This window comes from Oreochromis niloticus, linkage group LG9 (genome assembly GCF_001858045.2).
Source record: "Oreochromis niloticus isolate F11D_XX linkage group LG9, O_niloticus_UMD_NMBU, whole genome shotgun sequence".
NCBI classification, from domain to species: domain Eukaryota; kingdom Metazoa; phylum Chordata; class Actinopteri; order Cichliformes; family Cichlidae; genus Oreochromis; species Oreochromis niloticus.
Window position 1 is genome coordinate 2,951,075 of NC_031974.2, and position 51,918 is coordinate 3,002,992.

At 45.7% G+C, this 51,918-nt stretch overlaps 2 protein-coding genes across 7 annotated transcripts; one reads left to right on the forward strand and one right to left on the reverse strand.

Annotated features, from left to right (window-relative positions):
* Positions 1–12,566: 12,566 nt before the first annotated feature.
* actr3b (actin related protein 3B) lies at positions 12,567–31,472 on the reverse strand. Of its 6 annotated transcripts, none has more exons than XM_003457168.4 (12): positions 30,882–31,421; positions 29,586–29,641; positions 27,910–28,034; positions 27,692–27,802; positions 23,567–23,662; positions 23,362–23,469; positions 23,137–23,280; positions 22,879–23,052; positions 22,554–22,646; positions 22,198–22,323; positions 15,019–15,102; positions 12,567–14,652 (listed from the first exon to the last, which is right to left on the reverse strand). In XM_003457168.4, the coding sequence occupies exons 1-12, from the start codon at positions 31,220–31,222 to the stop codon at positions 14,557–14,559; spliced, it is 1,554 nt and encodes a 517-aa protein (XP_003457216.2). In that variant the 5' UTR covers positions 31,223–31,421; the 3' UTR covers positions 12,567–14,556. The 6 variants fall into 6 exon arrangements, with proteins under 6 accessions (XP_003457216.2, XP_025766194.1, XP_025766193.1 ...); XM_025910409.1 differs by lacking the exon at positions 30,882–31,421 and adding an exon at positions 30,693–30,867; XM_025910408.1 differs by lacking the exon at positions 27,692–27,802 and having other exon boundaries at positions 30,882–31,431.
* A 1,139-nt stretch (positions 31,473–32,611) lies between these two features.
* On the forward strand, positions 32,612–40,154 carry LOC102079353 (apoptosis regulator Bcl-2). The gene is made up of 3 exons (XM_005461868.4): positions 32,612–33,966; positions 34,041–34,387; positions 39,193–40,154. Exons 1-3 carry the CDS (start codon positions 33,849–33,851, stop codon positions 39,322–39,324), a joined length of 597 nt encoding a protein of 198 aa, XP_005461925.1. The 5' UTR covers positions 32,612–33,848; the 3' UTR covers positions 39,325–40,154.
* Positions 40,155–51,918: the final 11,764 nt, after the last annotated feature.

The window sequence follows — 51,918 nt, forward strand, 5'->3', positions numbered from 1 at the left end:
CCATAGCAAAACGTATTTCAACTCTTGCCTACTAAATGAGTCTCTCTAATTTGTGTGTGCGTGCACGTGCGAGGGCGCGTGCATGCTGTGTACTGCGTACGTGTCATGACCTCTCACTATTTGTCTGTCTGTACGTGCAGAGTTTGCATCTGCTTTCTGAACCTTAGTTGACCTCAACTTAAGCAACCAACCAGGCTAAGGCCATCCTGTGTGTAATGATCTTGACTTATATGTAAAATATATAACAACTGTTTCAGTCTACCACAACTACTTAAGGCTTAATCCGCAGTATGCATAATAAACACCCTGCTCTTCACTTGCACTCACTCTGCTTTCGGTTTCACTTCTGCAAAAGCATGTAACTTCCTGTCCCCGCAGTCAGCTTCTCACCCACTGAAGACTTCAGTATAAGAATATAAAAACATTCGAAAACCTTTAAATTTTAGAACAACCTGTAATAAACATGTTAATATTTGATTATGATAACCCCTGTAATACAAATTATAACCTAATGCCAGCACTTCAATAAATGCTTGGATGAAATGATAATTAATGCAATGATAAAGATGATGGTTATGAACAGTAACCCTAAAATAATTCCTATAATTCTACAATGGTCAGGAGCTTTCTTGTCTTGATGTCAGTGGCTTCTATCTCCTCCTTTGGCCAGCCTATTACCCCAGCAGGGTACCTGATCACAGGCAGGGCGTAGGTGTTGATGGCCCGGATCTTGTTCTTACCGTTCAGCTGACTCCTCAGGACTTGCCTGACCCGCTGCAGGTATTTGGTGGTTGCAGCCTTTCTAGCGGCCTCTTCATGGTTCCCATTCGCCTGCGGGATCCCCAGGTACTTGTAACTGTCCTCTATGTCTGCAATGTTGCCTTCTGGTAGTTCAATCCCCTCAGTTCTGTCTACCTTCCCTCTCTTTATTACCATCCGACTACACTTCTCCAGTCCGAACGACATTCCAATGTCATTGCTGTATAGCCTGGTAGTGTGGATCAGTGAATCGATGTCTCGTTCACTCTTGGCATACAGCTTGATGTCATCCATGTACAGGAGGTGGCTGACAACTGCTCCGTTCCGTAGTCGGTATCAGTAGCCAGTCTTGTTAATGATCTCACTGAGGGGGTTCAGGCCTATGCAGAACAGCAGTGGGGACAGAGCATCTCCTTGGTAGATCCCGCACTTGATGGTGACTTGTGCTATGGGCTTGGAGTTGGCCTCTAGTGTTGTACGCCACATCCCCATTGAGTTCCTGATGAAGGCTCTTAGGGTCCTGTTGATCTTGTACAATTCTAGGCATTCCAGTATCCAGCTGTGGGGCATTGAGTCATAGGCCTTCTTGTAATCAATCCAGGCAGTGCACAGGTTGGTCAGTCTGGTCTTGCAGTCTCGGCTGACTGTTCTGTCTACCAGTAGCTGGTGTTTTGCGCCTCTGGTATTCTTGCCAATCCCTTTCTGTGCCCTGCTCATGTATTGACCCATGTGCCTGTTCATCTTAGCCGATATGATGCCTGACAGGAGCTTCCATGTAGTACTGAGGCAGGTAATTGGTCGGTAGTTGGATGGGACCGGTCCCTTCTTGGGGTCCTTGGGGATCAGGACCGTCCGACCTTCGGTTAGCCATTCCGGGTGTCTCTCGTTAACTAGCAGCTGGTTCATTTGTGCTGCCAGACGCTCGTGGAGTGCAGTCAGCTTCTTCAGCCAGTAGGCGTGAACCATGTCGGGCCCTGGTGCTGTCCAACTCTTCATACTGGAAACCCTTTCTTGGATATCTGCCACTGTGATGGTTACTGGACCCTGTTCAGGGAGGTTGCTGTGGTCTGCCCTCAGATCCACTAGCCACTGAGCATTGCCATTATGGGTTGCGTCCTTCTCCCATATGCTCTTCCAGTATTGCTCCGTCTCCAGCCTTGGTGGTGCTGTTCTGTTATTGTTCCCTTCCCAGATAGCAAGACGACATTGAATCTATGTTGATTTTTCATCCAAACCGTCGTATATGGTCGGGGTTGAAATGCCAATGTTGTAACAACATTGAAATACTGTGGTAAACCGATGGTCTTACTATAGAGACGTTGTAACGATGTTGATTCACCATTGTTTTTTTGTCATTGATATTTGATCTATTTATAGTCGACCAGGTGACAACAACAACGTCGAGAAAACGTCTATTTATAGTTGACGATCATTCGGCTCCGGTCACCATCAAAAACCATCGATTTGTAGTTGAGCATTAAATTGCATTGCAACTGATCAGGTATAAAGTACCAGAGAAAGTAGATTTATTGTTCATTTGTTATCAATGACTTGGTCTAGTTCACCAGCTTTAAAAAATCGTGTCTACGTGCAATTTATGTATAGTTGACCGAAATTAAAGCAGCAATCACTTGGACTATTCCGCAGCACCCCTCTCACATTGGTACATCCCCCCAGGTATTCATTGTCTTCTACAGTAGAGCGGGACATTTGATTTACTCTCAGCGGAATTGACCGGAGGAGGCATCAGGTCATGCACTGCACTGGCCTGCACCACGATTAGTATAAGGTAAGAATGAATGATTTTTTTTTCCTACTCGTTATTTCCATGTTTGCATTTGAATAACAGTAAAAAACTCGTTATCAGGAAGAAGGAACACGAGAAGCTGGAGAAATACCAAGGGCTCAGAGAAGAGCTTGAGAGGATGTGGAGGGTGAAGGTAACGGTGGTCCCTGTGGTAATCGGAGCACTAGGTGCGGTGACTCCCAAGCTAGGCGAGTGGCTCCAGCAGATCCCGGGAACAACATCGGAGATCTCTGTCCAGAAGAGCGCAGTCCTGGGAACAGCTAAGATACTGCGCAGGACCCTCAAGCTCCCAGGCCTCTGGTAGAGGACCCGAGCTTGAAGGATAAACCGCCCGCAGGGGCGTGCTGGGTGGTTTTTTTTTATATATATATATATATATATGCAGGACACCTTAAACTAGTTTTTTAATTAAGCAGCAAGGCAGAACAAAGTCGGGCCTGTATCAAGACACAGGGACTAAACCCCAATTCAACCAGACCCAGAACTGATCCGGAATTAAAACAGGACTACAACAGTAACCAAGACAGAACCAGAATCAGAACTAGATGATAGTAGCACTGAAAATCACCATAGATCTGCACTACACTCATTTTTTAATTCTACCAAAGTCCACTGTTTAGATTCAGAAAAGTTTATATAATTATTTAGCCTTGTTGTGCAAACAAGCCTGCGTAACTTAATAAGTATAGAATTTGAAAAATAACAAATGGTATCTAAAAAGAAACTCTAGGTACGAGATACATGTTCTGATGAGTTTTGGCAAACAACCATTTGACTAACATGTGTGTCTCACCTGCTCTTGTTCCATCTCTGTTCCTCTCTCTCCCTCTCTGTTCCTCGCTCTCCCTCTCTCTCCCTCTCTGTTCCTCTCTCTCCCTCTTTGTGCGGACAGTCAAGCCAAACACCAACATCATCAAATATACAGTTGAAACCAGATATTTACATGCTCTTCAGATAAAAACACAAACACTTTATTAATTGTAACATCAAATCAGACTAAATGTTTATTTTTTTAAATTGATAAATATAAAAAACATATTTGTTAACTTTAAGAGTAAAGAGAGAAACTATCTGTATTTCTTAATAGCAAATGGCACCGAATTGTATTCAAAACTGAGCCACACTTACGGAGCTCCACAGTTCTTTTCCTGGTGTTTTGGTTGACATCTCTTGATTTTCCCATTTCAAAGAAACAGGCTCTGTGTTTTGCCTTATATGCATCCACAGGTGTGCCACCAATTTACTCACATGGACTCTACTAACCTATCAGAAGCTTTTTAAGCTCAGAGTGGAATCGTCTGGAGTTTTCTTATTAATTAACACTAAACTTAGTGTATATGTACTCCTAAATTTGATGAAAGTGATTAAAATAGACAGCTCCCTCTTTTTATTCTGACATTTAACTAATTCAAAAGATATTTCAACATTTATTTATCTAAAACAAAACAAGTTTACTCTAAATTGATGTTGTACAGTAAAAAAAACGTTTTTTCTGTTTTCTCCTTAAAGTGTGTGTAAGTATCCGGTTTAAACTGTGAATATACTGCTGTGTATTGGAATTCCTCTTGTTTTGCATAGATATACTGAACAACATACAAAGCATAATATATAAAATAACATCTACCTGAGTTTTTTCTTTGAAAGAAGCTCCTTATGTCCATTGTTGTGTTCATCAGTACATAATTGAAACTGATTCAGAGAGTTTGTTTAGCCGTGGAGGGTAACAACTGAAAATATGAAATGTAAGCTAAGACTCTCTAAAAAATCAGCATTGTCGTTCGGCTTTTTATTGATCCATTTGTTGATTCACTCGAAGAGCAAGTAACGCAACCAAGTGATCAGTTTGATATCAATCTTTTGTGATACACCATCATATTTACATTATTTGTACAGTACGAATCATTTGCTTTGGTACCTGGTCAAACTTATGCTCTCCTCTGTCCGCAGCAAACTCGCAGGGAGCATCTTCTCCCCCCTCGCTTACATGTGTGCTGCGCTCAGTCGCCTAGTGCCTGAGCTCGGATCATACCAAAATTAGGGGGAATTTACGATGGTGCGCTCTGTGCTTCGTGTGTTGTTTTTGTTTTATACAGTTGTCAGTCAGGCATCTAACTAACAAATTACACTCCAAAAAACCCCATGCTTCTGAAAAAATGACCCGGCCTTAAGCCCAGTAAGCCACCCCCCCGCTCCGCTGATGGTTGATTCCAAATCTCCCGAACACTATGTCGATTTGAGAACGCAAGACCGAAACAGCGAGACCAAGACCGAGACCAAGACAAAAGTCCGTCGAGACCAAGACGAGACCAAGACCACATAAAAGTGGTCTCGAGACCGGTCTCGAGACATCCAACTCTACGTCTGTGGTCATGAAATCCTTCGAACGACTGGTGTTAGCCCATCTGAAGGACATTACAGGCCACCAGTTGGACCCTCTGCAGTTTGCCTACCGAGCAAACAGGTCGGTGGATGATGCAGTGAACATGGGGCTGCATTACATCCTGCAACACCTCGACCACCCGGGAACTTATGCCAGGGTCCTGTTTGTGGACTTTAGTTCGGCTTTTAACACCATCGAGCCTGAGCTTCTCTCCTCCAAACTCTCCCAGCTCAGCATGTCACCAGCTACCTGTCAGTGGATCACCAGCTTCCTGACAGACAGAAAGCAACAAGTGAGGCTGGGGGAGATCACCTCTGAAACTCGGTCCCTCAGTATTGGTGCCCCTCAAGGATGTGTCCTCTCACCACTACTGTTCTCCCTCTACACTAATGACTGCACCTCTAAGAACTCAGCTGTTAAACTCCTAAAGTTTGCAGATGACACCACCGTCATTGGCCTCATTCAGGATGGTGATGAGTCTACATACCGGCAGGAAGTTGAGCGGCTGGTACTCTGGTGCAGTCAGCACAATCTGGAGCTGAACACTCCTAAAACTGTAGAGATGACAGTGGACTCAACTCTGCCCCCCCTTACCATATCCGACAGCCCTGTGTCGACTGTGAAGATCTTCAAGTTCCTGGGTACCACCATCTCCCAGGACCTGAAGTGGGAGACCAACATCAACTCCATCCTCAAAAAGACCCAGCAGAGGATGTACTTCCTGAGACAACTGGGGAAGTACAGTCTTCCACAGGAGCTGCTGATCCAGTTCTACACTGCAGTCATTGAGTCTGTCCTGTGCTCCTCCATGACAGTCTGGTATGGTGCAGCCACTAAACAGGACAGGAGCAGGCTGCAGCGGACTGTACGGGCAGCAGAGAAGATCATCGGCGCCCCCCCTGCCCTCCATCCAGGACCTGTACCTCTCAAGAACCAGGAAACGGGCAGGGAAGATCATCACAGACCCCTCACACCCTGGACACAGACTCTTTGACCTGCTGCCCTCTGGCAGATGGTACAGAAGCCTGCAGACCAGGACCACCCGACAGGAACACTTTCTTTCCCCTCGCCATCTCCCTCCTAAACAGTTGACCTGTCACACTGCTCCCACTGCCAGACTGCAACTGCATCTTATGTACATTCTGTAGTATTCATTCCACCTCATTTCATTTCTGTATTCTGTATAGAAGTTTAGATTAGTTATTTATAGTTGGTTTACACAGCTTTGTGTATGTATGTGTAATGTATATATAGACACTTATGTGTGTGTGTGTGTGTGTGTGTGTGTGTGTGTGTGTGTGTCTGTGTGTGTGTTAGTGTGTCTGTGTGTGTGCTAGTGTGTGTTAGTGTGCGTGTGTGTGTGTGTGTTCCTTCTTCTTCTTTTTTAACAGTTTGTTTGTCTCGTTGCTTGCAGCCAATCAGAGCTGTGACTGTGAGCACGTGTGTTAAAGCACCTCCGTGTTCGTACCCAGAGCGACCTTCATCCCTGACGTCAGCAGTCACGCGTCCTGTGCCGACACAGAGCCATGCAACAGTCTGAGGATGTGTTGAGAGAGTGGAACGTTCACAGGTGTGTGATGGTGTTAAAAACAGCGCGCACCATCAACCACGCACTTTCAGCGTTTGTCTAAAGAGTGACACTTCATTAGGAACATGCACACAGCACAAAGTCCTGTGGGTAGAAGTGTCGGTTTGCAGATGTGCTGTTGTCAGGTTGATATCACTGAGGCTGCAGGGACCTGTGGAAGCTGTGGCCCCCCCCCACTCGGTCCTCAGGGGGTTTGTAACGTGCTCCCCACCAGCTGCTGTGTGCAGTCGTTTGTTATAATAGAATGAAACACAAGAGTCCGCATGGATGAGCCGAGCCAGCAGGGAGGCGTGTCTGTGCTCCTCTCCTGCTGTGGAGGAGCTGCTCGGGGTTTGTTTCTGCTTCATCGTTGCGTGGTCATGTGACCAGCTGAGCAGGTGTTTGATGAATAAATGTAATCGATGACTGTTGATATCACGACTTTACGTTTGCGTAAAGTCGCATCATGTTTATCCACCTCCTGCTGAGGTGGATAAACATGATGCTATGCCGTCCGACAGGTTTGCTGTGATTTCCACAGAAAGACCTCCCCCAGTGTCAGGTTACGCTCACTTCTTTGGAAACTGAAATAAAACTTCAGAGACAAACTCAGTGTGAACACATCACAGCTCCTCACAGTGGGAGAGCAGCAGCCCTGAAGCCCGTCTGACAGGCACCAGCGAGTGGAAGCGCTCCTTTCTCTGTCATCGCTCCGTCTTTGAGCTGAAAGGTGAGTGTGTCTCACGTTTCTACCTGAAGCTCCTCGTCAGCTTCAGGGTCGGCTGGGAGATTCTGGTTTGGCCTTTGAGGCCGAGCGCCACAGAAGGTTTCCTTGCTGCGAGCCTGACGTCTGTGCTCTCGCTGGTGTTGAATAAAAGCAGCTGGAGGCCATCTTTGTAAACCTGCTGTGAGAACATCTGCAGGGTTTGCTCCTTCTTTCACACTTTATCATCAGTCAGCTGTTTGTGGTCCCTTCGTCTTTAATCTGAGATCAGGTTCAAACCAGTTTGAGCTGCAGTGACAGGAAACAGCTGAGGGCGGGGCATGCTGACATTCCCGACTCCTGATTGGTGTCGGGGGTGTCCGCTGCTTCTGCGTTTTGACTGTTTTGTGCAGGCTGAGTAAACGAGAACAGCCTGTAAAAGATAAGTCGTGTGTGAGTTGAGGCACCTTTAGACTCCGCCTTGCTGGCGTCTGCTTATTGAAGAGGCTCTCTGTGGGTTTGGGACTGTCGGCCGTGGACGGGATTTAGAGTTCCCTCCATCGATCCTGTATCCCAGCTGACCCACAGTCGAACTGGGTGATGATCCTGACCAGTTTAAAGAACATTAATGCAAACTGACCACGCAGAACACGTTGCCATCACTTAATACAGACTTTGTATGAACCCATGTTGTTCATGCAACAACAGGAAGTAGTTTTTATTGCAGAGTTCAGAGAGTATCAGCAGGTCATGGATGAATATTTACGTGTTCGTTTGGGGAGGCCGTTTGCTCCTCCCCTTTCACAAAGGATGCTCCAGTGTGTCCTCTGCTAAAGGAGGTAATAAAGGAAGCACTGAAGTGCCTTTAGTCCGTAACATGTGGGGAATTCAGACAGCACTGATGAGGGCAGGTACTTCTAGGTCACGCCTCCTTCCTGAACTAAACCCCGCCTCTTTCTGTGCCTCTGTCATAGTCGTCCATGTGTTTGTAATGCACTGATTTATTACTGGAGATGTTTGCTAACACTGACTGTGTTTCACGTCGGTGCTCTCACAGTGTAAAGCTGGATCTGCGTTAGCGTCTTTGTCCCACGTACGCTCATTACCCATGATGCATCAGAGTCTGATCACAGTGTTTTCTGATGCTAGCAGGAAGCCGAGATGACGGAGCAGGACCTCGTCAACATCCTGGATGACATAACGGATGAGGAATTCAAGACCTTCAAGTGGAACCTGAAGAACGAGCGGTTTAGAGACATCGAGCCCATCAAAGTGAACCAGCTGTCGAAGGCGGAGAGGTGCGACGCCGTGGATCTGATGGTGCAGAAGTATGACATGGACGGAGCCGTGCAGGTGATGGAGAGCGTCTTTAAGAAGATCAACAGGAACGACCTGGCGAAGGAGCTGCGAAAGCTCATGGGTCAACCTGCAGGTCAGTGAGGCTGTAGGCAGGCGTGCACTTCCTTTAACCTGTTTGAATGTTTGACAGTCAGGTGACATCATCAGGGTCAGAGGTCACACGCAGCGTCACGCTGTGACAGGACCTCTCTCCCTTTTAAGGTGCATTTAGAGCAAACAGCTGATGGAAGGAGCCGCCCAAGTCGGAGCTGCTGGATTAAACATGTTTGTTGGATGTTCTAAGAAACCTTGAGCCACCCGTGGTCGGAGGTCTTCGGCCTCACGCTGAGCCTCCCGTGGTCGGAGGTCTTCGGCCTCACGCTGAGCCTCCCGTGGTCGGAGGTCTTCGGCCTCACGCTGAGCCTCCCGTGGTCGGAGGTCTTTGGCCTCACGCTGAGCCTCCCGTGGTCGGAGGTCTTCGGCCTCACGCTGAGCCTCCCGTGGTCGGAGGTGTTCGGGTTCACGCTGAGGCTCCGTGGTCGGAGGTCTTCGGGCTCACGCTGAGCCTCCCGTGGTCGGAGGTGTTCGGGTTCACGCTGAGGCTCCGTGGTTGGAGGTCTTCGGGCTCACTCTGACCTCGGCATTAATCCATCCTCCTCTCTCTCACAGGTCTTCCAGGTCCCGAGCTGACAAAAACCGCCGCTGACTCCTCAGCAGAGGAGAAGCTGACGGCCGTTCGCTCTCAGTTTATCGACAGAGTGTCCGAACCCGTCCTGAGGAAGCTGCTGGATAAACTCCTGGAGCGCCGCGTCATCATCGATGATGAAATGGATTTAGGTGGAGTGAGGAGCAGGGCGGATAAAGCCCGACAGGTGATCGACGTGGTGCGGAGAAAAGGATCCCAGGCCAGCTCGGCTCTGATCGCCGCTCTCTGCGAGGTGGATCCGTGCCTTTCACGGGAGCTGCAGCTGATGTGACGCACTGCCAGATGTTCAGCACTCACAGGAGAGCAAATTAGGAATCATCTGTAACACCCACAAGCAGCTGATACAGTTCAATATCCAATCCTCCAATCCACTTACAGAAGCACGAGCACAAAGGTTGGCTCGTCTATTTGGTTTGGTTTTCACATCACAGGTTTTCACAGAGACGATTTTCTCCGCGTCTTTATACAAACAAAGACGTTCAAACAGCAGAACATGTCAGAGTTTCAGCAGGTTTCAGGACTAAAGTGTTCCAGAAACGAGGCTTTGAGTCAAACCTGAACAGTCGGCTCTGTGAAAACCTTCAGGTTGGATGGAAACCAAGATCTCTGACTTCCAGTCTGAGAACAAAACAATCAGGAAAATGACTTTATTTTTAGAATTTTCATTGGACACTGATGTTAATAGGAAGTTTATTAGATTTTATGGAAACATTTTAGAGCTGATTAGAATAAAAGTCCAACAGAAACCAACAGATTAATGAGGATTTTGGCTGTTTTCATGTTGTCAAACGTGTCAGAGAGCAGAGGGTCAGACTGTTTCATGTTTCTTTCTGTAACTCTGATCAACGTGAAAATAAAAGATGAGTTTCCTGTCACTGTGTCCGGTGGTTTGGCTTTGTAACACACCTGTTCAGCTCCAATAAATGGAGCAGGAGGAAGACAACAAAAGAAGACGTGGCAGACTCTCAGAACTATCTACACTGATGAACTCTGTACCAGAGGTAAAACTCCAGTAAAGACCTGAGAGATGATCTGGACCTTCAGCTCATCAGGAAACCGTTCCTCATGAAGGGAAACAGGCTGAGGTCTGAAGGTCAGAGGAACAGGTCTGATGGAGAGATGGAGCCACATCAGGGTCAGTATGTACGAGGTCAGGAGGAGGTCTGTGGTGGCAGATTTCTTTTCTGATGTATTAATCACATATTTGAATTTATATCACTTTAGTAATAGTAATATCACTTTCTCAAGTTAGTATAGCAAGATCACTCCTGACACTAGTTGTATGCATGCATGTGGAATCTTATCACAAGTGGGCCCCAAGTTTTATTGCACCTTCACCGAGGGTCTGTTATAAACTTGAAGATCTCCAGAGTTCCTGCTCTTAGGGAGGTGACGCCCAACCAGAAAACAAGGTCATAATAATCTCTGTGAGGGAGGGGGTTTAAAGATGGGGGCCCCACCCTCCCGTGAGAGGGGCCAGCATGTAAGAGTTGTAATGTCTTTGTCTGTCTGTGTATATAAACATATGAGGGTGGCAGCCAAATTTAGAAATGATCCTAGTGTTCTGGCTGGGATGTTTCTCTCCATATTGCAATATGTTATTAAACCATTTCAAAAATGATCACTGGGTGTGTTGCAGGTTATTGTTAAGATTTTCCACAACAGGTCCAACACTGAGAGTCTGCAGCCATCTGTGGAGGCTCTGCCATGGTTTCAGTTGCAGGTCAGTCAGTGGTGTTTGATCAGAGTCTGGTCCGCCATGCAGGAACATCTGGAATCATCTGGATTCAGGAGTGAAGCATCTGTGTGGTTTTCTGAAGAGTCCAGGATGTGGACTTGAAACTCTGAGGTCAGTCAGCATGTTTTAGTTGTGCTGACACTAAACTGCAGACATCAGGCTGATATTATACTGATCCACACTGAGGATCTTAATGATAAAGTCTGTTTTCTTCTTCTTTGGTTTAGTCCATTGACTGTAGTCCTGAATCCCAGTGCGATACATAAAAAGCATACCTAGCTATGGTTATCTAGTTATTACCGTCTGGTTTTAAAATGATACACCTTATATACACACTGTGTTTACGTTTGAGAGACAAACCCATCACATCTGTCTGTTATGATGTTTGTGATAAAATCCTGACTAAAAACAGCGATAAAAATCCTCAAAGCAGCACGATGTACTGAATTGTGATGTACTACTACATCTTTACTGCAGCAGCCACGTGATGTCATATTAGTGAGAACTCAGGCAGAGAGCCTGAAGCCCCCCCGGCTTTCTTCTCCTGAGAGATTCAAAGGCATTAACATCCAGCCTGTCATGTTCAAACTGATACAGAGTGCTCGTCTTTGTTAAAGATCAAAGGACATAGGTGATTTTATGTATAAGAGATTTACTGATAGTTAATTATGTTTAACAGTGATCAGAGTTTAACGAGGTGTAAGTTTAACCGATGTAACAGATACAAAAAATAAGACATAATAATTATTCTAAAGACAGTCCTCACACCGAGTCTGAGCTAAGTGTGTGTGTGTGTGTGTGTGTGTGTGTGTGCGCGCGCGCAAAAACAAGGACTTTAAAATATTTGATTTAATAACAGGAGGCGGTCGTTTTGTGTAATTGTTTTCACATCTACTTTAGTTAAACGAGGATTCTGCTTGTTGGTGTCAGCGTGGGCTGATGGGGACTGTAGAGTGACAGTATACACTGGAGAATATTCACATGTAATGGACTCTTCTATGTTACATATACAGAAGAGAAGAAAATGTAATGACTGTGATAGACAGAGAGGGGATGATAAGGGTGGCTGGTGATGTCACAGTGGGTGGAGTTGGAGAGGAGGGACAAAGGGTGAACAGGTATAAGAGTGAGGTGAAAAGGAGATTTAGTCAGAGTAACTGAGCATGAAATACAGAGGAGTGCACCTCCTCATTCAGGTGATTCATCTACAGTAGAACAGTATCATTAGCTCTCACAGGTTACTCAAGCCCTGTAATGGTAACAGATCCAAGTCACTGGATCAAATGCAAAAGTTTGAACATTCAAGTAAAATGAAAGCAGCTAAAGTGAAAGCAGCAACGTAAGGTTCACTATCGGCATGCATGGTGAAGCAGTCAGCCAACCTTGTGATAATAAAGAGAAAACACTGATGGAAGTGGGTGTGGCTTAAATGAGCAGGCACAGGTCCATCTGAGGACTATGGCAGATCCTCACAGCCAGAGGTCGGAGGGTCACTGACAGACGGTTGTGCTGGAGTTAAGGAGAAGATTTATGGTGCAAGAAAAGAACTGACTTGGAGAAAGCAAAGATATGATCTGCAGAACTTCATACATGTTTATTGGAAACCAGTACGTACAGATAATATTGTGAAACTGACTAATTACAGACATGAACTGTTTGAAGGTTGATTTTTAAATATGCAAATGAGGCTTCATCTCGTTTAAGAAACACTGATTTGCATAACGTGGATATTATCTGCTTTCATCCCTGCGCTGTAAGAGAAAACGTGTTGTGGAAGCAAATCTTCAAACTGAGCATCTCACCTTACAATGACTTCTGGAAGACATGCCCATCACATGACTGCACCTGAACACATGCTGCAGGTTGTTTGGACCTGATCTTGGCTCAGTCTGATTCTTGCTCTCTCTGTCAATATAAATATATATTGATGTGCGTGTGTGTCTTCATACAAGTTTATATTTGTATGTGTGAATGTGTGTGTGAATGGGTGGATGACTGAATGTAGTGTAAAAAGCACTTTGGGGTCCGTAGGGACCAAGTAAAGCGCTATACAAATACAGGCCATTTACCATTTATTATTATTATTATTATTATTATTATTGTTATTTTTTTTTTAAACAAATATAGAGCCTGAACACATTAAAAACTAAATCCATGACCCAGAATCATTTGGAGCCTCTTCCCGGCTCACGCTAATCCAATTTCATCAAAAATAAATGCTCATACTGAGCCACAGTCAGTCGTCTCTTATATCTAAAGTCACAAAATACACTTTATATGTTAACATGAATAGATTTACTCTCCCTTTTTATTCTGTCTGGTGGTTTTTTGGGGGATCTTGGGGCCGTAGACCCAGAGAGTGATGTTCAGACCAACATCGCTCCATCACAGTGAGACTGGAGCAAACACAGAATCAGAGCTGGGCTTCTCTCTGATCCTGATTGAAATGATGGAGGTTTATTCTGACGAACATCACGACGTCCTGAGGAGGAAGACGTCACGCTCTGTAAACCTGTGAATTCAGATTCTAAAGACTGCTCTCAGGTCTGTATCTTTCTTCTTTGATTCTTCTAGAGTAGCTTTGCATGATTCAGAGATCAAAATGAGCCTTGTCTAAAGCCTTGTTATGCTCCGTCTAAAACAACCCCTAAAATCCCAGCTTCTTCTGATTGGGCCATTTCAGGAAGCCAGTGTGGTGATGAGCTCGTTATCTGACACATGGGTGGTGTTTCATCTCAACATCAGAGACTATGACTTTACTATTGTACCAGAAAACGAGAAAAAGCAGAACAGGTCCCCTTGATTGTGACGTCACACTGCGTCGCTGTTCTGAGACCGTCGGCACCCTCTGCAGGCTGCAGCACTCAAAAATACACCTGATTGTGCTGCCAGAGAGAAAATGAGACCATCACCACCAAAGAAAATCATTTTCTGTCTGTTGATCTGGACGTCTACGACGCTGTCCCAAAGACGAAAAGACGGATTTTAGAGCTTTTTCTAGTTTAGAGACAACAAGTCAGTGAGATTCAGTGTGAGTCTGATCGTTATAGCAGGGCCACAAACATGCTGACACACATGCAGAGTGACAGAAAACATCCAGAGGCTCGTCCTGTTAAATTCACCGTCGCCAGCTTCAGAACAGATTGGCTGCTTGTGTTTGATAAAAGGCCGAAATGAGGATGAGAGGCGAGCAGACGCCATCTTTATCATTATCTGCTGTCGGGACAACAGCCTCAGCTTCAGAGGATCTCACTGCTACGTGTTGGAAGAAGGTTGGCTAACTACACCACGTCTCCTGCAGCTCCTCTTGTTCTCGGTAAAATTCTTCTCTGTGGAGTAAATTTATCAAAACAAAACCACTGCAAACTTTGTCGTGCTCTCTAACTGCCTTTGTGCTTCACGCTCTCCATGTGCTTGATGATGCTGAGCTAGCCCGCTAACAGGTTAGCAGCCTCATAGGTGAAAACTGAGAAGGGCAAAAAACTATCAGGTTAATGGCTGAGTGGCTGGTTGCTAGCGGGCTAACAGGTTAGCGGGCCGATGGGCTCGGCGCTGCCATCAGGACATGATGCCGAACACGGGGTTGTGTCGACAGATGCTCGGCCCGATCTCGTCGTAGTCCTTCTTCGAGTGACACACCTGGAAAAACTCTGGCTGCAAACACAACAACATACAGTGTAAAAAAAGGTTAGAGGTTTGGAAGTGCAAAAACTTTATGGAACGGTTTTAAAAAGCGAGGACATTTTGTCTGATGTTCTTTCACAAAATCATGTTTTTGGTTTTCAAACTGTGTTTGAGCTGTCACAGTCTGGATGTTCTGACATCATCAGCCACTCCTCTGGTTCCTGGTCTCTCCAGAGGGGCCATCAGTTATAAACTGAATGCATATTGTATTCACTAAGACCTGATACCATAAACTCGTCAGGAAAGAGTTTACTGAGCAGGCTCATTTCCTCCAGCCACATATTGTTTAAGAAAATGCTTTGTGTGAAAGTAGAAGCACACAAAAGTTTTGGTTACCGTGGACGCCAACATGGAGCCTCCAAACCAGACGGCGTAACGCTGCATGTGATGTGAGACGACCTGAACCTCCATCGGCTTCGGCTGCCAACACACAAAAACACATCATCTGCATATAAACGATTAACATCACAAACAAACTGGGAACAAACCAGTAATCCAGTTAAATGCTGTCCAGGTAAAGGCTGTAACATTAAAGCCTAACTCTGCTCTGTGCTGTTATCTGCTGCACCAGGATCTGGTGACTATTAATCACAGGTGGCAAAACTACAGACAAGTACAGATACTACTGTTAAAAAATACTCCATTAAGTTCAAGTACTGATTGTAATTCTTTACTCAAGTAAAAGTGAAAAAGTACCGGCTCTGAAATGTACTTATCTGCTTAGCAATTTAATTAAAAACTTTTAAATACATTTTTTTTTATACTATAATCTTCACGTGTTTCATCCGAAGCACACTCTCTGTGTACTCACTACCTAATTTATAGCCAAAGTATTCACTTACTGTCTCTGTACTGTTTCGCTAGCTTAGCTTAGCTCGTAGCCGACTCGTTAGCCCCATGGCTACTTCACCTGTCCCTCCTGCACTTTCCTGCTCATTGTGTCAGATGTTTAGTTACTCCTCGGCCTCCTTTAGCAGTAATGATACCTGTAACAAATGTAGCATATTTGCAGCTCTGGAGGCCAGGATTACTGAATTGGAGACTCGGCTTCGCACCCTTCATTCACCCGTAGCTAGCCAGGCCCCTGTAGCTGGTGCAGCCGAAGATAGCGTAGGCCCCGCTAGCTGTTCCCCGGCAGACCCCAAGCAGCTGGGGAAAGAGGGCGGCTGGGTGATGGTGAGGAGGAAGCATAGTCCTAAACAGAAGCCCCAGGTACACCACCAACCTGTTCATGTGTCTAACCGTTTTTCCCCACTCGGCGACACACCCGACACACCCGCCGGGGGGTCAAACTCTGGTAATTGGTGATTCTGTTCTCAGACAGAGACACCGGCAACCATAGTCAATTGTCTTCCAGGGGCCAGAGCAGGCGACATTGAAGGAAATTTAAAACTGCTGGCTAAGGGTAAACGTAAATACAGTAAGATCATAATTCACGTCGGCAGTAATGACACCCGGTTACGCCAATCGGAGGTCACTAAAATCAATATTGAATCGGTGTGTAACTTTGCCAAAACAATGTCGGACTCTGTAGTTTTCTCTGGTCCCCTCCCCAATCAGACCAGGAGTGACATGTTTAGCCGCATGTTCTCCTTAAATTGCTGGCTGTCTGAGTGGTGTCCCAGAAACGATGTGGGCTTCATAGATAATTGGCAAACCTTCTGGAGGAAACCTGGTCTTGTTAGGAGAGACGGCATCCATCCCACTTTGGATGGAGCAGCTCTCATTTCTAGAAATATGGACCAATTTATTAAACCCCCCAAAATATGACTATCCAGAGTTGGGACCAGGAAGCAGAGTTGCAGTCTTACACGCCTCTCTGCAGCTTCTCTCCTCCTGCTACCCCCCCCAAAAACCCATCTCCATAGAGACTGTGTCAGCTCCCAAACAGACAAAAAACAAACTAAAAACCAGCAATAAACAATTTAAACATAAAAAATCACAAAGAAAGAACAATACAGTATCCACATCTGAACCAAAGAGTGAAACAGTGAAATGTGGATTATTAAATATTAGGTCTCTCTCCTCCAAGTCTCTGTTAGTACATGACTTAATAATTGATCAACAAATCGATTTACTCTGCCTTACAGAAACCTGGTTGCAGCAGGATGATTATGTTAGTTTAAATGAATCAACACCCCCGAGTCATTCTAACTACCAGAAACCTCGAAGCACAGGCCGAGGGGGCGGTGTGGCAGCAATTTTTCACACCAGTCTATTAATCAACCAAAGACCCAGACATACTTTTAATTCATTTGAAAGCCTGATGCTTAGCCTCGTCCACCCCAGCTGTAAAACTCAGAAACCAGACTTACTTCTTATCATCTATCATCCACCTGGGCCTTACACAGAGGTTCTCTCTGATTTCTCAGACTTTTTATCTGATTTAGTGCTCAGCTCAGATAAAATAATTATTGTGGGTGATTTTAACATCCATGTAGATGCTAAAAATGACAGCCTCAACATGGCATTTAATCTGTTATTAGACTCAATTGGCTTCTCTCAAAATGTAAAAGAACCCACCCACCACTTTAATCACACTCTAGATCTTGTTTTAACATATGGCATAGAAACTGGACATTTAACAGTGTTTCCTGAAAACCCTCTGCTGTCTGATCATTTCCTGATAACATTTACATTTACAATAATTGATTACACAGCAGTGGAGAGTAGACTTTATCACAGTAGATGTCTTTCTGAAAGTGCTGTAACTAAGTTTAAGAATATAATCCACCCACTGTTATCATCTTCAATGCCCTGTACCAACACAGAGCAGAGCAGCTATCTGAACGCTACTCCAACAGAGGTCGATTATCTTGTTAATAATTTTACCTCCTCACTACGTACGACTCTGGATACTGTAGCTCCTGTGAAAACTAAGGTCTCAAATCCGAAGTACCTGACTCCGTGGTATAATTCTCAAACACGTAGCCTAAAGCAGATAACTCGTAAGCTGGAGAGGAAATGGCGTGTCACAAATTTAGAGGATCATCATTTAGCCTGGAGAAATAGTTTGCTGCTTTATAAGAAAGCCCTCCGCAAAGCCAGAACATCTTACTATTCATCACTGATTGAAGAAAATAAGAACAACCCCAGGTTTCTAACAGACTCCAATTTGTTCATGTAAATGGAGAGTCCTCTTCACACACTAAGGTCAATTATGGAGTTCCACAGGGTTCAGTGCTAGGACCAATTCTATTTACATTATACATGCTTCCCTTAGGCAGCATCATTAGAAGACATAACATAAATTTTCACTGCTATGCAGATGACACGCAGCTCTATCTGTCCATGAAGCCGGGTAACACAGACCAATTAGTTAAACTGCAGGAATGTCTTAAAGACATAAAGACCTGGATGGCCGCTAACTTTCTGCTTCTTAATTCAGATCAAACTGAGGTTATTGTACTCGGACCTGAAAATCTTAGAAATATGGTATCTAAGCAGATTCTTACTCTGGATGGTATTACCTTGGCCTCCAGTAACACTGTGAGGAACCTTGGAGTCATTTTTGACCAGGACATGTCCTTCAACACACATATTAAACAAATATGTAAGACTGCTTTCTTCCATTTGTGCAACATCTCTAAAATTAGAAATATCCTGTCTCAGAGTGATGCTAAAAAACTAGTTCATGCATTCATTACTTCCAGGCTGGACTACTGTAATTCTTTATTATCAGGATGTCCTAAAAACTCCCTGAAAAGTCTTGAGTTAATCCAAAATGCTGCAGCAAGAGTCCTGACAGGGACTAGAACGAGAGAGCAGATTTCTCCTGTTTTGACTTCCCTTCATTGGCTTCCTGTTAAATCCAGAATTGAATTCAAAATCCTGCTCCTCACATACAAGGTCTTAAATAATCAGGCCCCATCTAATCTTAATGACCTTGTAGTACCATATCACCCTATTAGAGCACTTCGCTCTCACACTGCAGGCCTACTTGTTGTTCCTACAGTATTTAAAAGTAGAATGGGAGGCAGAGCCTTCAGTTTTCAGGCCCCTCTTCTGTGGAACCAGCTTCCAGTTTGGATTCAGGAGACAGACACTATCTCTACTTTCAAGATTAGGCTTCAAACTTTCCTTTTTGCTAAAGCATATAGTTAGGGCTGGACCAGGTGACCCTGAATCCTCCCTTAGTTATGCTGCAATAGACGTAGGCTGCCGGGGATTCCCATGATGCATTGAGTTTTTCCTTTCCAGTCACCTTTCTCACTCACTATGTGTTAACAGACCTCTCTGCATCGAATCATATCTGTTATTAATCTCTGTCTCTCTTCCACAGCATGTCTTTATCCTGTTTTCCTTCTCTCACCCCAACCAATCACAGTAGATGGCCCCGCCCCTCCCTGAGCCTGGTTCTGCCGGAGGTTTCTTCCTGTTAAAAGGGAGTTTTTCCTTCCTACTGTCGCCAAAGTGCTTGCTCATAGGGGGTCATATGATTGTTGGGTTTTTCTCTGTATTTATTATTGTAGGATCTACCTTACAGTATAAAGCACCTTGAGGTGACTGCTGTTGTGTCTGAGTAAATAAAATTGAATTGAATTTTAAACAGGAACATGTGCACAGTCAGAGGGTGAAGTGGATTCAGCAGGTGGGGAACCTAAAGTCAGCTGTAATGGCTCAGTGTGGGGAAAAGAACCAAACTCACAATCATTTCCACTGAGAGCTCCAGTAGATGTTCTTAGTGTGCAGGTTGTGATCAGCTGACCTGCTGCTCTCTGTGGATGTACACACCTGGATTCAACCAGATGTGAGCAGATGTTTCCTGAGCTGTCCTGGCTGATTTCATCCTCTACACTGACAGTACACAGTTTATGCTATCTTTATTAGACAGTCACTGTGCAGCAGTCACACACTGGTCTTTACTTTAAAGCCATCACAGTACAAACTCACCTGTTTATCCTGCACTAACCTGCAGCCTTTAAATAACACAGTTAGTCTGCTTCAGTTTGATTAGTAGCAGGTTTAACATCATGAGAACTTCCATGTGAGCTTTAAATGAGCATCCTTCCCTTAAACTCTAAGCTCTCTTCTTCCTCTCCTTTCCTTCTTTCTTATCTTTCTCCATCTCTGAGTGAACTTAGCTCTCGGTCTTTTCTCTCCCTGTGAAAAAGCAGCTGCACCTTTAGCACACTGTGAGACAAACTGCACACAGACAGTTTGTGTGTTTGCTGATGTTTGTTAAGCTTCATTTCAAATTACCTGACAGTAGGGCTGCTCAATTAATCGAATTTTAATCTCGATTACGATCTGGGTTTTCAACGATCATTAAAAATGACTGAGCCGATTATTAGCACCTCCCTCGTGCTTTACTCTCGCGCTGCTCCGTGTGGCAAATCGAGCACACCTCTCTGTGTTTCGAACACGCGTCACAAGAGGACCCGAGGGAAGCGGGTAAAACGACTTCAGTGGTAGGAAACCAATGTTCCCTCTAAGCTGCGCACGTGCGCAATTGCGCACTGCTGGCACGGTCTCTGCGCACAGAAAATCTGTGTTGCGCACAAAAAAAATCTAACCTGAATTGAAATTAAAATAAATACTTTAACAATTCTGTTTTGCAGTGTTAGTCAGTGAGTGACTGGCTGCTCCTGTATGGGATTAGAACGATGCCACCTTATCCTGTAGTCCAGCCAATAATGCGATTCACATTCGTATATACGCAGCCAATCAACATCGCTGACAGGCTATGACAGCGTCCTTATGTGCCGACACCGGTGTTTTAGCTAGCAAAGCGGTGTGGCTGATGTGGAGTGAAGCCACGTTAATGACAACGTGTCCAACCATTGGAGATGTGAGCAGGACAGACGGAACAACTGACGGAAAAAGTGTGGACTTTATACCAGTTTTTAAATTGTGTTGATCGGCCACGTAAAACCAGAGTTATGATAAAAATATCTGCAATGTTTGGTTTTCTTCCTGAATACTGTCGTTGTTTATATTTACTGCGGGAAGAAACGGTAAAAACGGCGTTTTATAAGGAAAACCTCGAAAGCCTGTGAGCAAAAACAACACCAAAAAACCCCCACCCTTTCCTATTGGTCGAAAAAAGTACCGTGTCGACCAATCAAAAAATGATATGGCAACGTGGCATCTAGTTGTTAAGAAACGGGGGGAAGTTTTAGGAGTGACGGCGGTGTTCTGAGATGTGAGAGATTTGAGACGTTTAGCGCAAATCTTGTGTAGTTTTTGGAGCAGCACAAATAATTTGTGTGGCATCAGATTTGATGCAGAACAGCTGATTGTTCTGTAAATAGTTTGAAATGTTTATTTAAAAACGCCTTGGCTGCATTAAAAAAAATAAATAGCTGCAAAAAACTTTGTTGTTTGCCAAACTGAGTTACTTTTTTGAAGTAGTAGCTATATAATTAATTGCCCAGCATTGGTCATTATATGCTGTATTTTGCAGACAGAGTTACGGACTCTCTCCCAGACCACAGACTCATAATACAAGTCAGAGCTTTATGAAAAAAAAAAGAAAGAAAGAAAGTTGTGTTTTCAAAATTGGAGTTCAAGTTATTTTTACTTCCAATAGTGTTAACATACTACACAGGTCATGAACAGGATTTTTTAAATTTTCATTGTAAGTGGGCTAAAGCAGTTAATTAAAAGTCGTCTAACATAAATGTAAATGCTGTAATTTGATTATTTTAATAAACCGTAACTTGGATGGATTCGATGCTGGCGTGACCACAGTGCACACGTCTGATGTCGCTCACAGTGGTCCAAGGGACGCTCAGGGAGTTTGTGTGTTCGCTCAGACACATGAAATATTAGAGGGAACATTGGTGGAAACATTATGGGTTCGCGGAGTCAGACGTGGATCAAATATTGTGCAGTATTTTGAAGTTCACTAAACATAGATGTTTACATTTTTCATTTATTTTTTATATTGCAAACATTTGCACTGTAATCAGTATTTGCACACTATTTTAGATTATTTTTTGACAGTCTTTAAAGCCATTATTCAACACATTGTTATTGTTAAATAAATATCGTCAAATAATCGAGATCTCAATTTCAGTGAAAATAATCGTGATTATCATTTTTGCCATAATCGAGCAGCCCTACATACAGTAAGAAAGTTTTGCTCGCTTCTCTTCAGTAGGGATAGCTAAATGCTAAACATACGGACACCTGCACTCCACTTTAAACCCAGAGTATAAACTACAGATAAACCTAAAGTCATGATCCTGTTTGAAAATGTAAGGAGTAGAAAGTACTCAAGTACAGATAGCTGAAAATTCTACTTAAGTACAAAGTATTTGTACTTAAGTAGAATTTTATTTCCCACCTCTGCTATTAATAGGAAGGTGATTCCAGCTGGGACCAGCATGGGACCAGCACTGATCTGGACTGTGGAGGAGCTCAGTGGGGACCAGTTTCAGCCTTTTGACTGAAACAGTTCCACACAAAGACGAGCTTTACCTGAAGCTGACCAATGTTAAAAACCTCTGCTTCCAGATGTGTTTGGGTCATAGAAGTCTGGATTGGCCTGCACATGCTGGTCAGGCTCACCTTTATCCGTCCTCCGCTTAGCTCTTCGCTCAGCTTCAGCCGAGCATCCACCACCCTCTTCAGGTCCCTCTGCAGCCGTCGGCCAAAGTCTCTGAACATGGTGGAACCTCCAGAGAGCACGATGTTCTGATGGACACAGAAGACTCGCACAGCTTCAGCAAATCCTCAGCCTCAGTCATTCACAACAAATCTACACGCCCCGACCCACCAATGACCCTGAACTGGATAAGTTGTCAAGAAAATGGATGTAACTTATCAGAACTCATCCAAAACCCACAGTGGTTTTTGCACAAATACACCAAGAGATATAACAACCATGTGTGTGCATTTGTAATGATTACACACTCGTGAATTACCTTGTAGAGCGGTCTGCGCACATCAATTGGACAGCTCTGGATGACCTCATCAACGACATCAGAGATAGGCTGCATGAAGTCTGGATTAGCAAACTGGAGAACACATATTCACATGTCATGTATTATTATTTATGTTATTTTGATTTTATCAGCATGAACTGGCATTAGAACAGAGCAGCTGTGGGGTTCCTCAGGGTTCTGTTCTTGAGCCTTTACATTTTCAAACTATATGAAGCTCAGTTAATTTGTTACTTTTATTCATTTTTGTGTACTGAATGAAAATAGATTGGAGCAAAATGTAAATACAAAAAGACTGTGTTGTAACCTCGGGGTGGAAGAAGATCTCAGGGCCCAGGAAGCGTTCGTAGCCCACGTCAATATGGAAGGCGGTCTTACTGATGGCGTTGACTCCTCTGTACTGTTTGATCCACTTTCCTGGGTCAGAGTCATACTTTGTGAACTCCTTTACGATGTCCGGACAGATGTAACAGTATCGCTCCTACACTCATAAGTACACACAAATACACACTAAAGTACACAGGAGTACAGACAGGAAGACAGAAGAGGAGGAGCACTCTGGTACCTTCACGGCCTTGGCGGTCTCCAGAGACTGCTCCGGTGGGATCCCCACTTCTCGGTCTCTAAGCAGCTGTTGGATGAAGAAAGTGATGTCCCGCCCTGCTATGGGGATGTGTTTTATACAGCTGCCAATCACGTAGCCCTCAGCCTGTGACACATGAGCCGACCGGTCAGTCAGTAGAGCGGCTCAAACCCCGCCCCTTCTGTTTCAGGTGGGTGTGTTTCTCACCACGGGGATGGCGTGTGTGACGCCGTCTCCGCTGTCGATCACAACGCCGGTCAGAGTCCTCTGTCCAACCTGCCGGGATGTCCAGGACGCCGCCAACGCCAGCACCGCCTGATGGAGAGACGCACTTTACGCCACAGGGTCCTGGAACCTTCTCCAGGATTCTGGAATGTGCTGGAAGTTGTTTAAGGATATCAGCGTGTCTCACCTGTACTGCGATGTAGAGTCCAGGTATGTTGAAAGTCTCAAACATGATCTCAGCCAAATACTCCCTGTTCTCTGGAGTGTTGAGAGGAGGCTCTGTCTGCACACACACACACACACACACACACACACATACACACACAGACACACACATAGACACAAAAACACAAACACACACACAGACACACACACAGACACACACACACACACACAGACACACACACAGACACACACATAGACACAAAAACACAAACACACACAGAGACACACACACACACACATACACACACACATTGTATTTACAGAGCACCATATCCGTGACACTGCTCTGTGGTAGAGTATCACTTCCTGTTCCTGCTCAAACACAGTGGTGTTTCTGAGTAGCTTTTCTGCTTAGCAATTTAATTAAAAACTTTTAAATACATTCTTTTTTCATAGTATAATCTTCACATGCTTCATCTGAATCACCCTTTCTGTGTACTCACTACCTAATTTATAGCCAAAGTATTCACTCACTGTCTCTGTACTGTTTCGCTAGCTTAGCTTAGCTCGTAGCCGACTCGTTAGCACCATGGCTACTTCACCTGTCCCTCCTGCACTTTCCTGCTCATTGTGTCAGATGTTTAGCTACTCCTCGGCCTCCTTTAGCAGTAATGATACCTGTAACAAATGTAGCATATTTGCAGCTCTGGAGGCCAGGATTACTGAATTGGAGACTCGGCTTCGCACCCTTCATTCACCCGTAGCTAGCCAGGCCCCTGTAGCTGGTGCAGCCGAAGATAGCGTAGGCCCCGCTAGCTGTTCCCCGGCAGACCCCAAGCAGCTGGGGAAAGAGGGCGGCTGGGTGACGGTGAGGAGGAAGCATAGTCTTAAACTGAAGCCCCAGGTACACCACCAACCTGTTCATGTGTCTAACCGTTTTTCCCCACTCGGCGACACACCCGCCGGGGGTCAAACTCTGGTAATTGGTGATTCTGTTCTCAGACATGTGAAGCTAGAGACACCGGCAACCATAGTCAATTGTCTTCCAGGGGCCAGAGCAGGCGACATTGAAGGAAATTTAAAACTGCTGGCTAAGGGTAAACGTAAATACAGTAAGATCATCATTCACGTCGGCAGTAATGACATCCGGTTACGCCAATCGGAGGTCACTAAAATCAATATTGAATCGGTGTGTAACTTTGCCAAAACAATGTTGGACTCTGTAGTTTTCTCTGGTCCCCTCCCCAATCAGACCAGGAGTGACATGTTTAGCCGCATGTTCTCCTTAAATTGCTGGCTGTCTGAGTGGTGTCCCAGAAACGATGTGGGCTTCATAGATAATTGGCAAACCTTCTGGAGGAAACCTGGTCTTGTTAGGAGAGACGGCATCCATCCCACTTTGGATGGAGCAGCTCTCATTTCTAGAAATATGGACCAATTTATTAAACCCCCCAAAATATGACTATCCAGAGTTGGGACCAGGAAGCAGAGCTGCAGTCTTACACGCCTCTCTGCAGCTTCTCTCCTCCTGCTAGCCCCCCAAAAACCCATCTCCATTGAGACTGTGTCAGCTCCCAAACAGACAAAAGACAAACTAAAAACCAGCAACAAACAACTTAAACATAAAAAATCAAAAAGAAAGAACAATACAGTATCCACATCTGAACCAAAGAGTAAAACAGTGAAATGTGGATTATTAAATATTAGGTCTCTCTCCTCCAAGTCTCTGTTAGTACATGACTTAATAATTGATCAACAAATCGATTTACTCTGCCTTACAGAAACCTGGTTGCAGCAGGATGAGTATGTTAGTTTAAATGAATCAACACCACCGAGACATTCAAACTACCCAAAAACTATCCCAAAAGAACCCACCACTTTAATCACACTCTAGATCTTGTTTTAACATATGGCATAGAAACTGGACATTTAACAGTGTTTCCTGAAAACCCTCTGCTGTCTGATCATTTCCTGATAACATTTACATTTACAATAACTGATTACACAGCAGTGGAGAGTAGACTTTATCACAGTAGATGTCTTTCTGAAAGTGCTGTAACTAAGTTTAAGAATATAATCCACCCACTGTTATCATCTTCAATGCCCTGTACCAACATAGAGCAGAGCAGCTATCTGAACGCTACTCCAACAGAGGTCGATTATCTTGTTAATAATTTTACCTCCTCACTACGTACGACTCTGGATACTGTAGCTCCTGTGAAAACTAAGGTCTCAAATCCGAAGTACCTGACTCTGTGGTATAATTCTCAAACACGTAGCCTAAAGCAGATAACTCGTAAGCTGGAGAGGAAATGGCGTGTCACAAATTTAGAGGATCATCATTTAGCCTGGAGAAATAGTTTGCTGCTTTATAAGAAAGCCCTCCGCAAAGCCAGAACATCTTACTATTCATCACTGATTGAAGAAAATAAGAACAACCCCAGGTTTCTCTTCAGCACTGTAGCCAGGCTGACAAACAGTCAGAGCTCTACTGAGCCAACCATCCCTTTAACGTTAACTAGTAATGACTTCATGAACTTCTTCACAAATAAAATTTTTATCATTAGAGAAAAAATTACCAATAATCATCCCACAGATGTAATATTATCTACAGCTACTTTTAGTACCATCGATGTTAAGTTAGACTCTTTTTCTCCAATTGATCTTTCTGAGTTAACTTCAATAATTAATTCCTCCAAACCATCAACGTGTCTTTTAGACCCCATTCCTACAAAACTGCTCAAAGAAGTCCTGCCATTAATTAATGCTTCAATCTTAAATATGATCAACCTATCTCTAATAATCGGCTATGTACCACAGGCCTTCAAGCTGGCTGTAGTTAAACCTTTACTTAAAAAACATCTCTAGACCCAGCAGTCTTAGCTAATTATAGGCCAATCTCCAACCTTCCTTTCATATCAAACATCCTTGAAAGAGTAGTTGTCAAACAGCTAACAGATCATCTGCAGAGGAATGGCTTATTTGAAGAGTTTCAGTCAGGTTTCAGAGCTCATCACAGCACAGAAACAGCTTTAGTGAAGGTTACAAATGATCTTCTTATGGCCTCTGACAGTGGACTCATCTCTGTGCTTGTCCTGCTAGACCTCAGTGCAGCGTTCGATACTGTTGACCATAATATCCTATTAGAGCGATTAGAACATGCTGTAGGTATTACAGGTACTGCACTGCAGTGGTTTGTATCATATCTATCTAATAGACTCGAATTTGTAGGACTGCAGGCCTACTTGTTGTTCCTAGAGTATTTAAAAGTAGAATGGGAGGCAGAGCCTTCAGTTTTCAGGCCCCTCTTCTGTGGAACCAGCTTCCAGTTTGGATTCAGGAGACAGACACTATCTCTACTTTCAAGATTAGGCTTCAAACTTTCCTTTTTGCTAAAGCATATAGTTAGGGCTAGACCAGGTGACCCTGAATCCTCCCTTAGTTATGCTGCAATAGACGTAGGCTGCCGGGGATTCCCATGATGCATTGAGTTTTTCCTTTCCAGTCACCTTTCTCACTCACTATGTGTTAATAGACCTCTCTGCATCGAATCATATCTGTTATTAATCTCTGTCTCTCTTCCACAGCATGTCTTTATCCTGTTTTCCTTCTCTCACCCCAACCGGTCGCAGCAGATGGCCCCGCCCCTCCCTGAGCCTGGTTCTGCCGGAGGTTTCTTCCTGTTAAAAGGGAGTTTTTCCTTCCCACTGTCGCCAAAGTGCTTGCTCATAGGGGGTCATATGATTGTTGGGTTTTTCTCTGTATATGTTATTGTGCGATCTACTGTACAATATAAAGCGCCTTGAGGCGACTTTTGTTGTGATTTGGCGCTATATAAATAAAATTGAATTGAATTGAATTGAATTGAGGTAAAGACGCTACAATAATGCAGATAAAACCTCGACAATCACATGACCCCTACGAGCGAGTGCTTTGGTGACCGTGGGAAGGAAGAAACCTCCAGCAGAGCCTTTTTCACGGCTCAGGATCCTGCTCTCAGCTCGAGGTTCGGTTTAACAGTGGGTTTTAAACTGCCGGTAACTGTAGCAACAGCACTAAGGCCTCATCAGTGTTAGCTTCAGTCAAAGAGCTGAAGAACTTCCTGAAGAATGAAACAGAATACAACACAAACACTGTGAGAGTGTACCATGAGGAAGCTGTGGTCCTCAGGTTCAGCTCGCAGGTACTTGAAGATGACCTGCTCCATAAACTTCTCCATCAGGTCCCAGTCCTCCACCATCCCGTGTCGGATTGGCCACTAAACAGCAAACCAGCAGGACGGAGAACGGCAGCAAACCAAACCAGTCAGCTTTCATTTACATCTCGTTGCACAAACAGAGGTCCTGCTTCTTTTCCTTCTCCTACCTTGGTTGCATAGTTGGGTTTCTCTACGGCTTCATCGCCGATGTAGAAGTCCAGGTCATCGACTCCTCGTACAAGCCTCCTCTGGGCCTGCTCTCCCACGCTCGCCGACTCTTTGATTGCAATACCTGGTGCATGCCATTAACACAACCATAAACATACGTGAGTCACGGTTTTCACTGGTTACACCAGAATAAACCACTGAAAAGTTTATTATGGCTACTCAAGGCACAAAGTGCCAGGATGGGGGGTTAAACACACGGTTTGTTTAGTCTGCAGCTGACAGCGAGGAACACACGTGGAACAGTTAACCTGACCTGACCGTCTGCATCGCTCACAGGGAGAGCCTGCAGTGCATCAGTGTGTAATGTACAGTAATCTCACACATTTATTAATTGTGAAACTCTGCAGCAGTTAATAACCAGGCTCGCCTCCTGTTGGCACATTTACACATGTGGGTAACTGAGTACTGACATGCTGCATGATGGGAAATCAGTCATCAAAGCAGACTTCAGAATCTCTCGCCAACAGCCTTCAGCTGACTGTTGGTGTATACATGAAACTGAACTGAGTAACGGCTCTCCATGAAGGAGGTGATAGAGGCCGTGATGAAAGCACAACCTCATATCCAAACTGTCACGCGCTCCGAAACTTTCGGTTGGTCCAGTTTTAGTGTGATCACGATATCTGGAACCTGTTTGCATTTAGACTTGATGCAGCGCCCGGATGGCAGCGTGTCAGGAGGTTAATGATGTGATGGAGTGTGCAGCACTGGACCATAAAGCTCTCTCTGACACATTTAAGTTGCATCCACGCTGGAACCAGTTGGCCCATCACATATTGTTTTGTAGCCGACCACTTCAAAGCGTTCCAGGCTCCGGTTGCCTAGGTGACCCTCTAATGTATTTACTACCAGGTCATATGTCACTCAGTGGTATTCTTCGCTGTCATTGGGTAGACCCTTGAGTTGCTTGCCTCCAAGTTGAGGAGAGAACATCACAGATCTGCACACTTCACATCTTTGGCCCTTTCTTCATCCACAGGCGCTTGAAGTGGCCAAAGATGGTTCGCTCGTTACTGAGAATACCTTCCAGTGAGTGTGCAGCTTTAGACTGGTTGGTTCTGGCTTGGAACTGATGTCACAGTTATCTTATTGGGAGAACTGGGACAAAAGGTGTTCCACAGGGGTCAGTACTTGGCTCTGACCTATTCACTTGGTACATAAATAACCTGGCATCACTGACTAACAGCAGCTCTATTCATTACTATGCTGGGGATACTGTGGTGTACTCATTCACACCTTCTACTGACAAAGCCTTGAACTACCATTCATCCATTTTTATCAACCATTTACCGAGTTTAGAGATGCTGGAGCCTTTCCCAGCTATCACAGGGGGAAAGCTGCAGCCTATCAGAGGGCTGCTCTGAACCTAAAAACTGTTTGTTTGGTCATTTCAAAGGTGTGATTAGATTTAAGCTTCTCTAAATCCTGAGAACATTAACTAGATATTGTAAGAACCTTAATGTGTGGTTAGATGAAGACTTATATTTTTATACTTATGTGGAAGAACTGATGAAGACGCAGAGTTAGGTTCACTTTCAGTTTTAGAAACAGAAAATGAAACTAACTTAACCTTAACTATCTGTCCGTCTGTCTGTCGTTGCTGTGAGATGCTTACAGGACGGCATGATGAACTGTGGCTCGGTGTTTCCTGCATAGCCGATCTTTGTGTATCTGCAGCCACACAGACAGAATCAACAGTTAGACATAAAGGTTCTCAACATCTGGCTGTGGGTCCAAATACGGCCTCTGTGGAAAACAGTGGAGTGATTCGCAGCAGACATTTATAAATTCAGTTTTGCACATAAAACATTGATAAAACGTCAGGAAATTAGTCAACAAACAGAGATGTGACCGATTACTGCTTTGTCTTTGACCTCTATGTAATCATTCAGTTCATGTAGAAAATGATGAGCAACAGTAACAATAATCAGGATCTGAAGCACTGAAACATCACTTCAATCACTTCAGCAGTTTGACTTCAGGAGCGTTTGCCTGATGACACTCACAGAGTTTGAGTCATTTTTACTGCAGACCTGCACTTAGGATGATATACTTTTACCTCACCACAGTAACTGTAGTAACTGTAAAGTAACTGTAGTATTTTCACTACATCAAAAAAACATGAACAAAAAAATGACACATGTTCCATTAAACTGAGTTCTGACAAATAAATCATGAAAGATTAAAAATGAACTGAGCTGGCTGTGATTACTGGATAGACCCAGACATCTAATACCTGACCCTGGGATCAGTTCTAATACCTGACCCTGGACCCTGGGACCCCTTTCCAAAGCCAGGCCAAACTGATCTGGGACCTGCTCTGAGTGTTTTTGGCTGTTATGCGTGCGTTCATGGTTGACAGTCAGCTCGGTGTCACCCTTTAAACGCCTGCAGCCGTGAGCTATTTCTAAAGACCCCACGATGTCACGTTGGCTCGGGGGCACAGACCGACGTCGAGGCTGAAGGAGATCACGTGATCTCTGATTCTGAACAGCCAGCCGGGCTCACACAAGGGGAAGGGGGGGGTCAGTGTGCAGCTGTCCCACATTCACACTGTAGCCCAGAATAGATTGCACACAGACTGCTCCACAACTTCACCTGAACCTCCACCCAACCAGCAGCTCCAGCAGCAGCAGCTGGATGAACATGTGGAACAGCAGGACCTCAGTGTAAGCACCGCCCCTCACCTGCCCCGATCACCTGATCATCACAGCGCATTTACCTCCAGCCGCTGGTGGACAATTCCACGAGCCAGTTTTTATTTTGGTGAACTGTCCCTTTAAACACACGCACACGCACGCACGCACCCACGCACACACCCTCACTCCACATACATGATGCTGTTCACAAAAACACATGACGTCACATGTACTGCCACTGCGCGCGTGTGTGTGTGTGCGCGTGTCCTGACCCGGTCCCGCAGTCTATCACGCACGGGGGCAGCTGCAGGGACATGGCGCGGTCCTGCTCGGTCCGGCCCGCAGAGCTCGGTGTCGGTGTCGGTGGTCGAGGCGGAGTCCGGTGTGTGATGGTGGGAGGAGCGCGTCCGCTCTGCGTGCGTGAGCGTGCGTGAGCGTATGTGTGTGCGCGAGCACTTCCGGGTCGGAGGGAGAGCTGGAGAAAATAGAAACAGATGACGCGGCCCCGGTAACCGGAGTCTGTGCTGCGTTCACGTGATGTGCGTAAATGAGATCGCTGCTGTTCACAGCGTAGAGAATGAAAGAGAGGAGGAGGAGGCTCTGATTGGCTCATCCTGCTTCCAAAATGTCAATAAATGGGCACTTTGAACTTTTAAATAAAGTTTATTGACGACAATGACGCGCTCGGTGTGATGAGGCGGGACGTCCAGCAGGGGGCGGCAAACACTCACAGCAGCTTCTCTCATTACTGCAGTACGACTACAACAGTACTTCAAACTTTGCTTCTGATACAACATATACTGTGTATACTATAGATACTGTGGTACTACAGATACTGTGGTACTGCACTGGTTAATAAACTAAGATTCAAGATTCTTTATTTGTCACGTGCATGGTTATACAGGTATAACACGCAGTGAAATGTGACCGTGCGGAGCGGTCAAGAAGGCGTCTGGACGTGGCCGCGCCATCTTGATCTAAGCAGTATAGGACTCAGCAGCTCACTGTGCACCTGGATACTGGACTTCCCAAGAGACAGAACGTCAGGATGGGAGAGCACACCTCCTCCACCCTCTGTCTGAACGTAGGTGTCCCACAGGGAACAAGGTGATCTGAGTGCTCCACCCTGTACATTGATGGAGAAAGCTTTAAGTTTCTCAGAGTCCACACCTCAGCCGACCTTAGCTGATCCACAAACATTTCCCACCAGGTAGGAAAAGCATAAGAGAGGATGTACTTCCTCAGGAAGCTGCGTCAATTACTCCCAGAGACTGCTAATTAACTTCTAGTGCTCCACCATCGAGAGCCTTCTGACCTACTGCTGCTACTCTGGTTCAACTGCTGTACTGTGGAGGAGAAGAGGAAACTGCAGCGGGTGGTGAGGGCAGCAGAGCGGCTATTGGCACCTCACCAACCCCCCTCAGAGACATTTAGCAGATGGCCCCGCCCCTCCCTGAGCCTGGTTCTGGTTTCTTCCTGTTAAAAGGGAGTTTTTCCTTCCCACTGTCGCCAAAGTGCTTGCTCATAGGGGGTCATATGATTGTTGGGTTTATATCTGTATGTATTATTGTAGGGTCTACCTTACAATATAAAGCACCTTGAAAGGACTGTTGTTGTGATTTGGCACAACCTGGACACTCACTTTCCCCCCTCCCCTCTGGCAAACACTACAGGTCCATCAGGTCAAAGACAAACAGACTCAATAGAAGCTTCTACCCACAGGCTGTCAAACACACCCTACCTCCACCCTGACTGAAGGTTAACTGTGCTGCTAACACTCATGGACATTATACTGTACTTATCTACAAACAGTATTCATTACAGTAATATACAACCAGCCTCTTACTCAATGTGCAATACTACCGATCACATCGCACCTGATACTGCACTGATCCTACTCCTTACACTCCTTACACTGTACCTGCAGCTTATCTATCTATCGATCGATCTATCTATCGATCTATCTATCTATCTACATGTAGATAGATCGATCGATCGATCGATAGATAGAACCTGCAGGTGTTCAGTCTGCTGCTGTAGTCAGGCTGAGCTTTCCTGTGGGCACAGTGCTGTGCAAAAGTCTTGAGCCAGCCATCCTTTAAGCAGCCAGCCCTCCTCCTACTTTTTAAAGTGCTCTTGAGCAACAGATCTCCAGCTCTCTGAAGCTCTTCTTTAGACACTGGCTGCTTTTACAATCACATTCAGTCCTCGTAGCTCACAGGTGTGAGTTCTATTTGTAGACTTTTTGTTCCCAGCAGGCACACAGACACATTTCTGTAGCTGTGTAACTGCCAAAGATAACACAGTTACAAAACCTGCACAGCTCAGCAGTGAGTCCTCAAACATGTGAGGACGCTTGACAGAAGAACAAGTGTCCTCTGCAGGTGAACAGCACCTGAGACATGATGTGGATCTGAGACATGATGTGGACCTGAGACATGATGTGGATCTGAGATACGACGTGGACCTCCAGCTCATCAGGAAGCCGTTCTTCATGAAGACACAGGCTGAGCTGTGATGTCTGATGGAGCCACAGCTGAAGGATCTTGTTTCTGATTTTCCTTCAGGCACAAGACTTTTGCACAGTCCTGCAGCGCAGCGTGATGACGCAACACGTTCCTGGCTCAGACTGACGTTTCTCATCATCGTCACAAACACGTCACGTGTTAGAAAAGTCGGCTTTTGTTGCTCTTACGTCACGTATCACATACAAAACACGATGTCGAACATCTTTACACGTGCACGCTCGCACCCACGCGCGAGGAGTTGCAGATGCGAGTGACATAGGATGAGGAAGTGCGCTCGCGGAGCCGAGCTCCTCCTCCTCTCGGAGCTGCGGGGGAATCCCGGAGGGGCGTGCCCGCTGTGTGCGCGTGAGTGTTAGTAGCACGTGCATCGTGAAGGGAGCGGACCGATTATCGGTTATTGATCAGAAGCAGCGCGCGCCGTCGCGCCGCCATGAGGCTGGATGTGTTCGGAGCGCGTCCTCGCGGCGCGCCCCGCGACTGCGCGCGCACCTCCGCCCGCCGGTAACGGAGCACCGCGCGGAGCCTGAACCGGTCTGAACCCGATCCTCGGACCGTCCTCGCTGTGGGCGGAGTTTGAAGCGCTGACGTCACAGCACAGCTGATCAGCGATCGATACTTGTGTGAGGAGTTGCAGCACGTGACTGTCACCTGTAACAGGCGTTCTCATTGGCTGAAGAGGATGGCGTGCTGGTGGTGAGCCAGCAGGGGGCGATGGCTGCCGCCTACAACAGCCGGGACCTGGTGGAGGACTTCCTGCGCTACAAGCTGCTCGGCAGGGGCGTGGCTTGGCCTCAGCGGCGGGCCAATGACGTGAGAGCGCCGCGCCCAGGTGAGGAGACGTCCACTTAGTTACCCGGGTCCTCAAACATGTCGCAGAATAATGGCATCATCGTCTCCTCCTAGACCCCCCCGTGGCCCCGCCCCGCCTGCAGGCTGTGCTGCGGAGCGCCAGCGATGAGTTGGAGCGACTTCACGGCAACGAGCTATCTGCGCAGGTGACAGTGCTGCGACTGCGTGGGAACGGCGGCGGTGCTGCACGTCGGCGCCACCTGACGGCTATCAGAGAGGAGCTGTTCAGGGACGGCGTGAACTGGGGACGCATCGTCACCATGATGGAGCTGGGCGGAGCTCTGAGTGCCGCAGCCGCCAAGTCGGGCGACGAAGGTCAGGTGGATGATATCGCCAGCTGGATGGAGGAGAGTCTGGACTCTCCGTCGCTCCGAAGATGGATCCATGACAACGGAGGATGGGTAGGAGCATGATTCCCCTCGTAGTCCTTATCTCCTCTGATGTTTCCTTGTCTCCTTTGCTGTAACCTTTCTTTGTTTCCTTGTGGTTGTCTTTCCTGCTTGGCTGTGTCCTTCCTCATGCATCCTTCCATTCCTGTTTCTTCGTCTCCTCCTCTCTTGTCTTCCAGCTGAGAGCTCCTAGATTTTCCTGGAATTCCAGGATTCCTTGTTTCTCATCAGTTGATGAGGTGGTTTTGATTCTTCCTCTGCTTTTTCGGGGGTTCTGAAAAGGTGCTTGAGAGTTTTTGAGAGGTCTTTAATGAGGTTCCAAGTGTACTTGAAGAAGTTCAGGTAAGCTAACAGCGATCTGGCTGTGCTTGAAGGAAGTCCTGGACAGAGGTTAAAGGGTCCTGGACGTATTCGGGGTGGTTCCTCTGGTTTTTAACAAGATTTCAGGTATCCTGGAGTCTTTAGACATCCTGACACAGCTTTTAAACGGCTCCTGGAGTCCTTGAAAAGATTCCAGGATCACTGAAGGAAGTCCAGGACAGAGTTCAGGATCAACTGAGCACGCTCTGGTGCTTCAGGGAGTCGCAGATATGGTTGAGGGGTCCTTGAAGGAGGTGAACCTGCAGGGTCAGAGAGCTGAGGAGGTCGCTGCAAACGTACCAGGAGGTCCGGCAGTGTCAGCTGATCGATCAGCTGGTCAATCAGAGATCAATCAGAAACCTGGTCCTGACCTCACCCTTCAAACAGACGCACACACACACACACACACACACACACACACACACACACACACACAGAGTCCCTGCAGACAGAGAACAGTGTATTTTGGTTTGATTGCAAATTATATGCAAAGTGTAGAAAATCCCTAAAACTCTGTGGCCTCTGTGCGTGCGTGTGTGTGTGTGTATATATATGTTTAGACATCTTGGTGGGGACAGTAAATTGGCATGTCACTATACCTGTGGGGACCAACAGCTCAACCTCACGAGCTTGAAGACATTTTTGATACTCAAAATGTGCTTTTAGTGTCAGAGTTACAGTTAGGCTCAGGCTCAGGGTTAGAGTTCATTTCACATGGGTAGGGTAAGCAGTTAGGGAAAGCATTATGTCAATGAGATGTCCCCGCAAAGAAGGATATAAAATCATGACTGGGTGTGTGTGATGATAAAGCCGTTAAACTGAAACTGAGACACACACACACATCTTGTTTCTGCAGGCTCATGATTCATTGCGTATCTCAGCCTGTACAAACTGAAGGCTCAGCTTTGGTTGTCATGGAGATAACTGTCAGATTCATCACATGTTTGAAATCCTCATGTGACCTGAGAAAGTTGAAATGAGCAGCGAGCATCTCCCTCCCGCAGAGGGAGCTGTGCTCTCAGCTGTGCCCAGCACGCCTCCTCAGTGAGGTGTGAGAGGAGGAAGCCCCAGGGAGACCCAGGACACGCCGGGAGTGCCTTGTAAACCTGGAGGAGCAAGAAGTGGTACTGCTGCAGAGGGAGGCCCGGAGCTGCTCCTGATAAGTACAAGGAGAAAGGCCCTGTGACCTCATCAGGACGGGGAGTGGCCGTGAGCACAGCCTAGGTTTGAGACAAGCAGTGATTTTGTGACGGAGCATCTGAAGCCCGCTAACCCTGCTAATGACCTGCTAACGATCCGCTAAGGCCCTGCTAATGATCTGCTAACACCCTGCTAACACCCTGCTAATTACTCGCTAATGCCTGCTAATGACCCACTAATGCCCTGCTAACACCCCGCTAATGATCCACCAACAACCTGCTAACACCCCGCTAATTACTCGCTAATGCCTGCTAATGACCCACTAATGCCCTGCTAACACCCCGCTAATGATCCACCAACAACCTGCTAACACCCTGCTAATTACTCGCTAATGCCTGCTAATGACCCACTAATGCCCTGCTAACACCCCGCTAATGATCCACCAACAACCTGCTAACACCCTGCTAATTACTCGCTAATGCCTGCTAATGACCCACTAATGCCCTGCTAACACCCCGCTAATGATCCACCAACAACCTGCTAACACCCTACTAATTACTTGCTAACACCAGCTAATGCCCTGCTAACGCCCTGCTAACATCCCACTAATGACCCACTAAAGGCCCACTAGCTCCCCGCCAACAACCTGCTGCTCTGAGCGTGTGACGGTGCCTGTACAGGTGTGCCAGGCTGCATGGCTCTGCACTTTACCGATGAAACACTAGTGGGTGGTGGAGGGTGTCCTCTCTCAGCCTGTTTACAGAAGAAGAAGAACCAGAACTCTGAGAAGGAAGCCTAAAGGGCTGCTGGGAGCTTTCACATGGTGCTTTCAGGTGCAGCGTGCTGATAAACTTCACTTTTCAGTGTGTAACACATGACGGTTCTCCTTTTAGAGGAGGTGCAGGCTCCATCATCATCTTCACTTTGTGGTCCTTCATCAGTAAACTGCACACCACCAGCAGGCCTGTCCCATGGGTGTGTGTGGTTTCCATGCAGCAGGTTTTCAGTATGTGGCGTCCTGTGTGAGGTCATAAAGCTCCTGAAAATCGCTCGAAAATAAAATGGAGTCTGGTGCAGAGCGTTAGAGAGCGAGAGGCCCGAACAGTTCGCTTTCTAATTATATTCTCTCCTGTCGCTGTGGTTTCCTTCAGTTATATCTACTGCCTGATAACACGAGAGGCTGTGTGTGTGTGTGTGTGTGTGTGTGTGTGTGTGTGGTATTACCCAGAAATATCTTTCCAGGTAATCAGTGTGGTTGAGTTTCCGCCTCAGGCTTCAGGTCAGCTGACACACCGTTTCTTCAGAACCTGCTCACAGCAAGGAGTGCACACACACACACACACACACACACATATATATCTATGTGTGTGTGTGTGCAGAGAGCTCTAAGAACACAGGCAGTGGTGAGCTGAGCTGCTTTCTCAGAATTCTGCAGTCAAACTTTCCATCGCGGCGCTCAGCGCGGCGTGGCGGTTTCTCTCTCTGATGTTGTCTTGCTGGAGGATGGCGGCTGTTTCGAGCCCCGAGAGCACTTGAATGTGAAACACGGGGTCAGCCCATCACGCCTGGCCTTCCTGCAGCTGTGTGAGCTACGAGGACAGCACTGACTGAAGCAGTCGAGTCGTCTCGCTAACATCTGATCTCTGACGGCTTTATCGAGCTCAGACTTCAGGGTCAAATAACTCCCAGGTGTCTGTGCAGGTAAACCCCGCCCCCACATGTGACTCATAATGCCAGAGGGGTGGGACTAAAGCCGAAGCTGGACTGCTCACTTCTTCGCCAGAGTCCGGCTGACTCCATGCTGAGGACTGGTGTTGGTCCTCATCGGCCTGCAGGCCCGAAGAAACAAGCTAACGCTGCAAAGCCTGCAACTCCTCTGACGTCCAGCAGAGGCAGCAGTGAGTCAGTCCCACAGACTCCGTGTTCAAATAAATGTGGTTACAGCCTCATACACAGACTGTCACCTCTTTAAACTCTATTAAGGCTTTGTGTGATTAAGGGCGTGGCCTCTGTGACTGACAGGTGGACGGTGCTAGCTGTCTGCTAGCTTCACCTGAGCTGGACCTCTGCACCGTGTTTGTGCTGCTGGAGCATTTTTATTTAACATCATGTGACCGATAACATGGCTGCTGTGAGGTCACTGTACTAACAGAGCGACCAAGAAGGCGGAGCTTCAGACTCTGAGGAGAAAGAAGCCAGCACCTGAGCAGGACACCTCGTGGACGCTTTCAGGTGTTTCAGGTATCCAGAGGTGAGGAGGAGGACTGGGGCACACCTGGTTTGGGAAGTTGGAGGTGGGAGGCAGACGTCTGAGGTCTCCTCTGCTGCCTCCAAACACCTGTGTACTCTTACAGTCAATCTATAAATTACATTTCAGTATAAACATCTGACACGGAAAGCTTTTAACCTGGACTCTCACTGAGTCCACTGAGTCTGGGGCTGCTTCAGCCCATTGGACAGGACGTGAGGGTAAAGGTGAGCTGTCAATCATCCAGCCTGTGCGTGTGCTCTTCTTCTGTGGTGTGAAGCTTCTTTAAAGGCGGTGGTCAGCTTCCTGTCAGGCTGAAGACCGCTGGTGTTTGTCAGCAGCTCAGCTGGAGGCCCGAGTGCAGCTACAGGAAGTGCTTCACAGGAGGGTTCTCCCCTAATCTTCATATCACACACACACACACACACACACACACACACACATGCACACACTCTCACAGCATGCAGGGGAATAACCCAACGCTCCCTCGTTAACACTCGACTGCTTACACACAAGATGAAGCAGCAGCACCAGCTTTGTGTGTGTGTGTCTGTGTGTTTGTGTGTGTGTGTGTGTGTTTGTGTGTGTTTGCATGTGTGTGTGTTTGCATGTGTGTGTTTGCGTGTGTGTGTGTGTGTGTGTGTGTGTTTGTGTGTGTATGTTTGCGTGTGTGTTTGTGTTTGTGTTTGTGTGTGTGTGTTTGTGTGTGTGTGTGTGTTTGTGTGTGTGTGTTTGTGTGTGTGTTTGTGTGTGTTTGCGTGTGTGTGTGTTTGCGTGTGTGTGTGTTTGCGTGTGTGTGTGTGTGTGTCTAGACCACAGGTCTGAGTCATGTGACGCTGATGTTGGAGAGCGTGTTCTTCCCTTCTCTCCGTGTTGTCCAGTTTGCCTACATGAGTCATGGCAGAGTGATCACGTGATCAAACGCAGGGTGATTGTCACTGAGTGATCAGCTGCTGGTTTCTGTCTGTGTTACTGAGGCTGTGTAAATAAAGCTGAGTTGAATTAAAGTTTGTCAAAGAACAAATACGACAAATGAAATAAAGTGTTCCCTGTTTGTCTTTTTTCCCAGGATGCTTTTGTGGAGCTGTATGAGTCCAGACCCACAGACAGCTTCTGGTCCCTGAGGACAGTGTTAGGACTGGTCGTACTGGGAGCAGTTGGGGTTATACTGGGATTTCTATTCAGCCAGAAACAAAACTGATGAGAGGTGTTATCTGGTCCAGCCATGGAGCTGCAGTTCCTGTGGTGTCCACCAGCTGCTGCTGTGCTCCACACTGAGACTCTGAAGGACACTGACTTTGTGTGGGTGGATTTTTATGGGGACGTAAATTTCACCACCAAAATTCTCTGAGCGTTACTTTTCAGGCTTTGTTGGCTGTTTAAACTTTGAGTTTCTCATGGTCATAATAACATTCAGCCATAGGACTTCAGGGAGGACCGACCTCCAGCTGACTGTAAATAAGGCATTCTCTCACTTTTTTACCCTGGAAGTTTCCTTCCAGCCTTTATGTTAATCTGAGCTAAAGACATCTTGGACCTGCATCAGACTCAGCTGGCCTGAAATGATGAAGCAAAGCATTTAAGGAGGATGCACTAACAGCTGCATAGCACCAGAAGAAGCTGCAGCAGGACTGTGAGCCAACGGCAGCGCCTGATTGGATCATAATGTAGCTTCAGATCAGGTGACTGAGATCCAGCTCGACCAACATCGAAGAAATGTTTATGTGGTACATGAAGCTGAGAAATATCTGATTATTGAATTCTGGTTTGTGACGCAGTTTGGTGCTTACATTAGCACCAGTGAGGATGATGATGATGATGGTGAGGAGGAGGAGGAGCAAAACCTTTGAAGAAACTAAGGAACCATGTAAAAAGATTTAAATGTAGCAGAAATGCTGAAACCGTCTTTAAGGATGTGCTGAGCCTCAGACTGTGTGAAACAGAGACTCATGTTCATTTCCTGTTTGCTCTGCCTTTCAAAGTAAAGGTTTTACTTAAAAAGACTTTTTATTAAATCATTGTTGTATTAAATCTAGTCTGAGAGTTTTTATTACCATGAAGTAAACAGAAACTGAGCACTATGTGTTAACAGACCTCTCTGTAACAGGTGTAGGCTGCTGGGGGATTCCCATGATGCACTGGGTGTTTCTTCTTCACTCACTAATAGACCTCTCTGCCTTGAATCATATCTGTTATTAATCTGTCTCTCTTCCACAGTCTTTATCCTGTCTTCTTCTCTCACCCCAACCAATCGCAGCAGATGGCCCCGCCCCTCCCTGAGCCTGGTTCTGCTGGAGGTTTCTTCCTGTTAAAAGGGAGTTTTTCCTTCCCACTGTCGCCAAAATGCTTGCTCATAGGGGGTCATGTGATTGTCGGGTTTTCTCTGTATGTATTATTGTACGTCAACCTTACAGTGTTGAGGCTGTATAAATAAAGCTGAGTTGAGTTCAGATTTGTCTGTCGGAGGCTTTGTTTCCTCAGCTCGTTTCACTCCAGGAGCGTCATTCATAAAACAGAGCAGAACTTTTATCTTTAGAAAAGTTTTCCTTTGATGTGGAAGTCTGAACTTCAGATCCGGGATTTTCCGGCCGTTTTGGTCGGAGCTGTGGAGCTGAGGCCTCTCAGGAGAAGTGAGGACATTCATGTTTTTGTGGTCGATGATGTTCAGTTCCACTGAAAATGTGAATGTTGTTGAATCTGTTTGAATTGTTTTGAATTCAGAATCAAACTAAAACAGAAGTGGTCCGGCTCGAAGCTTGAGTTGTTTTCCAGATGAAGGTGCTCTGATTCCTGATGAACTGAAGACCTTTGGAGGACTTTCCCTGTCAGATATGCGGATGCAGGATCCAAACGCAGGACTCTTAGAATGAAAACAGTGTATTTGTTTACAGTGCAGAAAGTCTTCTGAGCGTGCTCCAGGTGAGGATGTGTGTCCCTGACACCTGTGCAGCGTCTTCCTGTTGTGACGCTGGTCCATGTTGCACTCCCCTTGCCCAGTATCTACAGTGCACTCACTCCGTTTGCTTGTCTCCGTAATTCCTGTAGGAAAACATAGAAGCAGTCGTTAGGATTCACACCAGCAACCACACAAACACTTTGTAAGACTTAGTTTTCAGAGCAAACTGACGATTCTGTCACAATGACCCAGCATCGACGGAGCTCAGAAGCTCCAGAGATGAGGCTGATCAGCTGCAGGTGTGTGATTGTGCTTCAGGTGAAGCGAATCCCCACAGCAGGGACACCACTGTCCGGGCCCGGACTCACAGTGAAACCAGAACACCAAAAAACACACACACACACAAACGGGGAAATATGGACCATGAGAACACACGACCTGGCAGATCACCCGGCGAGGACTGCGGACCATGACATTCCTGTTCCCCAGCCTCATGTTTTCCACATGAGTTTGTACAAAGTAGAGACAGGACATGATGAGAAACAACCTGCTGACAGAATCACACAGCTGACAAATGAAAACTAAACTAAGAAAGAGCCGTTAGCGAGGCAGATGACCTGAGCGGTAGGAGGAGGTGCCCTAACCTCTGGAACAGCTGCTGATCAGCTGACCTAAGCACTCACAACTGCAGCATCTCTGACAGCTGCTTAGGAGCAAACCTATGTGATCATTTATGGTCCTGGTATAATGTCCTGGTCACAGAGCGCTGCAGCACGAATCACCTTCTGATGGTTGTCGGTCTGACTCTAGCTAAGAGTGCAGCTTTGAGCACAGATGTAATCTAACTTCATCACAGATGGAGCGGAGGTCTCACCTGAAGTTCACTGTATGAAACCAGAGGCCTCAGAGAGGCAGTCACACCTGTGAGCTGGGCAGCCTGGCAGCATCCAGGCGATTCCCACTGAAGGTGACGAGAGTTTTCATGGATGATGAAACTGCAGAAGATCCACTGAGCAGGACTAACTCCTCATTATCATCTGCAGGTTCATCTTCATCAGAGCTGTATCTTTGAGACAACACTGCCACCATCAGGCCAGACTGGGAATTACAGCAGTGTTTAATCAGCTGAGACAGAAATACACTGGTTATGTTTTAACAGCAGCACCCTGCTGAGCTGACAGTGTATGTGATGGTTTGGGTATTTAAGGGTTAACGTGCAGGTTTACAGTCCTGAGAAGTGGAATCATCTCAGATCAAATGTAGAGTCCAGAGTTTTGACTTCGTATCTTTGATCTCGCCTGAGGTTGATTTCAGTGGACTTAAGTCAAACGTATGAGTGACTGCAGTCTGATAGGTTTCTAGAAAAGATGGCAACACGTACATTTAGGAGCTTCCTGCAGACGGTCAGCAACACTCTGCTTACCTGTGGCATCTGTACCTGCTGGGTGGACTTTGGTCTCCAAAGGAGGAATCAGTGTTTGATGGGTTTAAATTTCTGGTTCTGAGCTCTGGTTGCAGCTCATCCTCTGCATCACATCTGAGCTGGAGCTTCCTGCTCTGTCCATCCACGAGCCCGACAGGAAACAGATCCCAGTGAGCTTCAGCAGCTGCTGTTCTAAACTCAGTTACAGCATCCAATCGTGAACTACGCTCTAATGAGTCTGTACAATTAAGTTATTGATATAATTAATAATTCAAACACCGTCTGTGTTAAAGGTGAGCTCACACTGTGGGGGGAGCCGCAGCCCACTGCTGGAGATCCTCGGATCGCTCCGGCAGGACAGGGAATCCTTCAATGGTGGCACCAGAGTCGGAAAATGAGCTCATACGTCTGTCATTCATAAAAACAGACCCTGCACTCTTTGGCTTCCACCTGATGGGTGGGAACTGTAACCTTCAGTCAGAGTTTTGGGGCAGTGTTCAGCTGTATCGTCAAAGCAGACGTCTGACCCTCGTGTGAACGCTGACCTCAGGTGATCTCAGGTGACCTCAGGTGACCTCAGGGTGCATGATGTCATCCTCAGCCCAAGGACACCTGACTTTATATTTATCTAAAAACAGATGTTTTCCTTTGCTTTCTATTTCCAGTTGCTCAGAAAACTGCAGGCTGATCAAGCGTCTGATTGGCTGCAGCGTTCCGGAGGGGCTGCTGGGAAAATCATGGACGTGTGATTGTTCTTAGATGTCCCCGATGTTCTGTCTCCTTCGACAGACACAAGCACCCTGCTGGCTTTCAAAGACCTCTGATGGTTGTTCTCACTCAGATTTTGTAGCTTTCACCTGAAATCACTAACAGCACGTTTCGCTCGATCTCTGCAGACGCTTCCATCGCAGCAGAGCTCGTTTCCAGCAAACAGATCCAGAGTGAGAGAATCACGACCAGACTCAAAGTGCACGTTTCAACAGCTCATTTATTGATGACACGACAGTAAAACAGGCAGATATCAGAGAGATGCACAGCTTCAGCTCAGGTTCAGCACTGTGGTGAGGTGCCGATCCTGCTGACAGAGAGCGGCGATCAGCGCCAAGCTCGCTTCACTTCCTTTTCGCCACACCACGTCGATGACGTCGCGGGCTTTAGCTGCTCTTTGAGCTGACGGATTCCATCTCCTCATCGATGATAACACCCTGCTCCAGGAGCTGATCCAGCAGCTTATTTAGAACAGCTTCAGACACTCTGTCAACAAACTGGGAAAGAAATGACAACAGCCTCTCCTCCGCGGGGACCCTATGCTCTGCGGGGACCCTATGCTCTGCAGGGACCCTGTGCTTTGAGGGATCCTATGCTCTGCGGGACACTGTGCTCTGCGGGGACACTGTGCTCTGCGGGATCCTATGCTCTGCGGGATCCTATGCTCTGCGGGATCCTATGCTCTGCGGGGACCCTGTGCTCTGCGGGACACTGTGCTCTGCGGGATCCTGTGCTCTGCGGGGACACTGTGCTCTGCGGGACACTGTGCTCTGCGGGATACTGTGCTCTGCGGGATCCTATGCTCTGCGGGGACCCTGTGCTCTGCGGGACCCTGTGCTTTGAGGGATCCTATGCTCTGCGGGACACTGTGCTCTGCGGGGACACTGTGCTCTGCGGGACACTGTGCTCTGCGGGATCCTGTGCTCTGCGGGATCCTATGCTCTGCGGGGACCCTGTGCTCTGCGGGACCCTGTGCTCTGCGGGATCCTGTGCTCTGCGGGGACCCTGTGCTCTGCGGGGACCCTGTGCTCTGCGGGGACACTGTGCTCTGCGGGGACACTGTGCTCTGCGGGATCCTGTGCTCTGCGGGATCCTATGCTCTGCGGGATCCTATGCTCTGCGGGGACACTGTTGTCTGCGGGGACCCTGTGCTCTTCGGGGACCCTGTGCTCTGCGGGGATCCTGTGCTCTGCGGGGACACTGTGGTCTGCGGGGACCCTGTGGTCTGCGGGGACCCTGTGCTCTGCAGGGACCCTATGCTCTTTGGGGACACCTTGTCTGCGGGGACACTGTGGTCTGCGGGGACACTGTGGTCTGCGGGGACCCTATGCTCTCGGGGACCCTATGCTCTTCGGGGACCCTGTGCTCTCGGGGACCCTGTGCTCTGCGGGGACACTGTGCTCTGCAGGGACCCTGTGCTCTCCTGGACCTGCAAGATAAAACATTAGGTCTTTGTCATATTTCCTCCTCTGTTCCTGCCTGTATGATGACTCCACAGACTGAATTGCACACGTATCTGTGTCTCGCCCTCCCCTCACTTACCCCTGACTTCTGGCAGATTGCTCAGCCTCTCCAGCAGATCATTCCTTTCTATCTTCGTCAACACCATCCTGGTGATGTAGGCGGTGTTGGTGCAGTAGAGCTGGACCGTCTGATCCACTGTGTCCTTCCAGTCTGCTTTCTCCAGCCGACTCCTCAGGATTCCTCTCAAACCTTCCATCAGGTCCTTTTGACTCAGGTACCATTTGAACTTTTTGAAGTCATCTTCTCTCCAAACCTCCAAAATCTGCAGAAGGACTTCAGCTGTGGTTGTTTTCTACCCTGTGGAGACCCAACAGACATCAGCTCTGAGAGAAGCTGGATTGTTTTTCATCATTTTTCTCTGACTGAAGACGATTTGATGTTTTCTGTGATAATCGTTCTCAGCTGACATCAACAACTCCCCGTGAAGTTTGATGTTACTCCACCATAATCAGCCCTGCCTGCTGGGGGGAAACCCAACGTGGTTATTAAGCTTCGGATGTTTTTGTAAAGAACATGTGATGAATGATTGTTGTACACAAAGTGGGAGGGGCTTCTCCTGTTGGTACATGAAAGTCATCCCTGAGACGTCTGAGGTCTAAATTCCCTCTGAGCTGTTCATCGTTCTGGTTTGTGTGCATGCTGTTTCTCTTCTTCTCCTCAGTCTGATTCTGTGAGTCTGGATTCACAGCACTCTGATTCCTCTAAACCAGGGCTCTAGACTAACTTTTTGACATGGGCGCACCGGTACGCCTAACTTTAAAAATTTAGGCGTACTGGCACAAAAGTTAGGCGCACTCGAATTTTTCAACCGCATCACTTAACTCCGCAGTTTTACATGTGCACTTTCTTTGGGGGGAAGTCCATACAGACAATATTCATTTCTAAATTATTAACTAACAAACTTGTGCTTAAAGTGCTTTGTCAATATTGTAGAAAATGTTAAACTTAATCATCATCTCGGCTCCTCTGACGACCTGTTTGCTGCTGCCTGCTGCTGAAAGGCAGTGGGGAGAGGGGACACTTGGGCAGTGCATTTATTGCAGCATATAATGTGTTTTCTGGATACACTGCTGTTTTTTCAGCATTCAAAGATTGATGGCACCGTGTCAGAGCTGGCTATGAATTTCAGACGGATCAGACCTTAACTTAACACAAAAGTTATCAATAGTTCTTTTCATCTTTTCTTATTCCCCACAGCTACATCCACTTCTGTCAGGCCTAGGCTGCTCACTAGGGCTGGGTATCATCACTGATTTCTATAATCCATTCGATTCCGGTTCTCAAAGTCCTGATTCGATTCAATTTAGCCTCAGACAGTCAGAAATATTATAATTCTGATCATTTATCAGTACTGATACACATGAGACTTCATCAGAATTGTGAACATCACAGCAGATGCCTTTGTGTCAAAGTAACTGAGAATAAAACACAGAAAAACATGAAGGAGATTTTCCTGGTCTGGCGTTTTATAGCAGATAACCTTAAAAATATTCTGCAAAATTCTGCAATTTTGCATAATTTTAAGAAGTTTAAATTTCTTCAGTATTGAACAGCAGAAATTAGGCTTTCTTGTCCGAGGTCATTTACGTGAAAAAAAAAAAAAGACAGCGCTATAAACAACGATAGACTGGTGGGTAATAAGCGAATGGATAATGCAGAAAACAGAGATTTGACACGGGAAACTGTTCTTGAAGTACACACAGAGAGCTGTGCATGAAGTGTAATTTTTATCGTGGTGGAAGCAAAACAGCAAAAGTCAGAGGGAATTCATGACGACATTGATCAAATGTGAAGCGTAGTTTGCTGCTTCTTTTGCTGCTGGCTCGGCGACTTTTGGTTGGAGAGACAAAACCTGCAGCTCAGAATCAGCGCAAAAAAGAGGAAACACAGTGCGGACGGTGGGCTCAGTGAGCTCCGACAGCGTGTCCGTGTTCGGGCCGTGGGGTGAGAAAGCCGAGAAAGACAAAGCTGATTCTGATGCGTCGGGTCCGCTCTGTGTTTACGTCTTTGTGTGGAATCCGTTAATGAATCGATATCGCCTTATTTAAGCTACTCACCTCTCTCTTCCACCTGCACTTTCAACTGGACCACGGCCAATCAGAGAGGTTCTGCCCCTGACTATCTCTGATTGGTTTAGTCCACGATAGGGCCATAATGTGTGTCTGTTGTTGACCAGACGGAGAGTTGCAGAGATTTTTTCTTTTTGTTACCCGAACAGTTGGTCACACCGGTGCAACCAAATATATTTTTTATAGTCACACCATTGAAAAATTTGGTCGCATTTGCGACCAAATTGGTCGCACTCTAGAGCCCTGCTCTAAAGCCTTTAAAGTTTTAATGGTAATGATTGAATCTGCTCAGTATCAGTAAAGTTGGGACAAACAGCAGATGCAGAAAGTATGTTGGGCTGGAAGATGAAAGTGTTGACTTTAACTGTGTGAGATAAGAACAGTTTAAACTGCTACAGCTGATGAGATGTGGGTGATTAATCTTACGTGACTGGTTCGCACTGAACCAATCACGTGTTCCTGCATGGATCAATAAACCTTTGATTTTCTATATTTCACGTGATTCTGACTCAAAGTCAGCGCTTCCTGTTCTTTGAGGGTGAAGAAGCTTTTTGTTGAATGTAAAAAAATGTGTCACAACACTCACCTTGTTGTCCTCCTCCTGCTCCGTCAGCTGGAGTCTGAACTCCCTGCAGTCTCTACCTGGGTCACCTGTTCATGTCATTGACTGTAGAAAACATGGACGACGCGACTCCGCCTCCTCCCATTGTGCAAAAATGAAGCCAAAATATCCCGCTTGTGGAGGCTGCCATCTTGCAAATTTGGAGCCAGAGTCTGCGCAGTAGTGACTTGAGGTGGAGCGACTGTGTAACGCTCCCGCCCACACACCCGCTGGACATGACCGCAAACACGCCCCCTACACTTTTTACGTAGCCCGGCTGCTCCAGTTTTTTTGCTGGTTTACCGCGACTGACGACTCGTTTAATTAAGGTAAATACAACCATGTCACTGTTATAAAAAAAAGACGCACAGCTTATCATCTTATAGTTCTAAAATCACTTTGTTGTTAATTCGTTTGCTAGATTAGCCGCTAGCATACGCACTGTGTTGGAGGCTTGTTGCTAGCTAGTTAGCGATGCTACACACCTGTTACTCTAATAGTCTGTGTTATTGAAGGATTCAGCACTTCTTATGTTTGTTATCCATTTTTAGACAGCGATGAGATCATCTGCACACTCTACAGAGGAACACTGTGATGGAGACCTTTGGTTTGTGTAATGTTATAAATACTCGGATACTCCCCAGAGGCTCCAGACTTTTACATAAAGATATTATATTCAGTCCTGTAGAAAGTTATATATTTAAAAATATATGATCCTCTCTGGTTACTCTGGTATGAATAACTCTGAATCACTTTATGGTAAATAACACCATCTGCAAAAAACTGTGAAAGAATTCCAGATGACAAGTTTGTAGTTCAACATACAAGTGATGACCTTTGACCTTCATCAGGTTTTATTTAATTGTGTCAGAGAAAATCTCATATGCTCTTCATGCAGCTGAGTACATCAAGTGTTTAAAACAGAAGCTGTGCAGGTCTGAGATCAGCAGCTTTGTGAAACACCAAACTGAGGTCCTGTTAATGCTGATATATAGTGACACAGTTACATGAGTGATTAATCCTTTTGTTTTTTGTCTTTAACTTTATCACTAAAGCTGCAGCTTTCACTACAGCACGTGTGGTACTTTAACCTTTGTACTGTTTTCATCAGTTCATTTTGCAGTTAACATGTGAACATGTTGGATGATCTGTCTGCTGTCACTGGGTGGTGCTGAGGTCTGAATCTGAGGGCAGCTCCTGTAATCACAAAGACAACAGAACCATCAAACTCAAATATAAATTTTATCCCTCAAAATTGAAATAAAGCTGATTCTTCTGTCCTCACACACTCAGGATCTGAAGTTCTTCTCTTACATTTTTTCAGTATTACAGTACACCACAGTACTTTAATCCATAGTTCCTGATTAATGAGGAGTTACTGAAGTACAAGCTTTTAAAAAAGATGTTACTGTCTTTACAGATGTGGCAAGAGACTGAAAACATGCTGTTGTCTGCATATATTTAATATTCAGTTCTGCACAGGAGCTGAAGCAGCGTGCAGCCTGTTGCTTTTACAGTATAATACTTGTAATAAAAGTACAGTAACAGTAATTAGTGACTGATTAGCCCGGAACGTTTCTCTTAATTGCTTTAGTAAGTTCATTCACCTGCACAGATTAGCTAAACGAACCCTGACAGCCGAGTGCTCATTTTAGCTAGCTAGGTCTCAGGACATAGCTAAGGACGGTAGTTACGGATTAGCTTACAAACACGATTAACTTACCGAAAAAGTGCAGCGGGGCCTCGGGTCCTTCTGTCGGGTAGTCCAGTTTACTGAAGAGCACCTCAGGCTGTCAGGTTAAAACACTCGGTCGTGTTTTCGTAACGTAAACGCTGGCCCTCCTCTCAGAGCCTACGCTCTATCTGCTATTCCCGAACACAGATACGCAAGTTTCTCCGTGACTGCAGCTGCCAGTCAAAGCTGCTATGATGACGTTTCACCCCAATTTAACATCGCCGCGGTAGGAATTAGAATCAAACTTATGGGAAAGGAGACCCCTTGGACATCAATCAGCATGATGAGAACTATTGATAACAAAAGAAAGAATCTTTGGAAAAAAATTATCTAAGGAGAATAAATTTATTTTAGTCTGACCCCAGTCCCATCCGCTAACATGGAGGAGGCGGGGTTTATGACCTATACTGCAGCCAGACACCAGGGGGCGATAGAGACGTTTTGGCTTCATTTTTGGGGAGCTGTGGCGTCGTCCATGTTTTCTACAGTCAATGGTTCATGTACAAGAAGTCACATGACTGCATTACAGGAAACATGCATGATCCAGGTTTGCTCTTTAACTAAAGGCGTGCTGGGGATTTGTTTGCTTTATCTCACTCAGGTTACTACCTTCGTACTACCAGCTCACCTGCACTGACAGGTGTAGGACTGTCTTTGAAAATAGGATATGACCTCACAGGAAGAGCTAACGTTCACGAGTTTTAGAGCGCTCCAGAGTCCAGTGTGTGATAAACCCAGTGGACCCTCCACCTCAGAAAGAAGCAGACCACCCCCCACTCCCACTCTGAAAGCAGAAGAAGAACGAGAACACTCACCTGCTTGTCCACTTCCTTTCTCTTCTGTAACGTGCAGGTGTTCCTCCTCTCCGCTGAAACAGGAAGTCAAACGGCTACATAACAGGAAGTGTGTAGCACACACTCCTCACTAACAAGTACACAAAGGCTGTGTCCGAATTCAGGGGAAGGATGCTTAAAATGCCATATTTGGATGCAATGACGTCACAGCTACACGACAAGGACTGTCCGAATTCAAAGAGCACTCAAAATGTGGTGACAAATGCGTCCTACTTTTCTGCGAATTTGAGGCTTAGCTGTGTCCGAATTCAGAGGAAGGATGCTTCGATGCCATATTTGGAGGCAATGACGTCACGGCAACGCGACGAAGGGTGTCCGAATTCAAAGAGTTCTCAAAATGTGGCGACAAATGCGTCCTACTTTGCCCTGAATTCTTTTTTTTTTTTTTTTCAAATGAACTTTATTTTGAACAATAACAATGACAATCTCAAAGAGACAAGTGACATATTGAATCATCCAGAACAGAATCGCACCTCCTTTTTCTTTTCTCCCAATCAGAGGAATACACATCATTGCCACCGTGCAGTTGGTACACCACAATGAAATCGACAATGACTGAAAGTAAACAAACATACATATATACATACGCATGCAAACACACACATCTACATAATAATAATAATATTAAAAAAAATTAATAACCAATACAAAAATAAAATAAATAAATAACAATAAAAAAAGGGGAAAAAAGAAAAACAAGGAACAAAAATAAAGGAGACAAGGGGGATCATAAAATCTCTAAAAGTGAGGTTCCAAAAACAAGACACAAAACTTAAATAAGGGGCTAAGAAAAATCAAACTCTTCTAAAAATCTATGCAATTTGATTGCTTGGGGCTTATTTATTGGCTTAAGAGATTTACGGAATAGGGAGAGTTCGTTTTTAAGAGCAGACCATGAAGGGGGGGATTTAGCATATCGGCATTTATGAATGTAATACTTTGTTATAATAATGAGATTGTTAACTAAAAACTCACTATTTTTGTCCTTAAGCATTACTCCAATTTGAATATTTTGAAAAGACCAAAACTCAATATTTCCATACTGGGACAATATTAGGACATGGAGGGATTTCCATAAGTTCTGGATTGTCACACACCCATAAAACATGCGCTCTGTTGTTTCCGAAGTTGTTTTACAAATATAACAGTTGTCTAACACAAATTTAAATCTGTCTCTCATAAATTCATTGGAGGGGTAAATATTTTTTGTAGTTCTAAAATGGACTTCTTTAAATTTGGGGGGAATTGGAAATTTTAAATATTTGGTTCTGATCAACGAGATCTCAGATTTGTTATAATCTTTAAAGATGAGTGAATGTTTTGTCCTACCTGGATATAAGATGTTAACCAAATACCTCCTCAAAAACTGATTATTGCATTTTTCATTAACCAAGTCAAGACCATCTAATTTAATTTTATGTAAATTTGGAGTCGGTATATTTGAAAAATTATTCTTTATCGTATTGACAAGGACTATTGGGATATTCTGTGAAACCTTTTTGTAGAGCTCAAACGAGCAACTCATGTCATATTTCTCATTAAACCTGTTTAATTCAAGTATATCTCCATTTTCATCCATTATATGTGTCACAGACCAAATTTGTTTTGTCATCCATTCTTCCACAAACATAGATTTCCCCCGATTCAATATCACCCTATTATTCCACAATGGAACGTTGTGGGGACTAAAGTTATGTTTAAACATTAATTTCCAATTTAACAAAACTTGTTGATGAAATTTGGAGAGTTTTATGGGCAGTTTAGAAATTTCAAAATCACATACTAAAAGGAATTGGATCCCCCCAACTTTGTTGAAAATAAGAGATGGTATCAAGAACCAGATGTCATTATCATTTTTTAAGAAGGATCGTAGCCAATTAATCTTTAAGATGCCATTCATTATTTCAAAATTGATTGCTTTCAAA

Excerpts from the sequence above, each read along its gene's own strand:
- actr3b (XM_003457168.4), bottom strand. The coding sequence starts at position 31,222 with ATGAGCCAATCAGAGCCTCCTCCTCCTCTCTTTCATTCTCTACGCTGT. Across the intron at positions 29,642-30,881 it reads GTGATAGACTGCGGGACCGG|ATACACAAAGATCGGCTATG; the intron begins GTCAGGACACGC and ends GTGTGGCTGCAG. Across the intron at positions 14,653-15,018 it reads GCTCCATGTTGGCGTCCACG|CCAGAGTTTTTCCAGGTGTG; the intron begins GTAACCAAAACT and ends TTGTGTTTGCAG.
- LOC102079353 (XM_005461868.4), top strand. The coding sequence starts at position 33,849 with ATGGCTGCCGCCTACAACAGCCGGGACCTGGTGGAGGACTTCCTGCGC. Across the intron at positions 33,967-34,040 it reads CGTGAGAGCGCCGCGCCCAG|ACCCCCCCGTGGCCCCGCCC; the intron begins GTGAGGAGACGT and ends GTCTCCTCCTAG. Across the intron at positions 34,388-39,192 it reads TCCATGACAACGGAGGATGG|GATGCTTTTGTGGAGCTGTA; the intron begins GTAGGAGCATGA and ends CTTTTTTCCCAG.